The following is a 72089-nucleotide window of genomic DNA, read 5'->3' as shown; positions in this document are numbered from 1 at the left end:
TGAAGATTCAGGGAACTGCTAGGGTCATACAGTGTGGGATGGACAGAAGGATAGGGTAGACGGTGAGTTTCTTGAAGTTGAATTATTACGTTTTACCTCATAGGCCAAATTTGTAGATTTCAGTGTATCACAAACAATAGCTACCAGCTACTATCTACGCCATATACTGTATATCCTACGACCTTTAATGACCTTTGGGAGCAATCAGCATTAGATTTGAGTGTGTTTGCTTATCAGTTTAATGAAACTGTTAGCCTGTTGAGCTAAACTCTAGGAACTATCTTGGGGAACCAACACAAGTCTCAAAGTTCATATCGAAGGTGATTCAGTGATGAGTAATGTTACCTGAAGACTTGTGTTGGCTCCCCAAGCTAATCCAGTTTGTTTTGAAAGTAGTCTGATTTCATACTTGCAGCAGCAATTTTGTTCAAAGGATTAGTTTTGCTTCAAGCACTTTAGTTGAAAAAGTGATATTGCCTTCTGTTCTCTTTTACATAAATGAATGAAAACATTTTACAAATGCTGCTTTTTAGGCCACTGCATGAAAAATAACATCAACATTGTATAGGCCTATTGGATAGTATCTTTCTCCAGAAGCAAATGGAAATTGGATCTCATCTCACCAAATCGTTTCTGTCATACACAATGAAGATTTTCCTGGCAGTTCCCAGGAGGACATCTGAGCTGTCATGGTTGTGTATTTGGATTTGGATTTCTCTGATCAATCAGCAGTTTTCAAAAATGTGAATATGTCACTCACAGTAGAGGATGTTATTGAGAAAACCCCTATGTGTTCTGACACTTATGACTTATTTATAGATTCTCTATGAACTACATGCAACTTTCCTTTATACACATTTATACAGAATGGATATTATCAAGGACACAATGTTAAACTGTGTTTTGGGTATCAAATTACAGTGTGAAACCAGTTTAAAATGTAACATTTGTAATTCAATTTCAGGAATTCTTCAAAATGATAAATACTCAGCGCATGCTTCATGTGAGGCAAGCGCTGAAGAGTTAGTTGAAAGGAGAGTTCACCATATCGAATACTTGGGTTTTTGGGGGGGTAAATGAACACTCCCAGTGCTATTAACGTTTGCTTGACGTGGATACCATTAGACGTAATTAGTTTTACTGGAATTTAGACCTTTTTATTCAGTAAGATCCCAGGATGACGCACTGGTTTGGAACGTGGATTGCATCACTATATTTCCTCAGGCAGGAATGAGGTCAGAGGGTCCTTATGAGGAGAGAAAATCATGACTGTAGTGTTGTTTAGTGTGCATTTGCCCATTGCTCTGCAATGATGGTGTGCTTGACTCACTCAACCTTAACTCCACATAACCATTGTCTGCCCAGAGGCTTCAAACATCGCAGCAAAATTATCAGTAGTTGAACAAATGATTTGCTTGTTCTTCATCCTTCAACATTTTGAACAATGTCTAGCATATAGATGGAGCGGGAAAGGTGGGCTTTGGAAGAGATTTGAGACTTTATGCTAATACAGAGCAATAAAGATTGACTCCTACATAAAGCAATTTAAGACCGGTAAAGATGAATCACTCACAAAATGCTTCATTTAACAGCATAGTCAAGTGGTTCTACTCTATAAATGGTCTCGGTGATTTATATCAAAGCATCAGGCAAAGACATTAGTCAATTGAAATGACCAGAGAGCGGTCATGAAAAACATTTACAATGTGGACATGAAAGGGAGATCTGTTGTGAAACCCAACCCTGACACATGACTGTTGTCCCAATGTTCTAGTTGGGTTTTGTGGTGGTTAATTTCTTTACTATCAAATGAGGAGAGACAAACTTATCACACAAGTCAGAGTTTTATTTAAACTAAATCTTGAATCACTTATTAATAAGGGAGCAAGTCAACACAACGGACACATATAAAGTGAATGGATTGAGTGCTCTACGATAATGAGGGGTGGTCGACCAATCTCAGATGATTTGTTGAGAGCCCTGAGATAAAAGTACAAAGGTATTTTATAGCCAAGGTACACCCCTTTCAACCTACATGACGAACAGCAGATGTATAGAATGGGTCACAAGGTTAAGATTTGCATGAAAGATACCTATAATTCACAGCAGACAGTATCTGCTGTGTCAACAGTTTCATTGTGTAGAGACCAGTGTCTGGCTCCCCAACTCCATACTGGAGCCATGTCTCCCTGGTACGGTATAGAACAGAAACATTAACTCATGCTCTGGAATGCGGTCTCTTTAGGTTTTATCACCCAAAAGACATGGTAAATCTCCTGTCAGTGTTATCTCCCAGAGGCCCATCCTCAGTAGAACACACACACAATAGTTATGAGAATCCTCTATTCTGTTGCATAAAACAACCATTTGATGCAATAAAAGTATTATAACGTACTCTTGCATTTTTCCACCGTCGTTTTCTGAGCATTGCCGGTCCCATGCAACATTTATCGATGTGTGGGGAGATTGTAAACGTCTGAGGTTGCTGTATTATTCTATGGCTTAAAATCCAACTAGCTCATTGACAAAAACATGCAGACAGGTTGTTCATGCGATGGCCACGGGGAGACCCGGGGCAGAGTTTGCTCTGTAGAGCGTCTCCACAGTAGCATGGCTTAGGTCTGATTCACAGCAAGCACCTTTAGAACTACAAGGCACACCGTTTCACAGCCCAAATAAAACCAACAGAATCAACTCCAAATACTCCAATAAAACCAACAGAATCAACTCCAAATACTCCAATAAAACCAACAGAATCAACTCCAAATACGCCAATAAAACCAATAGAACCAACTCCAAATACTCCAATAAAACCAATAGAATCAACTCCAAATACTCCAATAAAACCAACAGAATCAACTCCAAATACTCCAATAAAACCAACAGAATCAACTCCAAATACTCCAATAAAACCAATAGAATCAACTCCAAATACTCCAATAAAACCAACAGAATCAACTCCAAATACTCCAATAAAACCAATAGAATCAACTCCAAATACTCCAATAAAACCAATAGAATCAACTCCAAATACTCCAATAAAACCAATAGAATCAACTCCAAATACTCCAATAAAACCAACAGAATCAACTCCAAATACTCCAATAAAACCAATAGAATCAACTCCAAATACTCCAATAAAACCAATAGAATCAACTCCAAATACTCCAATAAAACCAACAGAATCAACTCCAAATACTCCAATAAAACCAACAGAATCAACTCCAAATACTCCAATACAACCAACAGAATCAACTCCAAATACTCCAATAAAACCAATAGAATCAACTCCAAATACTCCAATAAAACCAATAGAATCAACTCCAAATACTCCAATAAAACCAATAGAATCAACTCCAAATACTCCAATAAAACCAATAGAATCAACTCCAAATACTCCAATAAAACCAATAGAATCAACTCCAAATACTCCAATAAAAGCAACAGAATCAACTCCAAATACTCCAATAAAAGCAACAGAATCAACTCCAAATACTCCAATAAAACCAACAGAATCAACTCCAAATACTCCAATAAAACCAACAGAATCAACTCCAAATACTCCAATAAAACCAACAGAATCAACTCCAAATACGCCAATAGAACCAACTCCAAATACTCCAATAAAACCAATAGAATCAACTCCAAATACTCCAATAAAACCAACAGAATCAACTCCAAATACTCCAATAAAACCAACAGAATCAACTCCAAATACTCCAATAAAACCAATAGAATCAACTCCAAATACTCCAATAAAACCAACAGAATCAACTCCAAATACTCCAATAAAACCAATAGAATCAACTCCAAATACTCCAATAAAACCAATAGAATCAACTCCAAATACTCCAATAAAACCAATAGAATCAACTCCAAATACTCCAATAAAACCAACAGAATCAACTCCAAATACTCCAATAAAACCAATAGAATCAACTCCAAATACTCCAATAAAACCAATAGAATCAACTCCAAATACTCCAATAAAACCAACAGAATCAACTCCAAATACTCCAATAAAACCAACAGAATCAACTCCAAATACTCCAATACAACCAACAGAATCAACTCCAAATACTCCAATAAAACCAATAGAATCAACTCCAAATACTCCAATAAAACCAATAGAATCAACTCCAAATACTCCAATAAAACCAATAGAATCAACTCCAAATACTCCAATAAAACCAATAGAATCAACTCCAAATACTCCAATAAAACCAATAGAATCAACTCCAAATACTCCAATAAAAGCAACAGAATCAACTCCAAATACTCCAATAAAAGCAACAGAATCAACTCCAAATACTCCAATAAAACCAACAGAATCAACTCCAAATACTCCAATAAAACCAACAGAATCAACTCCAAATACTCCAATAAAACCAATAGAACCAACTCCAAATACTCCAATAAAACCAACAGAATCAACTCCAAATACTCCAATAAAACCAACAGAATCAACTCCAAATACTCCAATAAAACCAACAGAATCAACTCCAAATACTCCAATAAAACCAACAGAATCAACTCCAAATACTCCAATAAAACCAATAGAATCAACTCCAAATACTCCAATAAAACCGATAGAATCAACTCCAAATACTCCAATAAAACCGATAGAATCAACTCCAAATACTCCAATAAAACCAATAGAATCAACTCCAAATACTCCAATAAAACCAACAGAATCAACTCCAAATACTCCAATAAAACCAACAGAATCAACTCCAAATACTCCAATACAACCAATAGAATCAACTCCAAATACTCCAATAAAACCAATAGAATCAACTCCAAATACTCCAATAAAACCAATAGAATCAACTCCAAATACTCCAATGAAACCAATAGAATCAACTCCAAATACTCCAATAAAACCAATAGAATCAACTCCAAATACTCCAATAAAACCAATAGAACCAACTCCAAATACTCCAATAAAACCAACAGAATCAACTCCAAATACTCCAATAAAACCAATAGAATCAACTCCAAATACTCCAATAAAACCAATAGAATCAACTCCAAATACTCCAATAAAACCAACAGAATCAACTCCAAATACTCCAATAAAAGCAACAGAATCAACTCCAAATACTCCAATAAAACCAACAGAATCAACTCCAAATACTCCAATAAAACCAATAGAATCAACTCCAAATACTCCAATAAAACCAACAGAATCAACTCCAAATACTCCAATAAAACCAATAGAATCAACTCCAAATACTCCATTAAAACCAATAGAATCAACTCCAAATACTCCAATAAAACCAATAGAATCAACTCCAAATACTCCAATAAAACCAATAGAATCAACTCCAAATACTCCAATAAAACCAATAGAACCAACTCCAAATACTCCAATAAAACCAATAGAATCAACTCCAAATACTCCGATTAAACCAATAGAATCAACTCCAAATACTCCAATAAAACCAATAGAATCAACTTCAAATACTCCAATAAAACCAATAGAACCAACTACAAATACTCCAATAAAACCAATAGAATCAACTCCAAATACTCCAATAAAACCAATAGAACCAACTACAAATACTCCAATAAAACCAATAGAATCAACTCCAAATACTCCAATAAAACCAATAGAATCAACTACAAATACTCCAATAAAACCAATAGAATCAACTCCAAATACTCCAATAAAACCAATAGAATCAACTACAAATACTCCAATAAAACCAATAGAATCAACTCCAAATACTCCAATAAAACCAATAGAACCAACTACAAATACTCCAATAAAACCAATAGAATCAACTCCAAATACTCCAATAAAACCAACAGAATCAACTCCAAATACTCCAATAAAACCAACAGAATCAACTCCAAATACTCCAATAAAACCAATAGAATCAACTCCAAATACTCCAATAAAACCAATAGAACCAACTACAAATACTCCAATAAAACCAACAGAATCAACTCCAAATACTCCAATAAAACCAATAGAATCAACTACAAATACTCCCAACTATACCTTTGCCACCTCCAGAGATGACTGCTGTTTACTGGTTTCCTCCAATTGTTAATTTTACTACATGACTGTTTTATTCATAGAAAATAGAGTGGATGGATACAGAGGACCATGTGCATCAACCTTCCATTGAGAGGCCATTATTCTAATGTCGTGCTCAAGGAGGAGTTGTATGGTAGGGTGCGACCGTATTAATGCCGTGTGAAATCTTTATTGGGTGCATCTCATTGACCCCGGTGGCTCCCACGTCCAGCTCGATACCAATCACCCCTCCTCCACCCCACCCCACCCTATTCGCCCCTGTCCGATCGATAAGGAGGAGGGCCGGGGGCACTGCCAAGAGTGACACGGCCGAGATTAAATCTAGCTATCAGGAGAGCTGGGGGAGAAAGTGTGGATTGTGCATTTCTTGGATGAAGACACAAATTGGACATCAAGTATTGGGTCTGTGGTTAGGGGTTAGGGATAAAGTCCAGTAATTGATTGATTGATCCCCCCAACAACTCCAGGTAGCCTCTGCCTGTTTCAAACCGCTCGGTGCCGAATAAACGTTCCGCTTGTCTCCATCCAGACTGACAATTAGGGCTCCTTTGGGTCAAAACTTGTTTTTGCAAGTACGATTTTCTTTCTTGTTCCAAGAAATGTATCCGGAGAGAATTTGCATGGCTAAGATATTCTGACTCATTTCAGTCAATACATTTAAACACATGGAATAGAAATACTTACTCAACTAGTAAATGTACAGATTTGCTATTTTTATAGCCCTTGCTTGCCAATGGGTCTAGCGATCAGCTTTGATCCAAGTTAGCAGAATAAACTGATAAATACTGAATAGAGTGCTTTTGTACTTCCCCTATACTCATTATACAGGATCAGTCATTAATAAAGGGAGGTCAACACAAAATCATTAGACCCACTATCTAGTGTTTACCATCGTTAATAATGAATGCTCTCTCTTGCTTGCGTACTCAAATAGTCCACACATCATGCTCTGAAATCACCACTGGTGTCCCTAAGGCTTCTTCTTCAGCATGGCTCCTTGCTCTGCTCTATGAGAATAGGGGGGGACCAGGATAGACCAGAGCGGACTGGTGGTCCTCTGGGGCCTGGCCCTGTCTTACCCTGCCAGAGCAGTGGCTGATGAAACACCCCAGAAACAACCGCTTACTGAAAAGCCTTGTTATGTCACAGTTTCATCTTCTCCCTCACAGACGTAGACTCCAAACAGAAAGCTGTGATCCCCCTCTCGTCCACCCCTGATTTCTCTGAATAGGGCCCGTTGCCCCTGCCTCTTCCCCTGTCGCTACGATTAATTTTACATCAAAGGCAAGCTAGCTGAGACACCGACCGGAGCCCCTAACAACCTCTAAGGAAGGCTCCAGACTATAGGCTGACACGGAAAATCTCTAGTCCCCTCTATAGTCTTCCCATAGAAAATAAAATAACAAAATTATTCACTTTGTTTGGCAACACGAGACAGTAAATTACGCTGTTTATGCACCTTTCTATTTTGCGAATACCGTTTGAACCATATTGTGTAAAATTTCTGTTTGTATGAAATTAGCGTTTGTAGCACTCACCTTACACTACAGTTCAAAAGTTTGAGGTCACTTAGAAATGTCCTTGTTTTTGAAAGGAATTTTTATTTTTTTGTCCATTAAAATAACATCAAATTGATCAGAAATACACTATAGACATTGTTAATGTTGTTAATGACTATTGTAGCTGGAAACGGCAGATTTTTTATGGAATATCTACATAGGCGTACAGAGGCCTATTATCAGCAACCATCACTCCTGTGTTCCAATGGCACGTTGTGTTAGCTAATCCAAGTTTATCATTTTAAAAGACTAATTGATCATTAGAAAACCCTTTTGCAATTATGTTAGCATAGCTGAAATCTGTTGTTCTGATTAAAGAAGCAATAAAACTGGCCTTCTTTAGACTCGTTGAGTATCTGGAGCATCAGCATTTGTGGGTTCAATTACAGGCTCAAAATGGCCAGAAATAAAGTACATTCTTCTGAAACTCGTTAGTTGATTCTTGTTCTGAGAAATGAAGGCTATTCCTTGCGAGAAATTGCCAAGAAACTGAAGATCTCGTACAAACTTGTGTACTACTCTCTTCACAGAACAGCGCAAACTAGCTCTAACCAGAATAGAAAGAGGAGGGAGGCCCCGGTGTACAACTGAGCAAGAGGACAAGTAAATTAGAGTGTCTAGTTTGAGAAACAGACGCCTCACAAGTCCTCAACTGGCAGCTTCATTAAATAGTACCCCAAAACACCAGTCTCAACGTCAACAGTGAAGAGGCGACTCTGGGATGCTGACCTTCTAGGCAGAGTTGCAAAGAATAAGCCATATCTCAGACTGGCCAATAAAATGAAAAGATTAAGATGGGCAAAAGAACACAAACACTGGACAGAGGAACTCTGCCTAGATGGCCAGCATCCCGGAGTCGCCTCTTCACTGCTGACGTTGAGACTTGGCCAAACTCTCCGTCAACACCCAGAGGCCAGTGAGAAGTGAGAAAGACATTTTAACACCAGCACAGTGATTCAGCTAACCTCTCTGGGATAGGGGGCGGTATTTTCACGTCCGGATGAAAAGTGTGCCCAAAGTAAACTGCCTGCTACTCAGGCCCAAAAGCTAGGATATACATATTATTAGTAGATTTTGGATAGAAAACACTCTGAAGTTTCTAAAAATGTTGGAATAATGTCTGTGAATATAACAGAAGTGATTTGGCAGGCGAAACCCCGAGCACAATCCATCCAGGGATTTTTTTTTTTTAGGTCAATCTCTTTTCCATTGATTTCCTATGGCAAGCCCGTTTTAATAGAAATATGCTTGCAGTTCCTATGGCTTCCACCAGATGTCAAAAGTCTTTAGAAATTGGTTGATGTTTTTCCTTTGAGTAGTGAAGAAGTAGCCCTTTCCTTTTGTCGTGTCTTTGGCATCATTAAACTGAAGATTAATCATTATCAAATGACTCTCTGTAATTATTATTACGCGATTAACTTCTTGGAACTATAGGGGGTGCTGTTCCGCATTAGCATATTTTGGTCTCCAAATTAAACTGCCTCGTGCTAAATTCTTGATCGTACAATATGCATATTATTGTTGTTATTGGATAGAAAACACTTTCTAGTTTCTATAGCCGTTGGAATTTTGTCTCTGAGTGGTACAGAACTATATCTACAGCACTTTTCATGACAGGGGTCAGATTTCAGAAATTTTTACCCCTGATCTGGAGTCTGTTTTTAAGGTGACAGTGAATGCTATGAAGAAACCGACACTGCCTACGTCTTCCTCTGGGTGTCTGTACGTCATCACGTTTTGAATGGAATCGATTGCACAATCACAGCCACTATAAAAGAAGAAAACGTAGAGGTACCTCCCTTTCTCGTCGCGCGCCTGAAGCGTGAAGGACATCGGACTTGCCTCATTCCAAATCATTGTTTAGCCAGCAATATTTCTCTGGTCATGTTTTTACTCGTTATAGTTGTTAAAAACATCATAATGTAGTTAATTTGAACCGTTTTATAGCAATTTATATCCGTTTAGTGCGATTCTGAGGAATTTCTTTGTCGTGCACTTTCTAGCTTTGGGAACGTTTCGGGGTCTCGGTCGTTGTTAGTGGACATTTCGAAGGACAGAGGACATCTATCGACCAAAAGAAGATTACAACATAGAAAGGATACATTGCCCAAGAATCTGATGGAAGAACAGCTCAAAGTAAGCAATATTTAATATGATAAATCGTTGTTCTGTCGAAATATTTTAAACGCATATTTCGCCATTTTGTTTGTTATCGCGTCACTTGGCGAACCCTGTATTGAAAAGTAAGGATAATTTTAAAAATGTAAGTCAGCGGTTGCATTAAGAACTAATTTGTCTTTCGATTCCTGTCAACCCTGTATTTTTTAGTCAAGTATATGATTAGCTTTCAATTAAACTAGATCACTCTGAAAGATGACGTCAGACATTTTGAGGCTTGATTTCCTAGTATTTTCATTGTGTAACCACGGTTTTGTATGGCTAAATATGCACATTTTCGAACAAACTGTATATGTATGTTGTAAAATGATGTTACAGGAGTGTCATCGGAAGAATTCTGAGAAGGTTAGTGAAAAAATTAATATATTTTGGCGGTGATTACGTTATAGCGCTCTTTGGCTGGAATCGATGCTCTGGTAACGTTTTCACATGTGGTATGCTAACTTATCGATTTATTGTGTTTTCGCTGTAAAACGCTTAGAAAATCTGAAATATTGTCTGGAATCACAAGATCTGGGTCTTTCCATTGCTATGCTTTGTCTATTCTTATGAAATGTTTTATTAAGAGTAAATTGGTCATACACGTTGCTCTCTATAGTAATTCTAGTCGTGTTGTGATGGTCGGTGCAATTGTAAACTGTGATTTCTACCTGAAATATGCACTTTTTTCTAACAAAACCTATCCTATACCATAAATATGTTATCAGACTGTCATCTGATGAGGTTTTTTATAGGTTATTGGCTATCAATATCTTAGTTTAGCCGAATTGGTGATAGCTACTGGTGGAGAGAAAAAATGGTGGACAAAGAAATTGTGTATTTTGCTAACGTGTTTAGCTAATAGATTTACATATTTTGTCTTCCCTGTAAAACATTTTAAAAATCTGAAATGGTGGCTTTATTCACAAGATCTGTATCTTTCATCTGGTGTCTTGGACTTGTGATTTAATGATATTTAGATGCTACTATCTACTTGTGAAGCTATGCTAGCTATGCTAATCAGTGTGTGGGGGTGTGGGGGGTGATCCCGGACCCGGGGTAGAGGCTCGTTAGAGGTTAAACTGATTAATCGTGTAACTGTAATTAACTAGGAAGTCGGGCACCAAGGAAAATATTTAGATTACAAAGTTATAATTTTCCTAATATAACTTTTCAGATATTTTCATATCTGATCAATAGTCTTCTGATTAATTAATTCTTCTTTACCTCACGTTAGTCTCATTCTAAACGTCGTAAATTGTTGGTTATCTGCACGAACCCAGTCTTCACTATGAGTCATCCATACATCAATTGTCTTAAATAATTTATTTACTAACTAAGTAATTCACAGAAATGCATAAACAAACAGTAGATAGTTACAAGGAAATGATAACGGAGTTTCCCTAGTGGGATAAACCGGCATCGCGGCTTGGTGTACAAAAGGGAAGTGGGGCTCGACTGAGATAACACACAGTTGATAATTATAACAATTGAAATGCTAATCCTTTGCACATGAACGTTCACTCATTCGGGAACAATTGCAATCAATATATATATTTACGCTCAGTGTGTTGTCGGGGTCTCTGTTGAAAAGTTTGTTTCTGTTGGAGAGTTTGTCCGCCCTCTCTGTCGTGGTTAGAATGGGTAGTTCAGAGTGACATTCATTCATGTCGTTATGGATAGATGTTTTGGCGGTTGTCGGTCTTCGCATGCAATGATACCGAATTCCTAGCTGCAGACTAGTAATTAATATCAAAGACTTGTTCTTATTCTGTCGGTATCGATAGTCTAAGAGTTTAACCACGTGAGATGGTTAAAAGATTCAGCAGTCTGGCCTGCAACCTTTGTCCTCTCGTAATTGAGAGCAACATGGTCTCTTGAGAAATTCTCAAAGTGGGGTTTTTATTCGGGAGAGCAGAAAAGGGCCTGTCCCAGCATGCCCGACCATAACTGTGCTCATGGGCGGTCCTCTGATTTAGCTAAACTCCAAAGGGAATTGGAGTTTCCTTCATTAAACAGTCCAAAATCACATTACACAATTTCACAAACAGTATCATCCTCACTCATTCATCTTATACAACAATTAGATGTAAGCCTCATATCTGAGGCTATTATATAAACAGCATTATGGTAATGTGGCCGTATTGTCTCCCATGAGTTTCACAAAATTGTACCAAACGGACCAGTTCGTAGCTGGATTCTTCACCGATCTTTTATACCTTCTCCAGAACATAAATGTTGTTCGGACCTCAAGTTCTGTGAGGTGGAAGAAATGTCTTTGTTCTCTATGACAGTTCACTCTGTCTCTATACTGTGGCCAGGAGGAGATAATCTCCTCCAGGAATTTACGACCTCTCTCTGACCACAGCAGCCTGGGTGTAGGAGACAGGGAGAGGGGGATGGGGCTTGCTGTACCCAAAGAGGGCAACGTCATGACACTTTCTTGGTGGATAGCCAAGTGTACTCTTTTGTTTGGGGCGCGTGACCTGAAGATCGCTCCACTTTCATTTTATCCTCTATTGAACACAGTTTATCCCGTCTTAAATTTTATCGATTATTTACGTTTTAAAATACTTAAAGTTGGATTAGGAAAATTGTTTGAAATGTTTGGACAAAGTTTACAGGTAACTTATTAGATATTTTGTAGTCATGCTGGGCGAGTTGGAACCAATGTTATTCTGAATCAAACGCGCCAAATAAATTGACATTTTGGGGATATAACGACGGAATTAATCGAACAAAAGGCCCATTTGTGATGTTTATGGGACATGTTGGAGTGCCAACAGAAGAAGCTCTCCAAAGGTAAGGCATGAATTATATCGTTATTTCTGAGTTTTGTGTCGCGCCTGGCGGGTTGAAATATGATTGTCATGTGTTTGTTTGATGGGGTGCTGTCCTCAGATAATCGCATGGTTTGCTTTCGCCGTATAAAGCCTTTTAGAAATCTGACACAGTGGCTAGATTAACAAGAAGTTAAGCTTTAATTTGGTGTATTGCACTTGTGAATGTATGAAAGTTAAATATTTATAATATTTTCTTTTGAATTTGCCATTCAAATTCTCTGCCATTTCACCGGATGTTGTCAAATCAGTATATACAGTATATAAAGCCTCCTCCACAGAAAATCTCTATGGTCTTCCCTTAGAATAAAATGACATTACAATAGACAAGGGATGTAGGACAGTGGAGGGGAAATCATGCTGTTTACTCACCTTTCTGTTTTGTGAATACCGTTTACAGCATATTGTGTCAAATTTGCGTTCGTGTCAAATTAGCATTTGCATCAAATTAGTGTTTATTTATTTTTATTATTATTTTTTTTTTTATCCCCTTTTCTCCCCAATTTTCGTGGTATCCAATCGCTAGTAATTACTATCTTGTCTCATCGCTACAACTCCCGTACGGGCTCGGGAGAGACGAAGGTCGAAAGCCATGCGTCCTCCGAAGCACAACCCAACCAAGCCGCACTGCTTCTTAACACAGCGCGCCTCCAACCCGGAAGCCAGCTGCACCAATGTGTCGGAGGAAACACCGTGCACCCGCCCCCCTCGGTTAGCGCGCACTGCGCCCGCACTGCGCCCTGCCCGCCACAGGAGTCGCTGGAGCGGATGAGACAAGGATATCCCTACCGGCCAAACCCTCCCTAACCCGGACAACGCTATGCCAATTGTGCATCGCCCCACGGACCTCCCGGTCGCGGCCGGCTGCGACAGAGCCTGGGCGCGAACCCAGAGACTCTGGTGGCGCAGCTAGCACTGGCTCTAGACCACTGCGCCACCCGGGAGGCCTCAAATTAGTGTTTTTGTCAAATTAATGCCAGGATAGTAGGTTAGTTTCCCAGGACCACGCGTAAGTAAAATGTATGCATGCATGACTAGGTCTCATTAGATAAAAGCAGCTGCTTAATGACATACTGTATATTGTATTATAAACTGGCATTTGTAGCATTAGTGCATACCTTAGTTGCCAAGCACTTGGCCAAACTCTCTATCAATGCCCGGAGGCCAGTGAAAAATAAATTTTAACACCAGCACAGTGATTCAGCTTGAGTCAGAACAGGAAGCAGTTAACCCCTCGAGTGTTAGGTCAAAAGGATTAGTAGCGGTGAATTCCAAACTCATTTAGGGGAGTGAGCTAAAGGTCCATCTCTTCCCCAGGAGCATGTTTCCAGACATCTCGGCGGAAACTAGTCACTAGAGGTGAAAGTGATTCGCAACCTCGTTGGGAATCCAATTAACAATCCAACATGGCTACCTAATCCCGTGGAGGTCTCCTACATGCACTTTAACCTCTACCCACGCAACACTTTTGGGGAGTTTTACTAAAGTTGGGCATTTCTGTGTATAATTATTTAAAATAGTACAGCTTTACAGGACCGTCACGTGGGTAAATAGGCCTAAAGGCTGAGACAATAAGAAGACAGTGGCAGAATAAGTTCAACCACACTTGTGTTTTATCACAAAACCGGATAGCAACCTCTGTCCAGTGAGGTCCACAAAGCATATTGCATGTAGAGGTAACAGACAGTTACAAGATCTACAGCCTAATCAAGCAAGTTAATGTTTCCGACATTTTCGGACAACTAAACAACTACTGATTTAGAACCACAGGGAGTTACCGCAAGTCGCAATGAAAACAGGAGCTGCCTCCCCTATTCCAGCACCATTTCAACATCATCAAATCATATCTGCTTAGTGTAATACAGTGACAACTAAAAGATAACCAAAAACAAATTATTCCAATCAACGTAAGCTAAATATGGTTTGGCTGTCAATGGTTCTGATTTCTCTCTCTCTGTGTGTGTGTGTGTGTGGTGTGAGTGCGTACTTGCGTGTGTGTGTCTGTGTGTCTGTGTGCGTGTGTGGTGTGTGTGTGTGTGTGTGTGTCTGTATGCGTGCGCGCACGCGTGTGTGTGTGTTTGTGTGATGATTGGCTGTTATTTGATACTTTTTTTATCAAGGGAGGCCAAATGCTCACTGGCTTCCCTTGCATTTAATGCTACAGGCAGCAACAATGTCATACTCTTTTTGACCAGACAGAATCAGATAGATGGGCTACACATACAGAGACAGAGGGGTGCTGTTTCGCTCGCTTGGATGCTTTCGCCGGTGAGATACATTCAGCCTGTTGTGAATTGAAGGAAAATGATGAAACACAGAGAGACGAAAGATGAATTATTATATATGTTTTCTTTTTCTTTTCTTGGTCGATTCTTTGGGGGGGAATCCTGGCATCCCTTGACATCCATGAACACACGTCACTGCAGCTTTACTTCATAATTGGCTCGTTGGTGATTGGTACAGTAAGATCATTTAATGGTGAAGTTAGAGTATACTGTTTGATTTTTCTTTGATGCACCTATTTTGACATTGAGCTTTTTAGATCTATGTTAAAAAAATATGCCGATGCCGTGTTAGTGTTTGAGACATGTAGAGTAAAGAGAGGTGGAAAGGATTGCTCAATGTGTATAAATCCCATGACCAGAAATGGAGCTCTTTAGACAGGGGAAGAGATTTGTATCAGTGCAGGCAGGTGGGAGGAACTATAGGAGGACGGGCTCATTGTAATGGCTGGAATGGAATAAATGGCACTGTTTCAAACATATGGAAACCACACATTTGACTCCATTCCAGCCATTACAATGAGCCCGTCCTCCTATAGCTCCTCCCACTAGCCTCTACTGATGTGCATAGTGCTACATAGTACTCCTTCCTCCCTCTCCCCTGGCCTTGGAACTGGAGAAGCAGAGAACACTAATAAGGAACCAAAGATTGATGACATCACACACACACACACACACACACACACACACAAACACTCCAGTCCGCCCCAGTGTGTTCGTTCATGGCAGAGTAAATCACTCATTCTTCCCCTCCTCTTGGGTAATTCCATGGGTGAAATGAACTGAGGGGCCTTGGGAGATCAGCAAGTCATTGTTTATTGTCAGGCTCCACTTCTTCCCCTTACACTTTTGTGGAAATCCGGTTTCTCTCTCCGCTCCTTGTAGAGCGCACAGACAGACACAGACAGACAGACAACCACTGACACACACAGACACACAAATACACACACAAACAGACACACACACACACACATTCCGACACACACACACACACAGACTCACACATGTGAGAGCACACAGCAATCTGTGTAAAAGAGATTTGTATCAGTGAAGTGTCATATGTCCGTCAAGAGGGTGTGTTTGTATGCCATGTTGTATGCCATGTTGTCACTGAATGAAGGAGGTGTCCCCAGACTGTGCCGTGAATGTTTGGCCACATTGCTTTTGCATTCCATAGGAGATGAGTAGGGAATTATGGATGACTAGAATGTGTTTGCAGCTACAGTGAGTGTGAGATGTAGACCTTTTAAAGTCATATTTATGGTTTCCATGGTGACAGTTGAACAGATCAACTTTCCATCCGTCGCTCATGACCATAGAGAAGGATGAAGGGGACATTGGGCCCAAAAATGTTGGGCCCAAAATTACTGTTTTCTTTTAAACTAATTAGAAGCTAAATTGACAACAGAATTTGTTTCATTTGCATATACCATTCTTTGATTTAATAACAGCGCCACAATTAAGATTGGCACTACAGTAAATTGCTACATTTGAATGATATTTACAGAGTTGTAAGGGGAACTTACCACATGAGTCTGCTGGAGTGGACATGTGATAAAGTGACTTTAGATATTCCCCTTTTATCACCGTCTGAACGAAAAGACGTGTCTACAATCCAATAGCCCTTGCCACCTCAAATTAATTCAACCCTCCACTTAATCATGGATAGAGAATGCCTCAGAGCAGGAGAGGAGGAAGAGAGAGAGAGAGAGAGAGAGAGAAAGAGAGAGAGGTACAGTAGAAAGTCAGGCTGCCTGCCACAATATCTAGAGTGAATGCACACCTTAAGTAAGTCAATGATCTCATACTTGGCACAAGAAGGGTGAATAGATGGGATGTTCTGTGCTTTGCTCTCTCAAGCCTACCTCGGAGTGACTAGGAGAACAAGTCCCTTGACCCTCATAGGAATCAATAGGAAGGAGGGCAGCTGGGAGCAGAAAGCATACGTCAACTGTTTATGCATTGTCTTACATCAGACACGTTTCCGGCTGCGCTGTGGGTTGAGGGACGAGCGTCGCGTAGGAGTGACGCCAAATTGACGTAAGACAGTGCTGTTTATCACGTTTCAAATGTTTCCATAGTGACTCACAGGAAGTGGTGTTTTTTGAGGGGTGTTGAATCGATCAGTCATTGTCCAAAGTGACACCTACGCCATTATATCATCAATGTCAGCGTGGAGCTTGTCAATTCATTGCTGCTCTCGCTTTCAGCCCACATACCACACACACACACACTTCTGTCTTCTGTAGTGCCTTGTCTCGGCCAGACGTTGGCCTTGAGGCCCATTTCACTGGCTTAATCTCCCACACAGACTAGCGGTGAGCATTCATCTGAGTGATCTCACATTGACTATGTCACGGGACTTGTCGGAATGCATGGACCAAAACGCAGCGTGGTAAGTATTCATGATAAATATATTACTCAAAACACTTGAACAAAATAACAAAGAGGGAAAACCGAAACAGTCCTGTCAGGTGCAGACACTAAACAGAAAACAACTACCCACAAAACCCAAACGAAAAAGGACAATTTATATATGATCCCCAATCAGAGACAACGATAGACAGCTGCCTCTGATTGGGAACCACACCAACATAGAAATAAAGAAACTAGAATGCCCACCCTAGTCACACCCTGTCCTAACCAAAATAGAGAATAAAAACCTCTCTATGGCCAGGGCGTGACAGACTACTCTCTTCTACCTGACTCGTGTGTGACAACATCAATGTATGACTATCACTGTGCAAGTAAATATCTGGCTAACTAGTCTGTTCTTTCTTCATTTGACAGAAGTCAGTTGTTTTTAGCTTGGAATCCGGCTTGAGTAAAAGCACATGCTGAGAGCCTACCAGCCTAAATGGATGCAGTTGTCCCAGTTACTACTGATGACTTGCTGCCATCTAGTGGACCCAGCAATGGACTGCAGTTACTACTGTTGACTGGCTGCCATCCAGTTGCCCAGGCAATGGACTGCAGTTACTACTGTTGACTGGCTGCCATCCAGTTGCCCCAGCAATGGACTGCAGTTACTACTGTTGACTGGCTGCCATCCAGTGGACCCTGCAATGGACTGCAGTTACTACTGTTGACATGCTGCCATCCAGTTGCCCCAGCAATGGACTGCAGTTACTACTGTTGACTGGCTGCCATCCAGTGGACCCAGCAATGGACTGCAGTTACTACTGTTGACATGCTGCCATCCAGTTGCCCCAGCAATGGACTGCAGTTACTACTGTTGACTGGCTGCCATCCAGTTGCCCCAGCAATGGACTGCAGTTACTACTGTTGACTGGCTGCCATCCAGTTGCCCCAGCAATGGACTGCAGTTACTACTGTTGACTGGCTGCCATCCAGTTGCCCCAGCAATGGACTGCAGTTACTACTGTTGACTGGCTGCCATCCAGTTGCCCCAGCAATGGACTGCAGTTACTACTGTTGACATGCTGCCATCCAGTTGCCCCGGCAATGGACTGCAGTTACTACTGTTGACTGGCTGCCATCCAGTTGCCCAGGCAATGGACTGCAGTTACTACTGTTGACTGGCTGCCATCCAGTTTCCCCGGCAGTGGACTGCAGTTACTACTGTTGACTGGCTGCCATCCAGTTTCCCCGGCAATGGACTGCAGTTTCATGTGAATCTGTTACACCGTATGTAAGTGATTGGGACTTGTTTTTTCCTTTGAATTTTGAATTTGATGTGGTGTGGTATGTCTCTGGTTCCAAAACCTATGTTTGCGGCTTGTGCTTTTTATTACAAGCACGCTCGACTACTGTAATGCTCTCCTGTCTTCTCTACCCAAGAAAGCCATTGGTCAACTACAAAACATACAGAATGCTGCAGCACGGGTACTGACCAAGACCAGACGGAGAGCACACATTACACCGGTTTTAAGGTCTCTGCAATGGCTGCCTGTGAATTTTAGAATTAATTTGAAGATTCTTCTATTGGTTTTTAAATCAATCCACAATTGTGCACCCAAGTACATGTCAGACATGCTTTTACGTTATATACCCAGTAGGTACCTCAGGTCCTCTGGCACTGGCCTTTTAACTATCCCAAAGCCTAGGACCAGGAGGCATGGAGAGGCAGAAATGAGTTACTATGCCCCCAGCCTCTGGAATAGCCTGCCAGAACCTGAGGCGGGCTGAAACTGGACATATTTAAAAGAGGTCTTAAAACACACCTTTTTAACATTGCTTTTCCTTAGGGTGCTTTTTAGTTGTTCAGTTTTTATTGTTATTCCTTTGTTTTTGTCCTGTGAAGCACATTGCATTGCATTCCATGTCTGAAATGTGCAGTATAAATAAAGCTTGATTTGATTTGTGGCTATTGTTCATTTAGGCCTGTGTTGGAAACCACTACTGTATCTTCTTCCCAAAGGTTAGTGGAAGGACAGACAACTACTTTACTTATCAGTTTATCTACATGAACACCAACCACCACACACACACACACAGGCGGGCACCGGTAGGTCCCCTGGATGGCACACACACTGGTGAACCTTCATAGAGGTCTGATGTGTGCCTTTCTGAATAGACACTGAACAGGGGGACAAACACTCACACACACCTGACATCACATTGACTGACATGAACCTGTCAACACTTCCCTCTCACCAGCGGGCCTCTGGCTATTATTGGCCTGGGTGTCTCTCATACTCGGCATGACTGTGTCTGGGTGACAACAGCCAGGCGACCCACGCAGGCCAATAAAGTGAATGATGAGCTCCAGCTCCAGTGTTTGTTTCCAAGGTTGGATTAGACTCAGAGAACAACAGAGCTAAAAATACAAGGTGACTGAGGATTTGATGCAGGGGGACAGGCTTTAAGATTCACCATCTGTTGGCAACTGACCTCACAACACCCACAAATTGTTTCTGCCTCTTATTAGGCTGGTGTAGCTGTCTCGTGTGTCCAATAATCGACCAGAAGTTATGCTGTAATTGTGAGTTGAGGGATGGAGTCTCTTACATTTCATTCCTATTCCTTAGCTTTAGGAGACTAAAGTGATCCAACAGTGGGTGTAAGACAGTGCTGATAAAGCCTTGTGCCAGGTCATCCAGAAGATCACTACTGTATCATATTTATGTAGTTCCTGGGACATGAAACACTGCACTGCTGGATCACAACCTTTTGACTGAAGGTCAATGTGAAAGTGTTTTTCCCATCGCCTGTCGGCAACTTCCATTTGAGGTTTACAAAGTGGCAGATGAATAACCCCTATATCGCCCAACCCCCTGTTTTTCAATGGCATTGTCAATCTATGTTTGCCAAATCCATCAACACCGTTAAAGGGATAGTTCACCCAAATTACAAAAAATGACATATTGGTTTCCAAACCCTGTAAGTGACCTATGAACAAGGTATGACCGCAATCCATGCTTTGGTTTAGTTTCCCTGGCACTTATTTCAAATATGAATATTTTAGCATTGTAGCACAAATCCTAAGTCATGGTACCTATATTAGCATTTTTAGTGCATCATGTCCAAATCATCCTAAAGTATCTGAAATGAATTGTCTAGCTCAACAAAGTCACTTATAGATGAGCTGCATATGATGCGCGAAAAATGCTAATATAGGTACCATGACTTGAATGTGATTTGTGTCACAAAAGCTATAATGTTAGCATTTGGAAACCAAAGCATAGATTGCTGTCATACCGTGTCTATAGACTTCTTACAGGGTAAAGAAACAACATGTAATTTTGTAATTTGTGTGAACTATCCCTTTAAACTGCTACCCATGGTCATGCATGCCTCTATTAGATCACTGAGTACCAGACAATAGAAAATAGACACTGATGTGAGTTCGCATAACAAACCAAGGACATCCTTTGGTGATACATTTTTTATAATGCCATAAATAAAAGACACATACATCTAATCTTCCATAATAAATAGCAATAGTGAGATATGCACCACACACAGCTTTTCAAGAAGTGGTTAACTGTCCCAGCGTGATAGGCTAAGTCGTCAATGACAGGGTGGAGAGATCATGTGCGAGGTTGTCCGCGCGGGGTTAAATCATGCTGTTTTACCATTGACATCAGCCCCGAGGGAGTCCGAGTCCGAGAGAGCAACATGTTGCTTAATTAGATAGGAAATCATCATGATATTGACAACTGTAAATGTGAATCAGCCTCAAGCCTTTCCTATTTCTTTAAGACTATCAGCCTAAAGGTTTGACTCAGTGGAGGACTATGATGACTTCACTATTCTACATTACTCCAATCATTCACTTAACTTTTATGTAACCTCATCGTGTTTAGGTAGTTCACATCTTCATGTGCTTTGTAAGCGCATCAATTCCTAATCTCTCGTGGACAGATTACGGAACATACATATTATCGTAACGTCTGTCAAAAGTTGGTGGGTTGTGACGACAAACGAGGAGCAGTAGTTCTGTTGCAGTTCCGTCACTGGTTATTTGGACGTATCAGGATTGGGTGAAGATGGTGCTTTGGCTGAGAGTTTCCGTTTAAGGGGTGGAGACTTCGCTAGTCTCGTTAGCATCTTATCTCATACAACTCTCCCCATAATTTAATTGAGCATTTGACGCAATTACGCAATATTTTTGCTTTGGGTTTCCAAGACTACCACATACGGTCTCATCTGAGGGCTTTGTGGTATACTGTTAATATTGGGTTGAGTTCCAAAACGAGTTTGTACAGGGTTGTCAAATATTTGGTAATTAGTAACTGAAAGAAATTGCAGGCTCTGTAAAACTCTTATAGAAACCCTTCCACTCCAGCAGAGAACTACAACCTGTTTTACAAAGCTACATATCCCTCTAATGGACTGCTCAGCACTGGACTCCTCACAATTTAACCCAATGCTGCCTTTGTACTGCGGTAAGGTGTGTGGCGGGGCGCTTTCAGGGACTACACAGCTCCTCTTCCTCCTCTTCCTCCTCTCTGGACCATTTCATGCGCGTCGTTCCCGTCCCAAGGCTGTAGCATGGCTTACTGGCCACCAGATGCGTCGAACATCTTCTTGCGGCCCTCCATGCCAGACATGGCCTCCACATTCTTACGCCAGTCGGTCACCTCAGACGTGAGCACCTGAGAGGGAAGGGGAACAAACACTGTGCTGTCAGACATCAGCATTTAACTAGCTTTAGCGTCCAGGCTTCCTTGTGTTCGTGGAGAGTTGTCTCAGGTGGCCACATTACAACCTATCCCCATACAATGTGTAGACGGAAAACAAACAATGAGTAGCGCTATGCTAACTCATGTTTGATTAGCTAGCTAACTACTATAATAAGTTATGGTCGCAGATACTCTCAGTTTAACCATTAGATGCAAATGCTCGGAGGTCCACAGTAGCATGGTTTCCAGGACCACGCCATCTCCGCACAAGCCAGTGCTTACTAGTGCCAGAGAGGTTTCAAATTTCAAAGTGAGCTAATTTCAAGGTTCAGGAGAAAGGAAGGATGCATTGGTAAAGTATGTGTACATGGCCCAAGTCCCAGTTACCTTGTCTTTGTCCTTGTTGGTGTCTTCCTTCTTGACAGACTTGAGGTTGGACCTGAGGTCCATAGAGCCTTTGTGTTTGGTTCCCAGCAAAGCTCTCATCATCTCGTCTGCAGAAACCCGCACCTTCCTCAGGGCGGGCTTCTTAAACTTCCCTCCTAAGTCCTGCACCTTCAGCTTCAACTCATGGATCTGTAGATTTCATCGAAATCTACGATTAGATATTATAGCAACCTTAAGCCAACACCTAGCAACCTCTTCAAGAAATGTTGGTTTGATACTTGCTGGACCTGGGTTCGAATCCCGGCCAGGGCCAACCCCAGGAACTGGCACTGACCATTGATTTGTCCCTGACCCAGCTGCAACATTGAGACTAACACCCATTTGTTGCCACCACAAGAGGCAGGACCTGAGGATAACATCTCACCCAAAGGGCCGAAGACTTACATCTTTGTTGTGCTTGGTCACTTTGGCCTCACAGTCGTATCTCTCCTCATCTACCACATCTATCTTTCCATGGAGCTGCTTGCATAGGTCCTGAAGAAAATAGATAAACACACTAAGATTAAATATCATACACAAAAAAGGTGATATCTAGAACCTAAAAGGGTTCTTCGGCTGTCCTCATAGGAGAGAATCCTTTGAAGAACCCTTTTTGGTTCCAGGTAGAACCCTTTTAGATTCCATGTAAAACCCTTTCCACAGAGGGCCCTACATGGAACCCAAAAAGGGTTCTACTTGGAACCAAAAAGGGTTCTGCCTGGAAACCACAAAGGTTTCTTCTATGGGGACAGCCAAATAACTCTTTTGGAACCCCTTTGTCTAAGAGTGAAGAATCAATCTCATTGAGATGCAGTACCAGTCAAAAGTTTGGACACACCTACACATTCAAGGGTTTTCTTTATTTTTACTATTTTCTTCATTGTAGAATAGTAGTGAAGACATCAAAAGTATGAAATAACACATATGGGATCATGTAGTAACCAAAAAAGTGTTACAGTTTTTTTGTACTGTACTATTGTATACTGTTTTTTTTCTACATAGGATTGAGGGTCAGGGACGACAAGGGGGAAGGCCTCCTATGTTCACAGAACAGCAAGAGAGGGAGATAGTAAACATGGTTTTGGCCAACAATGCTATAACACTCAAGCAGCTCCAAGCTAACATTGTCAATAACCACGCCATTTTCAACGATATCCATCAGGTCTCAACATCAACACTGGCACGCATAAAAAAAAAAAAAAAACATATTCAAATGAAGCAAGTGTGTGCCATTCGAGCGCAATTCCGAAAGGGTGAAACGACTGCGGCATGATTATGCAGAGGTATGTATTCACTTTAGCAGTGTGATCTTGCATACTGTCTCATAATCTTTTACTGTTCTGTAATATGTATACTAGATCTACACTGAACTACACAATTTTGCCTGACACTGTTTTTCAGAGTTTTACGAATGGATGGAGAGGAGATCCAGCATGAGTTCATTTACGTAGATGAGGCTGGGTTCAACCTGACGAGAACACGAAGGAGGGGAAGAAACATCATTGGCCACAGGGCTATAGTCAATGTCCCAAGGCAACGTGGGGGTAATATAACACTCTGTGCAGCCATTACACAGAATGGGGTCCTCCACCGCCATGCCCATATGGGCCCTTACAACACAGCACTCATACTTACATTCTTGGACCAATTGCACAACATAACAGCAGCAAATCAAATCGATCATATGCAATACATTGTTGTCTGGGACAATGTGTCTTTCCACCGCTCTGCTCTGGTTCAGAACTGGTTTCAGCAACATCTACATTTCACCGTCCTATACTGTATCTTCCACCATACTCTCCATTCCTCAACCCTATAGAAGAGTTTTTCTCGGCATGGCGGTGGAAGGTATATGATCTCCGTCTCCAGGCTGAGGTACCCCTCATCCAAGCCATGGAGGAGGCCTGTGACCAGATGGAGGTAGCAGCAATGCAAGGATGGATTCGTCATTCAAGACGTTTCTTTCCAAGGTGTCTTGCTAATGACAACATTGCCTGCGATGTTGATGAAATTCTCTGGCCAGATCCAGCTAGGCGAAGAGACAATGTCTAGTTATTTTTTAAATATTTTTTTGAACTTACAATACGTAAAGTGACGTTTGGTTACAGTATTATGAATCTCCATGTCAACATTTTGGGCGTGTTGAGAAATAAATGAGTTTCTTCAGTCTGCAACATTGGTCTTGTGTAGTGTTTGGTGAATGTACATTATATTTGTACTTTGTTGATAGTAGCCTACTCTAATCATAGGGAAGTAGAAGTGCTCAAAGTGTTTTAGGTTTATCACAGCAGAGTGTAACTCGTGCAAACAGAGTATAGTAATGTGAAACGTGTGTGTTTCATATGGTAACAAAGTGTGTTTTTAAAAAAGAAGTGTATAGTTTTTACAAGAGTGTTTAATTTTGCAAAGGATCTGTAGTGTTTTGCTAATTGGGTGTGTGGTTGTGGTAATTGTGTGTAGTGTTTTGTAAACACGGGCCCTGTTTTGAAAATCGTGCTTAAGCAATCAAAAAAAACTGTAAACAAATCTAATGATATTTTACTTCAGTAGCCACCCTTTGCCTTGATGACAGCTTTGCACACTCTTGGCATTCCCTCAACCAGCTTCATGAGGTAGTTACTTGGAATGCATTTCAATTAACAGGTGTGCCTTTTTTTATTTAATTTGTGGAATTTCTTACCTTCTTAATGCGTTTGAGCCAATCAGTTGTGGTGTTGTGAAAAGGTAGGGGTGGTATACAGAAGATACCCCTATTTGGCAAAAGACCAAGTACATATTATGGTAAGAACAGCTCAAATAAGCAAAGAGAAACGACAGTCTATCATTACTTTAAGACATGAAGGTCAGTCAAAATGTCAAGAACTTTAAAAGTTTCTTCAATTGCAGTACCAAAAACCATCAAGTGCTATGATGAAACTGGCTCTCATGAGGACCGCCACAGGAAAGAAAGACCCAGAGTTACCTCTGCTGCAGAGAATAAGTTAGAGTTACCAGCCTCAGAAATTGCAGCCCAAATAAATGCTTCACAGAGTTCAAGTAACAGACACATCTCAACATCAACTGTTTTCCGAGGAGACTGCGTGAATCAGGCCTTGATGATTGAATTGCTGCAAAGAAACCACTACTAAAGGACACCAATAATATGAAGAGACTTGCTTGGCCCAATAAACACAAGCAATGGACATTAGACTGGTGGAAATCTGTCCTTTGGTCTGATGAGTCCAAATTTGAGATTTTTTGTTACAACCGCTGTGTCTTTGTGAGACGCAGAGTAGGTGAACGGATGATCTCCGCATGTGTGGTTCCCACCGTGAAGCATGGAGAAGGAGGTGTGATGGTGTGGGGGTGCTTTGCTGGTGACACTGTCTGTGATTTATTTAGAATTCAAGGCACACTTAACCAGCATGGCTACCTCAGCATTCTGCAGCGATTCGCCATCCCATCTGGTTTTCACTTAGTGGGACTATCATTGGTTTTTCAACAGGACAATGACCCAACACAATTCCAGGCTGTGTAAGGGCTATTTGACCAAGAAGGGGAGTGATGGAGTGCTGCATCAGATGACCTCAACCCAATTGAGATGGTTTGGGATGAGTTGTACCGCAGAGTGAAGGAAAAGCATACAACAAATGCTCAGCATATGAGACTGTTAGAAAAGCATTCCAGATGAAGCTGGTTGAGAGAATGCCAAGAGTGTGCAAAGCTATCATCAATGCAAGGGGTGCTTACTTTGAAGAATCTAAAATATATTTTGATTTGTTTAACACTTTTTTGGTTACTACATGATTCCATGTGTGTTATTTCATAGTTTTGAGGTCTTCACTATTATTCTACAATGTAGAAATTAGTAAAAAGAAAGAAAAACCCTTCAAACTTTTGACTGGTACTGTATATGTGACAGAATAACCATGCTGGAATATTTACTTGAGTGTTGTTCAGTTACAGTCTCATTGTTTAGCTTTGTGGTTGGCCCACTAGTTTGCCCCAGTCATATTGCTCCCTCAATTGGCTGACTCTTTTGTCTCTCACCTGTAGCTCAGCCAATGACAGTCCAGAGAACTGCAGGGGGGGCAGTCGCTCTCCCAGGTAGCTCAGTTTCTCCTCATCCCTGTCCTGCGTCTCCTGTTCCAGCTGCTCCATCGCCCTGGTGAGCAGCATGATCTGATTGGACGAGATAAAGATCCGTCATTCCAGGGGTAGGCCAGGGGTGGAGGACCCAGTCTGATACCACCATGCAGTAGCTAGTCGTCCTCCATGCTTCACGGTGTCACTACAGTTGTATCCGTAATAATGAATGACTTAGTTATAATCTATGTTAATTGTTAACATAATGCATGGTAATTTACCTTCAGGGAGAGTTTACGCGAAGCCGTAATCTTCGACTTCGGCTGTTGGGAAAAGGACACAATGTTATTGCAAATGTGTGCCCAGTACTGTCTACTTGAAAGTGAAAATTGATTTTGTCCAGATCGGTGACCTTTTGTGTTCGCCCAAAAGGGTTTAGGTGGTAACACAACTGCCACTCATAACAAATCTACTATGGACCTAAAGCATTTAACTACAAATTGGCCTGTTCCTGGACACAACTTGTCCCAGAAGGAAAAACTCTTTCAATAGAGATTCTCCATTGAGCAAACTTTTTACACTCTTTATAGCATAAGTTCATCCATACAGGGAGGCAGTTACAGTTTAGTCGGAATGTGGTCACTCAAAAAACATTCAGCTATTTGGGCCCTTGATAGCTGACAATAACCGATAAGACTGAAGTGGCAACCTTGGGACAACGTGTTCCCTCTCTATATAGGGATTAACACTGTTGAACCAGGGCTGGCTCTAGTTCTGGCTCTAGCTCACCTTTTCAATTAACTTGGGATTCATTGGCCTGGGTTTGTCTTGCTCCTACAGGGACAGAGGGGACATGTCAGGACATTGTTCAAAATTATCCAAGTATACACACTTCTATGAGAGGTAGTCTGAAAAACGTGTCTCTTGATTGATTGGACTTTGTTCAAAATTGCATGTAAGATTCAACTAGACGTGAAAGAAATGCTTGGCATAACAGACAAGTCAAAATAGAATGAAGAATTTTCCTGTCCTAAATCTAATACGATGATGATGACGATGGTCATGATGATGATGATCGTGATGATGGTGAATTTATAAACATTAAAATACTTACCTCACTTAAATTTGAACAGGTTTATGGGCACAAAAAGACAAGGGAGACACATAAGTAAAAAAAATAGCATTAGTAAAAAGAAAAACAATTTGTAACCTGCTGGAGGTACATTACATTGTAATAGGAGACAGACAGACAGACAGACAGACAGACAGACAGACAGACAGACAGACAGACAGACAGACAGACAGACAGACAGACAGACAGACAGACAGACAGACAGACAGACAGACAGACAGACAGACAGACAGACAGACAGACAGACAGACAGACAGACAGTTGCAGCCTTGTCCCCAAGCCCCATCATCATTTTACCCATGGATTAGGGCAAGGACACTACAGGGAAAAGCCATTCTGCTGCGTATAGCATTGTAGCATCCCCTCAGTTTTAGCTCTGTGTACGGCTAGCTGGCAGCTTAACAGAGTCATTATGTGTCATTTGCAAAGGAATGTAAGTTGCAAGAGATCCACAATCAGGTAGAACGGACGTATCGTACCCTCAGAAGCAGTTATTCTAACATACGTACATTATAACAGTATAACTAGGGCCTACAACATGCTGCTACTGTAAGACTCAAATGGCTTATCATCTCAAGACAATAGGTAGGACACACGTATCATACTCCCAAAAGCAGTTATTATATACTTACATTACATACATTATTACTTAGGCTACAACATGCTGCTGTAAGACTCAAATGGCTTGTCATCTCAAGACAATAGGTCCACTTCGTTATAATAAGGCTTAGGCTAAGTATATTTAGAACAGATAATATTATGTATTTTTAAACAGATAACACACTGAGATTGAGCTATACATAATCATTAAAGCGGTATTATTAAAAAATTTACTTGAAGAGGAGCTATATGCATAATTAATTAACAGTCAAGCCGACCTATTGTCCCAGATAACAATACTTACTCATCAGCCATTATGAAAACCTTGGTTGGAGAGAGAACATTTGATTTTGAAATCTGATCAAGGCAATTCAATTAGGGCACCTTCCCTTTGTTGAATTACCTGATCAGCCTGAAACCCTCAGAACATTTCAAATCACTGACAACAGCAACAAAACGCCACCATTCACTTAAGTAATTATTAAGTAAACTAAATACATTCTTAAGTAATTTACTTAATAAACACTTAAGTTTGATTCTGAATCACAGAATCCCCAACCCAAATGAGTATTACCTGGAATAGGGTGGACCACAGTCGGGTCGGGTACAGTACTCTCTCTCTGTCTCGCTCAAACAACAGAGGGATCTGAAACAATGGGGGTGATTTTCTCTTTTATGTGGGGCTGGGCAGGGCTGGGCAGCGGGTGGACAACAGATATAGCCTAGCACCAGAGTCCTACAAGAATGGGCTGGCTGGACACCAGGGATGAAATATAACCTCCTGTGACATTGTGACAATGCAGGTCAAAATGTAATAATAAATCATGACCTACGCCTTAATGGCATTGCAGGAAACTTCTGTGAATTCCTCTCGCTGCCTTTTGCAAAAAGCCCTTGTTCCTATGGAACCCTGAAAATTAACAGGGTCATGTTGTGTGGGTTATTTTGTTGCTTTGGTGGATACATACTCTGTTTCACTTGTGTGGTTTATATTCTCATTAAAGCCCATGAAAGTGGTCAACGTGTCTTGAAATGAAAATAATACATGTGTATATTGGTTGTTGTGATTTTGATTATCATTACTAAAATACAGGTAACTACCGAAATAATGGAAACACCAACATAAAGTGTCTTAATAGGGCGTTGGGTCACCACGAGCCAGAACAGCTGCACCTTGGCATAGATTCTACAAGTGTCTGGAACAAGAAATTCCATCCTTTGGTGTTTTGTTGATGGTTGTGGAAACCGCTGGTTCAGGTGCCACTCCAGAATCTCCCATACGTGTTCAATTGGGTTGAGATCTGATGACAGACGTCCATGTGGTTTACATCGTTTTCATGCTCATTAAACCATCCAGTGAACACTCATGCCCTGTAGATTAGGGCATTGTCATCCTGGAAAAGACCACGCCCATCAGGATAGATATGCCGTACCATAGGTTGAAGGTGATCACTCAGAATAGCTGTGTATTAATTGTATAAAATGATTTTCCATGCCAGGAAAATGCACTCCACACCATAACAGACCTGCCAGAACCCTCATTTACTCAAGTGTTTCTTTTATTTTGGCACTTACCTGTAGGTATCATAATAGGCTGCTGTGACAGTGTACAGTAGTTGAAGCATTTTGTATTTGATGTGACAGGTTTTATAGAGGTTAATCAGGGACAACAAATCAGAAGGCTCGTGAATGTTTTCCATGGCTATTTCAGGCACTTGTCAGAGCCTGTTGTTGTGATATATGCAAAAGTGAGATGTGATATTTAAGCAATAAGGCACAATGGGGTGTGATATATTGCCAATATACCACGGCTAAGTGCTGTTCTTACGCATGACGCAACGTGGAGTGCCTGGACACAGCCCTTAGCCATGGTATATTGGCCATATACCACAAACCCTGAGGTGCCTTATTGATTTTATAAACTGGTTACCAATGTAATTAGAGCAGTAAAAACAAATGTTTTGTCATACCTGTGGTATACGGTCTGATATATCACAGCTGTCAGCCAATCAGCATTCAGGGCTCGAACCACCCAGTTTATAATATGAAGCAAAACACTGACATTCATAGTTCCAATAGGATAGTAAAGTTGTCCTCAACTTTAATAATTGGTCTATCTGAAGTATTGCTAGGCCCAATGTTCTGGAGCCGGTATTCTATGTGGCTAGAGCTTCTTGTGATCTTGTCTCCCCCCGGCCTCCCTCTCCAGATAATAAAACATGTAGTTATGACAACGGGGGCAGGCATGTCCCTCCTGTCACCAGTAATATGCCACATAACTGTTCAACTTCTCCTCCAGACATTCCACATGCTTCCCCTGGCCTATACTGTACATGGCTTGTGTCCAAAATGGCATCCTATTTATAGTGCACTGCTTTTGACCAGGGCATTGGTCAAAAGTAGTGCACTAGGCTATATCTACGCAATAAGGACCGAGAGGGTGTGGTGTATGGCCAATACCTTGCCTAAGGGCTGTTGTTAGGCATAATGGGAAGCCATGGTATATCAAGAACAGCGTAGCGATACTTCAGATACAACAGTAAAGAAGTATTTTTATGTCGTACCGGCTGGAATGCTGTTTTAGCCAATCAGACTGCCCGTTTTATGAATAGGGAATGGGGTACCATATTAGATATGCTTATGGTCTGTCTTTTTGGAGTTCAAACGCTAGTAAACACACTATACTCTTATAGTATTTATAAGGAATTTATTATACATTTTATAAGACCATATTTATTATTAGATAGTCAATTGTGTATGTGACAAATAAAATGTGTATGTGACAAATACAATTTGATTTGATTTGTTGGCATGTCATAAAGTTTCAAGGGATTAGAGGAAATAAAACACAGTCAGACATATGAAAACATATCAGTCGCCACAATGCCACTCTGAATCAATCCCCACAATGTGTATAACGTAGCTGTATACTGTAGTGTTTATAGGCCTGTACTGTTGTGTGTGCCCAGGGCTCAGTACATATACTGGATGGGATCCACAGGGTTCTCATTGGTCACCGAGCTGATACCCCATTCTCGGATGGAACAGGGGTACGAGGGACAGGAACAGGGATACAGGAGGGACAACAATGTCCGAGGGGGGTGGAGGCAAATGTTCTGTCATCACTCCCTCAGTGATCCCCAGCAGGTGGGCTGGCTATTTCTGCAGCAACCTGACACACACACACACAGCTATCTGAGACTTTCTCAACATGCACTTCTGCTGTCGTTATGATTTCTGATAGGTACTGACGACTCAATATGTTACCCCGTAGGTGCCTCCTTAATGTGCTTACGCTTGTAAATCTGATCAAACGATCGAAAGTGGAGTCAAAAGGATACAGAGGTGAAGGAAGGGAGACAAACAAACACACACACAGGAGGAGTTGCGAGGACAGGCCATCACCGCAGCCATTACCTGTTCTGTTCATTTTTTATTTTTTATTTTACATATCGAGATTCCAAAAGGGCACCAAACCTGTCTCTGGCATGGGAATCATCTAAGAACACAACAACCTTTATATAGGACGTGATGTGACCTGTTAATGCCAAAGTCTGCCTTTTGATAGTGAGTTTCACAGGTTGTAACAATGACAACAACAGCTCTGTCTTTAGTGAACAGCTGATGTAGGTTGAGCCCAATATCATGCCAGGGTGTTCTCTGCCCAGGCGGGTGGCTAACTTTGATCCTACCCACTAGGGGGGGGGTGGGGTGGCTAACTTTGAGCCTACCCACTAGGGGGGGGGGGGTAACTTTGATCCTACCCACTAGGGGGGGGGGGGGGGGGTAGCTTTGATCCTACCCACTAGGGGGGGGGTGGCTAACTTTGAGCCTACCCACTAGGGGGGGGGGGCTAACTTTGATCCTACCCACTAGGGGGGGGGGGGGGGCTAACTTTGATCCTACCCACTAGGGGGGGGGCTAACTTTGATCCTACCCACTAGGGGGGGGGGGGGGGGTGACAGAGATGGCACATACCCCCGTATGCCTCAGTACCCCCCCTCACTAAATATATCTCTCTGCCCATATCCCCGCAGCAAGCAGGCTAACCAGGTTAACCCGGCTGTCAAATCCCATAGTTCAGTTCAGTCAAATCCCCTCACCGAACTGGTGGTCTTCTACACAGATCTGGCTCTGTCACCATGCTTAACATTGGAAATCCAGGCTACAACAATGGGCTGATGATGGAATGCATAATTAAATAGACAGTAGTTTCTCTATGTGATGAAATTCATGCCTTCTCCATACTCAGCCTATGGTTGCTTCCCAATAACCACTCCTTTCTCCCAAAGTGTGCACTTCTTGACTACCCTTCATGGATTTGACAGGAAATTACTTTTATAAGAAACTCCCTCAAGGCCATTCCTACACCAATGCTCTTATATTTGTGGGGAGTAGTAACCTAATAATGTAGCTGGCATAGAAAGATGCCTTTCACTGGAAATGGAAGTTAGGTTGAAAATACTGTAAAAAAACAGAAGCATCCACTTCCTGCGGAGGGTGGGGGAGTAGTGAATGAGTAGTAAATGAGTGCACACTTCTGGAGAAAGGAGAGATTATTGGGATGCAATCTATGAGGGCTAGAAGTTTTTCCTACCATGTGACTTGACCAGGAAAAACTCTGGGCCATAGTTTTAGGTTATTACTAGAGTTGGGCCTGGATTATTTCCTTATCAGCTCATGTGGTCCTACCTCTGAGATAAAGAGCTTATAATGTATTGGCATTCTTAAGGTGCTGCGCATGAAACTTTGACAGGTTTATAGCTGGGTGTGTTTTTACAATTTTGTTCAAGCATTAAACATCCGCAGTATTCTTGCCATCCTCATCAATTAAAGTATTTCACACCACCAGACACACACACACACACACACACACACATAGGAATTTCTCTCCTCCGAACACTCCTGAGTGTCTCAGCCCTGTGGACACTGCAAAAACAACAGACATTTGTGGGCTCAAATGTGTATTATATGGCTTGGTCACAAGGTGTCATTAGACTTCCATTATTACACCAATGAGTCACTGCATCTGCCTGTCATCCACATGTACTCTATTCATTTAGGGTTGTATATATTGTAAAACGACTGTAAAAACTGTTCAATTCCCGTGGATTGATGAGAGGGATGAGGCAAAAGGAATGGCAAATAAGTCTGGCTGCACAACCGATTGGCAAACGTTCTGCAAATTGAGAAATCATGTGACTAAAATGAATTAAAAGAAGAAGAAACTACACTATGAAACAAAGATAAATGACAAAGAATGACAGGAAAAAGCTTTGGAGCACCTTAAAGGAAATTTTGGGCAATAAGGCAAACTTCAATGAACTCATCGTTCATTGAATCAGATGGCTATGGGACTCCCGGTCACGCCTGGTTGTGACACAGCCTGGGATCGAACCTGGCTGCGAACCTGGCTGCGATGCAGTGCCTTAGACCGCTTCAGTGATATGATAGCATTTCTCAAACCCGCTCCCCCCGTCGCCCCAAGATTAATGGTTTTGACCACTAAAGTTTTGCTTCACGACACGCTCAACTGCTTTGATTGGTGTAACGTTAGCTAGAACCATAAAGTGTCTATCCAGATAATAAAAGTCACCTGCAAAATAAAATTTAAGTCATTTGCGGCGTGCATGATCATGAGCAAAGTCATGGTAGCCTATCATTTCACTTCCCCTGGGAAAATCCTGCCATCCAGTAAGTAAGCATTTCACTGTAAGGTCTACACCTGATGTATTCGGCGCAAGTGACAAATAACATTTTATTTGATTTACCAGGCGGTGTCAGAAGAAGGCCCTAAAAATTGTCAAAGACTCCAGCCACCCTAGCCATAGTCTGTTCTCTCTGCTACCGCACGACAAGCGGTACCGGAGCGCCAACTCTAGGTCCAAGAGGCTTCTAAACAGCTTCTTCCCCCAAGCCATGTTACTCCTGAACATCTAATCAAATGGCCACCCAGACTATTTGCATTGCCCCCCCCCCCCCCCCCCTCCTCTTTTACACTCCTTCTACTCTCTGTTATTATCTATGCACAGTCACTTTAATAACTCTACCTACATGTACATATTACCTCAATTACCTCGACACCGGTGCCCCGCACATTGACTCTGTACCGTTAACCCCTGTATATAGCCTCGCTATTGTTATTTTACTGCTGCTCTTTAATTTTTTGTTACTTTTATTTCTTATTCTTATTATTTTTTGTAGTTTTTTTTTTACTGCATTGTTGGTTAGGGCTTGTAAGTAAGCATTTCACTGTAAGGTCTACACCTGTTGTATTCGGCTCATGTGACAAATAACATTTGATTTGATTTGAACATGAGCACGGGCTGACTTGGCTTTGCTGTACTGCAGCTGAAGCCTGTCAGCAGCCTACCTTCCAAAGGTCCATTACAATGTAGAGCTTCATCTTATTCTTTCTAACTATTTCTATGGCGGATTCGCGGCCACAATTTATTAAAGATGCCAAAACTTGAGATAACAATAGATGGCGAAGTCAAAGATAGGCCAGTGGTGTCCATCTGTGGCAAAGTTTGGCCTAAATCAATGCTTATGACGTATCCAGCTCCAGAACCAGACTTTTTTTTTTAAATAAAGTGTTGTAAAAAATGTTTCATAGAGGCAACAGATAACATTAGCTAGATAAGGTTAGCAAGATAACTAGCTAACTACACTGAGGTCAGCATTCTAGGTACCCTCTGGGCACCGACATAAATTCAGCGTCTATTCCACGTTGGTTCAATGTGCCCAGTCAGTAGCTACACTGAGAGCTGTCAGTGCCCTATTTGTTGATGTTTATCATCTCCACGTGGAAATTCCTACACCCAATTCGTGAATATGTATAAGTAGCCTTCATCATTCTAAACGTGAATTTCCTCTCTAGGACAGAAAATGATGTCGAAATAGTGACCTATTCAAACAAATCTAGTATGGCAGGGGGTCCTTTAAGTAGACCAGAACATAATTTTTTTTTCAATGGTTAAAGGCCTGAGTGAATTATCTTCATTTATCCACCATCTTTGGTTAGGTCTAGCAAATGCCAAGGTATTCATGGGTTAGTGGTTATTATGATGTTGGTGTGGGTTGGTGTATTCTGTGAGTTGACAGAGAACAATGGCCTCCTGCCTGATTTCAGATTTCATGGAGCACAGAAAATGGACAGGGTCAAACAGAATACAATGTCATAGTCTGTAATGGTATCATTAGGAAGAGCAAACATCCATTCAACATGATAGCAGTACACATAAGAATGCTGTCACGATGTACATTCAACATAATGTCATGCATTTGGCAACATCAGATTAGAGTGATTAAAAGCTCATGTCTTTAAACACTGGATGCAAATGCAGAGATCATGTTCAATCAATATTTACTCTACCTAATCATATTACTTCAGTCCAGACTATGAAATTGTACTTTGTCTGAAAGATAAAAATTGTCTAGCTTTTCTTTGGTTAAAAATGTGATTTCACCATATGTAGGCCTTAAAGGAACTGACCCTTTTTAAAATGTTCGCCTAAAATGACAACCCAAATCTACCTGCCTGTACCTCAGGACCTGTAGCAAGGATATTCATATTCTTGATACCATTTGAAAGGAAACACTTTGAAGTTTGTGAAAATGTGAAATCAATGTAGGAGATATAACACACTAGATCTGGTAAAAGATAATACAAACAAAAAACATGCGATTTCTATATTATTATTTTTTTCATAATCTTTGAAATGCAAGAGAAAGGCCATTAAATCACATAGGAGTTTAGGCGCAATTTAGATTTTGGCCACCAGATTGCAGCAGTGTATCTGCAACGCTTCAGACTTATCCAAGGAAGCATTGCATTATTGCACAGAATTTTGTATCAAGTCTAGCCAAATGTGCCGAATTGGTCAATTGATACATTTTCAAGGACATAAGTATAGACAACTTACAAAAATGATATGGTAATACAAATGTTGAGTTTTCACACTCCCAGGAATGTCATAAATGATGGATAATTAGCTTCCCTACAGAAAAGACGCTCTCCTGTGGGGCCAGACACAACAGGGGTTCGAACTGTAGGACACAGATCCTACATTTGAATATAAAAAATGATTTTCTCAAGCAAAACTAAGCTACATTGTATCTCTGGGACCCTCAAGATGACAAATCAGAGCAAGATTACTGAATGCAAGTACATTATTTACTGTGATAAAGCTTTTGTTGTTGTGCACTCTCCTCCAACAATAGGATGGTCTTTTTTCACTGTAATAACTACTGTAAATTGGACACTTCAGTTAGTTAGATTGTCCAGGCAATCAGAAAAATCGGCCTTTGTTTGTACCAAGAGGAGTGTGGCAGAAGGCATCATCACCATTAGTATCCCAATCAATCAAAGAAAAAGATGAGGCAAGCCAACCTGCTGTCATTAAATAGAATATTCCACAGGGGGCAGCACAAGACTGTGCTAATGGCACCCGTTCACAGCAGGGAGCGAGGCGCATTCTCAGCAGCACAAGAAGCACTTTGTTCCAGAGATAGGGTGGGTTGCAAGGGGAGAGAGAAAGAGGAGGGATCAGCCTGGTCTCATAGACTAGACGTAACATAGTAAATTTACATCCAGGACACTCAAATGGGTATGATATGCTATGTTTGGTATGGTTACATAAGACAGAAGGTTACTTAAGGCAAGAACAAGAGTAGGGTGGTTGGTCGGGGTTGATAGGTTGGCATATAACGCGAACGCCTAGCAACCCAAAGGTTGCATTTTAGATCATTAGCAACTTTGCAACTATTACTACTTTTTAGGTAATTTAGGTAGGGGTGAAGTGACTATGCATAGATAATAAACAGCAAGTAGCAGCAGTGTACAAAACAAATGGAGGGGGCGGGGGGGGTCAATGTAAATAGTCCGGTGGCCATTTGATTAATTAATATATGTTGCTCTAAGAGATGTGCAAAGTTGGTAGAATCTTAATTAAAATAATTCACAGCTGTAATGGCTGTCAAAGATGCTTCCACAAGTATTAACTCAGGGGGGTGGAGACTTATCCAATTAGCCACAACAAATTGGAAATTGGAATTTGTAACATATCATACATTTAGCAAAGCCGTAACATATTGTATGAATTGCAATTCATAACATATCATATTTGTTTTCACATTTTGCTGCCTTAAAATTAAATCTAAAAAGGGATTAAATTAGACAACCTTCTAGAACATTTCCAAATTAAGACTAAATAAAACAACTGAAATATCATATTTGGATAGGTTTCCACCCCCCTGAGTTAATATTTGTGGAAGCACCTTTGACAGCCATTACAGCTGTGAATCATTTACATTAAGATTCTACCAACTTTGCACAACTCTTAGGGCAACATACATCCATAATTTAAAAAAAACATTTCTCAGGCTCAGTAAATTTGGTTGGGGATCATTGATGGACAGCGATTATTTAAACCTTGTCTCAGATTTCTTAAGCAGATTTAAGTCAGGACTGAGGTTAGACCACTCAGGAACACTTAGCACCATTCTGGTGTATATTTTGCATAAAAATGTGTGTAATTGTTAATCAAATGGCTACCCGGACTATTTGCATTGTCCCTACCCCACTCCCCATTTTTTACGCTGCTGCTACTCTCTGTTTATTATCCATGCATAGTCACTTTACCTCTACCTCTATTAACTCAATTACCTTGACTAACCGATGCCCCCGCATATTGACTCTGTTTTTTTATTGTTGATCCTTAATTATTTGTTATATTTCAATTTTTTTCTTAAATGTTGATGCCAAAGACACACCAGAATGGCTTCCCAAGAGGTGTTAAGTGGCCGCAGGTAGCCTAGTGGTTAGACCGTTGGACCAATAACTGAAAGGTTGCTGGATCGAATCCCTGAGCTAATGAGGTAAAACTTTAATAGCTAATAAGGTTTAAAAAAAACACTGTTCCCTGCTAGGCCATCATTGTAAAGAAGAATTTGTTCTAAACTGACTTGCCTAGCTAAATTTAAAGAAATTAAGTGTTCCTGAGTGGTCTAGATTCAGTATTGACTTGAAACTCAGAGACAGGGTCTGAATATTGCTGTCAATCAAATATTCCCTTCCAAATGTAGCTTGAGCAATGTTTTTCCAAAAATATGTTGCCCTAAGAGTTATGCAAAGTTGGTAGAATCTTGTTCCAAATGATTCACAGCTGTAATGGCTGCCAAAGGTGCTTCCTTCAAGTATTACTCTTTTTCCTTGGATGCTTGAACACATCTGTCCAAACAGAATTCCCTTTTTTAAAACAATGAATAACACGCAGCCCCAAATTGAAACACGTTAGCCAAAATGACACATTTAATTTGCAAAATGCATTAAGATTCTCAAAACATTAAATATGACTAAATCAACTACCTCCATCAAAACATACAACTTGTTAATTAAAAGTAATTTCAATCAATCATTACACGATGGCCCAATAAATACTAACTACAACTATCAATATACCTAACATGGTCAACCCTCTTTTATATGTCTGTGCCATTTGTTGATACTATAATTATAGTATGCACCATTAAAGGCAAGTAAACATATTAGCACAGCATGGGTTGTGTTATTTTTTCCTAAGATTATTGTACCAAAGATGTCCCATACAGAAAGAATGTCACTCAAGAGCATGAATATCCAGAAACAAAAGGCTTTATTTGACCTGTTTCCCTTTTGACCTGAGAGCTGAACTATTTTCCTCTATGGGCCCCGCTACCTCTCCTTTGTCCTTGTCCTTGGTCCATTCTTGCAAACAGCAACTCAGAAGTGACCTCTCTTATGCATGAATAAGAATTGATTGCTGATTGAACAATTGTACAAAGAAGTTTTGTGCAGAAGAGGTTCACAATCATGAGTCATTTGTATCAGCTGTGACCAAATGTTTTGATTTAGTTTGTTATGATTTACTCAATTGAGTTTTGCATCTTTCATAGAGAATAGTGTTTACTGTTTTGCAAAAATGTGCTTACCATTTGTGTTGTGTTTGAAAGCAATGAGAAATGACTTAGTTTTGTACAAAGTAATATTTTTTTGCTCATTAGGTTATGATGGAGATTAAGTGGACCCCAGTTTCATTAAAAGTGTGTTAGCAATCGAGAAGAACTGTAACTTAGGGGTGGAGACTTATCCAATTTTGATACTTCGTTTTTTTCCCTTAATTTTGGAAAATGTGCTATAACTTTCTTTCATTGTAGTAAAACAATCTAAATGAATCCCTTTAGATTCAACTTTAAGGCAGACATTTTTGAAAAAAGTCAAGGGGTGTAGACTTTCTATAGGCACCATAAGAAATGTAACCCAATGTATCCTGGAGTGTCCTGGATTTACGTTTACTATGTTACGTCTACCCCTGAGTCTAGGTTGGAGAGATGTAGACCCATGGTAGTTAAAGAGGGGGAGAGAAAGAAAGAGATTCAATGGATTTTGCCCAGTACACTTGCAAGGTTTCCAAGAAGATCCAGCAGGACAAGGAGAGAGGGGAGATGAGGAAGGGGTAGCATGGTCCATTCGGGTTGGATGTACCAAAATAAGTGACCACAAAGGGCGATGTGGCTCTAGGGAACCGGGCAGGGATTTCACACAAGACCGCTGTTGTATTGGGAGAGAGCGGCGGACATCTAGGTGATGCATGCGGGGTCAGTGATGCACCAAGACGAGTGTGGTGGATTCCAGCAACCCGCCGCTGCAGAGAGCGAAGCCCGCTAGCTTACCGCCGGCCGAGATGGCGCATGGATAGCGGATCCCTTCATGCTGCAAAACATCACCAAGCATTTATAACAAAACCGGCAGTTTGGGAGCTAAACTAAGGAATTCGATGCTTGCACTAGCAGGAAGAATAGCAACGCGCATTTCCATTGAGACTCCGAGCCTTCTGGATGAGAAAGGATGCCATCTCCATAAAACCTATCATACATAGCTAACGGAGAGGGCCAGCTTGCCTTTTTCTCACCATACTAGATTTGTTTGAGTAGGCCGGTTGTGATTCGTGAACCACAAGCTGTAACGATGTTGGTGAGATGCCACCGGAGCAAGCTGTCGGTGTGGGCCGTTCTGTGTGTGCTCGTGTTATGCTGGCTCTACATTTTCCCAGTGTACAGACTCCGGAGCGACAAGGAGATAGTTGATGAAGTGCTGCGGCAGGGACAAGTATGGCAGAGGAACCAGACGGACATCGATCTGTTCAGGTGGGTTTTCACTCATCTCAAAACATTAGGCCTATGCGATTTGGCCCTCATAAATAATTCATAGCAATATTAATATTCTACAATATAGCAAAACATTATTACATGATTGTGTCCAAGTAGCCTAACATCTCCTACAGTCTATTTACGCACATAACAAGACAATACATAGGCTAATTATAATAATAATGTTTATTAAATGGAAAAAGAGGAATGCAAATGGTGAAAAGAAAATCTATCACTATCAAGCTGAATCTCCAGGGCACAACAGTCACGGTATGGTAGGCCCATTTGTTGTATCTAGTCGCATTCTCACGAGAATATGACGGGAGTCGTAGGCTAATGCACTGAGGAAAGCAGATTAGGGAAATGCGCAGAACGTGGCACCTGCACGGAAAGGCACAGAGACGCGTTTTATGATGGTGCAAGAGGGAATTAGAATAATTGAATAGGATCTCTATGGTTCAGCACGTTTGGAGTTGAAAAGGTTGCCTCGCAGCCGAAGCTGTGTGTGTGTCCATGGAAACGACAGAAATGCAACTGTACTGGTGGTGCTGAATCTAGGACAAAGTAACCATCAACAACCAGCCTTTTTCCATTTGCCAATTGACGCCCACAGTTGGACTGAATATTATATTTTTTATCATATATGCGCCGACTCCTAATGGATTCCAAATGCATTTACACTACTCAGGCTTCCCCACAGTAGGCCTACTGTCGATGCAGACAGGATTTATGAAGCATGTATGAATGTGTCATTGTGTTAAAATAGCATGCATGACACTTGGACACTGTATCAATTGAGACAGTTGTCTCATGATCTGAATTATAGTTGACAGTGCCCACTCTGCAATGAGTGTTTATTTAATCAATAGAGAATGCTCAAATTACATGTGGCCCAGAGTCCCAGACTGGTAACTATAATTCAGATCAAGAGACCGTCTCAATTTATACACTGTCTGAGTGTCACTCAATGACAAATTCTCTTCTCATTCTGACGGTCTATTTATAGCTCAGGGGTAAAGGTTTCCCATTTACCACAGATCTAGGATCAGCTTACCCTCCCCAAATCCTAAACTCACACATAAGTGATGACACCCTAAACTGACATTAGATCAGTGTCGAGATACAACGTCATCCTACTCCCTCTCTCGTTACAGGAAGCTGCTTTCAGAGTGCTGTGACCCAAGGAGAATGTTTGCGGTGACCAAGCAGAATTCACCTATGGGGAAGGTCCTGTGGTACGACGGAGAGTTTTACCACTCACACACAGTCAACAATGAGACCTACTCTCTCTTTGTGCAGGTAGGCCTCTACTCTGGTCCTGGAGGCCAGCAGTGAGCAGGCTTTTGTTCCAGCCCAACTCTAACACACCTAAAAACCCAATCATATATTTCTGTGTGTTTGTATGTGTTTGTGTCTGTGATCACACTTGCATGGTCACTGATGGTAGTGTAGAGAATTTGGGGGTTGTCCATGTGTGGAATTGAACTCCAAACCCCCTGACCCCAATGAAAACACACCAGCCATAGTCTGTGTTAATGGTTAACACTCTTTTAAGATTTTTAACAAGGGCAGGGTCTCTACAATAACTTGCTTCACAATGATGGCCATAAATATATGTAACAACTTAATCAGTTTCTCACCACCTTCCCTTTCACCCAAGCTCAACTGTGAAATCCCCACGCTGTCACCCCTTTCACAGGTCTCCAAGATAAGAACATCATTACCATCTCACTAAAACACGTAGTGAACGATAGACACTTTGAACTGAGAAGTGAGTCTAACCTCTGCAACATACACTGTAAAACCATAAAACACATGACACGTCGATAACCTAACTGTCAGTGTTTAAAACCAATAGGCATTTAGATTTGCCAATAAATGTTCTCATCTTAAACACAGGCGTTTAGAATGCACCGTGAAACATGGCAGTCAGCTGTTTCCAGTTCGTGTCCAACCAGGAGAACACCTATATCTGATACATGTTCACATTTCAACCACTAGCATGTACTTTCCCATCGTCCTGTTTGGAGTGCTTCTCGTCCTTAGAAATTGATGTGACTTTCAATGCCTTTTATTCAGATCAGTGTTAGTAATGTCTGTCACCTTACCTACATTTCAGCACAACTGAAAAGGGCCCGGTTTCCCGATAGCGATGGCTTACGAGTGTTTTAACGATGCATCTTTCCTACAACGGCCGAAGATGTAACATGCGTTTCCTAAAACATCACTCAGAGAGAACGGTCGCTAAGTGCGTCGTTGGAGCATGTGTCGATCGATACTGATAAGATCTAAATAAAGGGAGCGCTGCTCTCGGATCAGCTTTCTCCATTAAAATCTTTCCTTAACATTAAACTTTTTTCACAATACTGATGACAGATCAGCTCCTACAGAGATATTACCACCTATGGCTTCAAATGTTGAGGCGGCTTATTCTAATGCTTACCCAATAACCAAACTAGGCCATAACTGAAGGCTGAGGAGAACTAGGCCATAACTGAAGGCTGAGGAGAACTAGGCAATAACTGAAGGCTGAGGAGAACTAGGCCATAACTGAAGGCTGAGGAGAACTAGGCCATAACTGAAGGCTGAGGAGAACTAGGCCATAACTGAAGGCTGAGGAGAACTAAGCCATAACTGAAGGCTGAGGAGAACTAGGCCATAACTGAAGGCTGATGAGAACTAGGCCATAACTGAAGGCTGAGGAGATCTAGGCCATAACTGAAGGTCTTATGACATGTATAGTATGTGGTCTTAAAGGGTTTACTTTTAATTATTATTTATTTATATATTAGGATCCCCTATTATTATTATTTCTTGTATTTTATTTATTTATTTAGACTTTTTAATTGGGGATCCTAATAAATAAAATAAATAATAATTAAAAGTAAACCCTTTATGACCACATACCATACATTTCAGAAGGAAGTTATCCTCAGCCTTTAGTTATGGCCTAGTTATACTCCACGTTGTGGTCTGAAAATCCTGGCTCATGGGCCACGTCAGACCTGCAAGTCACAATAAATACATTAAATAAATAACTCATCCTTGGGTCCAAACAAAACACAGCAAATAAAATGCATAATATGATAACATAATATACATAATACTACATAAAACTACATAATACTACATAACACTACATAATACTACATAACACTACATAATACTACATCATCTCCTGCCTCTGCCTCACGCTTCAGAAACAGGAGATGGCTCCTGCCCTATAAGCCGTTCCTACATAATACAATACAAAATATATAAAAATGTCTGTGTCTCTTCAAACTCCTCGTTGTTCCGTAACGTGTTCTTTTATATGTTTTTATTGCTAGCTTGAGTTACCTGGGGTGGCAGAGAGTTCCATGTAGTCATGTCTATATTTAATACTGTGTTTCCCAGCCTCTGTTCTGGACCTGGGGTGGCAGAGAGTTCCATGTAGTCATGTCTATATTTAATACTGTGTTTCCCAGCCTCTGTTCTGGACCTGGGGTGGCAGAGAGTTCCATGTAGTCATGTCTATATTTAATACTGTGTTTCCCAGCCTCTGTTCTGGACCTGGGGTGGCAGAGAGTTCCATGTAGTCATGTCTATATTTAATACTGTGTTTCCCAGCCTCTGTTCTGGACCTGGGGTGGCAGAGAGTTCCATGTAGTCATGTCTATATTTAATACTGTGTTTCCCAGCCTCTGTTCTGGACCTGGGGTGGCAGAGAGTTCCATGTAGTCATGTCTATATTTAATACTGTGTTTCCCAGCCTCTGTTCTGGACCTGGGGTGGCAGAGAGTTCCATGTAGTCATGTCTATATTTAATACTGTGTTTCCCAGCCTCTGTTCTGGACCTGGGGACTGTGAAAACATCACATTGCATGTCTTGTGTTGTACCGATGAATGTCCGAACTGTGTGACAACTGCTTGAACAGACCGTTTGGTACCTTCAACACATCAACACCTCTCACAAAGACCAATAGTGATGCAGCTCATCTCTCCTCAACTCTGAGCCATGACGTGCATGTTACTGACATTCACTCTCTGTGTACATCTAAGTGCGATACATGCTGCTTTGTTCTGGACCAACTGCAATTTACTTATGTCCCTCTTCGCCGCACATGACCACATAACTGGGCAGTCGTCACCGCAGCAGGCCTTTTGCCATTGTAAATAAGAATTTGTTCTTATTTGACTTGCCTAGTTAAATAAAGGTTAAATAAAAATAAATCAATAAAAATGAGTCCAGATGCGACAAAACTAGGGCCTGTAGGACCTGTCTGGTCGACTGGGAAATCAAGAAAGCAGAGCCACGCCTTATCACCGACAGACCTCTTCTCATTTTAGCAACCACTGAGTATATATGCTTTGACCGTGACAGCTTGCTGTATAGGGTTACATCCAGCAGTTTAGTCTCCTCAACTTGACCGTGACAGCTTGCTATCTAGGGTTACATCCAGCAGTTTAGTCTCCTCAACTTGACCGTGACAGCTTGCTGTCTAGGGTTACATCCAGCAGTTTAGTCTCCTCAACTTGACCGTGACAGCTTGCTATCTAGGGTTACATCCAGCAGTTTAGTCTCCTCAACTTGACCGTGACAGCTTGCTATCTAGGGTTACATCCAGCAGTTTAGTCTCCTCAACTTGACCGTGACAGCTTGCTGTCTAGGGTTACATCCAGCAGTTTAGTCTCCTCAACTTGACCGTGACAGCTTGCTATCTAGGGTTACATCCAGCAGTTTAGTCTCCTCAACTTGACCGTGACAGCTTGCTATCTAGGGTTACATCCAGCAGTTTAGTCTCCTCAACTTGACCGTGACAGCTTGCTATCTAGGGTTACATCCAGCAGTTTAGTCTCCTCAACTTGACCGTGACAGCTTGCTATCTAGCGTTACATCCAGCAGTTTAGTCTCCTCAACTTGACCGTGACAGCTTGCTGTCTAGGGTTACATCCAGCAGTTTAGTCTCCTCAACTTGACCGTGACAGCTTGCTGTCTAGGGTTACATCCAGCAGTTTAGTCTCCTCAACTTGACCGTGACAGCTTGCTGTCTAGGGTTACATCCAGCAGTTTAGTCTCCTCAACTTGACCGTGACAGCTTGCTGTCTAGGGTTACATCCAGCAGTTTAGTCTCCTCAACTTGACCGTGACAGCTTGCTGTCTAGGGTTACATCCAGCAGTTTAGTCTCCTCAACTTGACCGTGACAGCTTGCTGTCTAGGGTTACATCCAGCAGTTTAGTCTCCTCAACTTGACCGTGACAGCTTGCTATCTAGGGTTACATCCAGCAGTTTAGTCTCCTCAACTTGACCGTGACAGCTTGCTATCTAGGGTTACATCCAGCAGTTTAGTCTCCTCAACTTGACCGTGACAGCTTGCTATCTAGGGTTACATCCAGCAGTTTAGTCTCCTCAACTTGACCGTGACAGCTTGCTATCTAGGATTACATCCAGCAGTTTAGTCTCCTCAACTTGACCGTGACAGCTTGCTGTCTAGGGTTACATCCAGCAGTTTAGTCTCCTCAACTTGACCGTGACAGCTTGCTGTCTAGGGTTACATCCAGCAGTTTAGTCTCCTCAACTTGACCGTGACAGCTTGCTGTCTAGGGTTACATCCAGCAGTTTAGTCTCCTCAACTTGACCGTGACAGCTTGCTGTCTAGGGTTACATCCAGCAGTTTAGTCTCCTCAACTTGACCGTGACAGCTTGCTGTCTAGGGTTACATCCAGCAGTTTAGTCTCCTCAACTTGACCGTGACAGCTTGCTATCTAGGGTTACATCCAGCAGTTTAGTCTCCTCAACTTGACCGTGACAGCTTGCTGTCTAGGGTTACATCCAGCAGTTTAGTCTCCTCAACTTGACCGTGACAGCTTGCTGTCTAGGGTTACATCCAGCAGTTTAGTCTCCTCAACTTGACCGTGACAGCTTGCTGTCTAGGGTTACATCCAGCAGTTTAGTCTCCTCAACTTGACCGTGACAGCTTGCTGTCTAGGGTTACATCCAGCAGTTTAGTCTCCTCAACTTGACCGTGACAGCTTGCTGTCTAGGGTTACATCCAGCAGTTTAGTCTCCTCAACTTGACCGTGACAGCTTGCTATCTAGGGTTACATCCAGCAGTTTAGTCTCCTCAACTTGACCGTGACAGCTTGCTATCTAGGGTTACATCCAGCAGTTTAGTCTCCTCAACTTGACCGTGACAGCTTGCTATCTAGGGTTACATCCAGCAGTTTAGTCTCCTCAACTTGACCGTGACAGCTTGCTATCTAGGGTTACATCCAGCAGTTTAGTCTCCTCAACTTGACCGTGACAGCTTGCTATCTAGGGTTACATCCAGCAGTTTAGTCTCCTCAACTTGACCGTGACAGCTTGCTATCTAGGGTTACATCCAGCAGTTTAGTCTCCTCAACTTGACCGTGACAGCTTGCTATCTAGGGTTACATCCAGCAGTTTAGTCTCCTCAACTTGACCGTGACAGCTTGCTATCTAGGGTTACATCCAGCAGTTTAGTCTCCTCAACTTGACCGTGACAGCTTGCTATCTAGGGTTACATCCAGCAGTTTAGTCTCCTCAACTTGACCGTGACAGCTTGCTATCTAGGGTTACATCCAGCAGTTTAGTCTCCTCAACTTGACCGTGACAGCTTGCTATCTAGGGTTACATCCAGCAGTTTAGTCTCCTCAACTTGACCGTGACAGCTTGCTGTCTAGGGTTACATCCAGCAGTTTAGTCTCCTCAACTTGACCGTGACAGCTTGCTGTCTAGGGTTACATCCAGCAGTTTAGTCTCCTCAACTTGACCGTGACAGCTTGCTGTCTAGGGTTACATCCAGCAGTTTAGTCTCCTCAACTTGACCGTGACAGCTTGCTGTCTAGGGTTACATCCAGCAGTTTAGTCTCCTCAACTTGACCGTGACAGCTTGCTATCTAGGGTTACATCCAGCAGTTTAGTCTCCTCAACTTGACCGTGACAGCTTGCTCTCTAGGGTTACATCCAGCAGTTTAGTCTCCTCAACTTGACCGTGACAGCTTGCTGTCTAGGGTTACATCCAGCAGTTTAGTCTCCTCAACTTGACCGTGACAGCTTGCTGTCTAGGGTTACATCCAGCAGTTTAGTCTCCTCAACTTGACCGTGACAGCTTGCTATCTAGGGTTACATCCAGCAGTTTAGTCTCCTCAACTTGACCGTGACAGCTTGCTGTCTAGGGTTACATCCAGCAGTTTAGTCTCCTCAACTTGACCGTGACAGCTTGCTATCTAGGGTTACATCCAGCAGTTTAGTCTCCTCAACTTGACCGTGACAGCTTGCTATCTAGGGTTACATCCAGCAGTTTAGTCTCCTCAACTTGACCGTGACAGCTTGCTATCTAGGGTTACATCCAGCAGTTTAGTCTCCTCAACTTGACCGTGACAGCTTGCTATCTAGGGTTACATCCAGCAGTTTAGTCTCCTCAACTTGACCGTGACAGCTTGCTATCTAGGGTTACATCCAGCAGTTTAGTCTCCTCAACTTGACCGTGACAGCTTGCTATCTAGGGTTACATCCAGCAGTTTAGTCTCCTCAACTTGACCGTGACAGCTTGCTATCTAGGGTTACATCCAGCAGTTTAGTCTCCTCAACTTGACCGTGACAGCTTGCTATCTAGGGTTACATCCAGCAGTTTAGTCTCCTCAACTTGACCGTGACAGCTTGCTGTCTAGGGTTACATCCAGCAGTTTAGTCTCCTCAACTTGACCGTGACAGCTTGCTATCTAGGGTTACATCCAGCAGTTTAGTCTCCTCAACTTGACCGTGACAGCTTGCTATCTAGGGTTACATCCAGCAGTTTAGTCTCCTCAACTTGACCGTGACAGCTTGCTATCTAGGGTTACATCCAGCAGTTTAGTCTCCTCAACTTGCCCAATTGACACATTTTTTTCAAAAATAGATCTAGATGAGGTTTAGGGTTGAGCGAGTGATTTGTCTGGAAAACGATTTTTTTGTTGTTGTTGTTTTTGAGATATTGATCACCAGCCTATCGCTAGTTAACCCATTGTAAAACTGACTGGAGCTCTATGGGTGTCAGTTTTTTATTTTACTGTCATAGCCGACGTGTATACTGTTGAGTCATCAGCGTACATAGACACACAGGCCTTATTCAAGGTCTTCAACCTAGTGTAACAGTAAACCAGTAAGGGGGAATGTCAATAGTCTGTGGTTTCCGCCTTGTCTCCTCTCTTTCAGTCTGCACTGGTCTGAAAAGAGTGGAGAGGTGAAAATCTGTTTAGTTGAAGGAGAGGAGACACGGTAGAGGAATCTACTTTAGATGATTGAGATACCCCCTAAATTACTCAGAAGGGTATAGGGAACTTAAAGACGCGTCATCCACCTAGAGACTAAAAAAGGGAACTTAAAGACGCGTCATCCACCTAGAGACTAAAAAAGGGAACAGATTGTGCTGTTGGGAAATGATTTGTCATAGGTCACGAGCCCCGGGGAACATGGGAATATGACACCCTGAATGCAAGCTGTGGGATTTGAGATGGATCCCACTTTATCATGACAGAGAGGACATAAAGGAGGATGTGAAAACCCTCATTGGCGATTGGATCAGATAACCGGAGATATTCAGTCCTCAAAATGTGGGGAGAAACACAGATGGGTTGTCAAATTGTGGCACTCATCAGATATATCCATTAGTCTGTATAGGCCTACATGTTTTCTGCCAGGTGGTGTGTGTGTGTGTGTGTGTGTGTGTGTGTGTGTGTGTGTGTGTGTGTGTGTGTGTGTGTGTGTGTGTGTGTGTGTGTGTGTGTGTGTGTGTGTGCGTGTGTGCGTGCGTGCGTGCGTGCGTGCGTGCGTGCGTGCGTGCGTGCGTGCGTGCGTGCGTGCGCGCGTGTGTTCTAAGCAGAACATTGAGAGTAATAATGAAAGAAATGTTGGACTCTTTCTCTTTCATTTGTATCTGTCTCTCTGGTTACTAACAACAGACCATCCCTTGTTACTCAGAGCAGAACATGCAGTATGAACCCCCCCTGTTGCAGGTGTTAATGGTTTCAAGGAGAGATGGAAAAAGCTGCTGTGAGTCTCAGCCCCCAGGACTGTTGATGCGTGGCCTGCTCGCCCACTACTACCTAGCCCTGAGAAAACACTAGTGTGACAAGACAACTGTTGTTGTTATTCTAGGTAGGGACAGTGTGTGTGTATCTGTAGAGGGGGGTTTAGGTGTGTGTGTATGTGTGTGTGTGTGCGTGTGCGTGTGTGTAGGTTAAGGCAAGTGTCTGGATGTGTGTGTGGTGTGTGTCTTGTGTGATTGTATGCGTGTGTGCTGTATTTTGAGTGGGAGAAGATGAGGAGGAATAGGGAGAAAACAATTCCACTGCAGAGGGAGAGAGAGAGAAACGGCAGCATTTTAGCTACGTAACCAAAAAGACATTTCCAGAAAAACAACAATCTACAGCCTAGGATATTCATTCATTACACATATACATACTGTACATTCATGTGACTCAATGCTACACTCTTAGAGAAAAGGGTTCCAAAAGGGTTCTTCAGAAGTCCCCATAGGAGAACCCTTTTTGGTTCCAGGTAGAACCGTTTCTGGTTCCATGTAGAACCATCTGCGGAGGGTTCCAAATGGTTCTACCCAAATGGAACCAAAAATGGGTTCTTCAAAGGTTTCTCCTATGGGGACAGACGGATAACCCTTTTAGGTTCTAGATATCACCTTTTTTTATAAAAGTGTAAAAGTGGCATGTTTAGACAGTGTGTCGGAGATGGGGGAGTGTGAAGTGTGTGTGTAATTTGTGCCATAAGGTCATGGTTCGTTATCTACACCAAGTCCACAGACAAAAGAGGAGAGGACGTAGGGAATCAACTCAAACACAAAGTTCGTTAATACATATTGGGTTACAAATGTTACCATATAGGCTACACTGTGAAGATGTTTTGAATTCCTTCTACAATGTTTTCAGTTCCCTAAAAAGGGATACAGTTAGAGGGTTACAGTCAGAGTTACTTGCGTTCTCTTTTGTTCCTCGCTCTATCCCTCTCTTGCTCCCACTCTTCTCTCATTCGCTCAGATATGCCATCTTTAAAAAAAATCTCTCTCTTTGTCTCTCACACCCTAATGTTCTTCATCTCCCCTTCTCTTCCTCAACCCCCTCTCTCTCTCTAACTCGCTCTCTCGCCCCCTCCTCTCTCTCTCTCGCTCTCTCTCTCTCTCTCACTACCTCCACTCCCTATGTTTCTCTCTTTATCTCCCCCAACACACTCCTGATTGAGCTCTGCTGATTCCCTATTTGGGGTCATGGTGATCACTCATTTATCTCTTTCTCCATGGCTACACACTGGACATGAATGTAATTTCAACGTCTAGTTTTGATATACATTTGGTTGAGATGTAAACTAACGTGAATTGAATGTGAAGTCAACAAACATGTCATTTGATTTAGGCTAAAAGTTGGTGGTACGGAGGGGTGGGGTCTCTGGTCGTTGTGGGGGATTGGGAGGATTGTAAGGGGAGACTCAGGGGATGGGTGGGTGGGAGGGGGACTGGTAAGCAACCTCGGTTGCTAGGTGGGATGGAAAGGGGTGGGAGCCATGCTTTCTTTGGGGAGGTGGGGAGAGGGGCTAGGCGGCATGGGAAACATGGTTTCCGGATCAGGAGGTAGGATTTGGGCGGGTAAATGGGTACTGAGGGGGGATGGGTCAGGGTTATCTTTGTGTCTGTGACTCCTCTCTGAAAAAAAATATAAGTTGGGTGAAGAAAAAGATGACATTTCCTTACGGTGATGTCTTTTTGCAAATCCAATCATTTCTCCCACGTTTATTGAACATCATCAGATCATTTTTGTTGTCGTTGAAATTACGTGGAAACAACGTTGATGTGACCAGTTTCTGGCCAGTGGGTATGTTATTCTAAAGTTCAGGGTATAGATGTTGCTGCCCTGGGATAGTTCTTGTTTCACACCTCACTGTCCTTATTCAGACAGAGGAGATGCACCTAGCTGAGCCTCACTGCCGTGTTACTGAGGTAAATCACCTTTTATTGTGTGTGGGTGTGTGTCAGTCTCCCTACTAGTAAAGGTTGCCTTGACACCATCTAATGTACCTGTTTATGACTGAGGCATTGACGTTACAGCAATCCTCTTGACGTGGAGAGAGAGAGGGATCCAGAGAGTGTGTGTGCGGGTCAATGTGCGCGCGCGTGTGCGTCCTGTGAGATCTGTGTGCTGTGTTTGCAGAGCATGTGAGTGAGTGTGTGTCCAGTGTGTGTTTGTGTACCCTATCTTCCCACGTCCTAACCGCCAGTGGCTACTCACCCACACACACATTATACACAAGGACAGCTCTAGACAGTACTGTATAACCACTGCCTGACAAAAATAGAGCCTGAAGCAGGGAAGAGGAGGCACACACACACACACACACACACACACACACACACACACACACACACACACACACACACACACACACACACACACACACACACACACACACACACACACACACACACACACACACACACACACACACACACACACACACACACACACACAAGTATTCATACACTATTTGCCTACTTTTTCCCTGTGCATGAATGTTATAGACTCAGCCTCTCTGTTGAGCAATGTCTCTCTCTCTCTCTTTTGACATGGAAACACACTCTTGGGTCGTCATGAGTAGGGCTTTTCTGTCTCAGTTGGAGCACTAATTGCAGGTCTGGGCATAGAGAGCGAGCCATGCCTGACCAGAACTAGCAGTGCCACCAAGCTCATGGGCACAGCAAAACAGAGCCCTTCTGACCACGCAGTGAAGCGTTGGCATCGGTTGGCATTGGAGGAATGTGTCCTTTAGGAGTTGGCTGATTAATGGAGAAGCTTTGTTAGCTTTGATCACATAGAAAGGGCTTTTAGGCTGTGATTGCTTCTGCCCTTGTCAGTAGTGCTCATCATCTCTCATCCTCTTTCTCCTCCTCTCATTTGTCTGGTTTCATTTTTTTAATTTTTAAAAAAGTATAGCCTGGTTTAAAAAAAAAATGTTGGTGTGTGTTTTGGTCTGTGTGTTGGTCTGTGTTTTGGCCCGTGCGTTGGCACGTGCTTTGGCCCGTGAGATGGTCAGTGTTTTGGCCCGTGTTTTGGCCCGTGTTTTGGCCGTGTTTTGGCCTGTGTTTTGGCTTGTGCTATCCCTACTCTCATCTCATAATACTTCTCTCAGTGAGATATAATAAAAATAGAACTAATGTTTGGATCACATGTGTTACAATGATATGGAGTGATATGTTCCCAGAACTGTGAGCTGGCCATTGTTCTCCTCTAGCTGGCTCAGCCCCTTTCATGGTTCACCAGGCACCCTGGGGGGAACACAGAGGGGGGGGGGGTGAATAGGAGGATGAGGGGGTCTAGTCTTCCACTCCAAAGGGAATAATGAGAGCATTTGTTTCTCTCGGGACTCTCTGTTCATCGCTGGCACCGGCTCAAGCAGGGCGCAGACTCACAGCAACAAGCCAAACGAATAGAAAGGATTTGCCTCAAGAGGCACCCATAGACACCCCATTCACTGGCCAACACTGGCCATGCTTAGGCCCTTATGGTCGGCCTGTAATGGAGATTGAAAAGAGAGTACCCAGCTAGCCGTCTGGGAACTTTCCCAGGACTTTTAGTTTATATTCCTAGTACGTTCTAAATTCTGATAAGAATGTTCCACAAATGTATAAAGTGCATTTGTTTATTTACTTTACATGTATCCAAATTTAACTTATCGCAAGAGCTGGTCAAAATATTATAGCAATGGAAAATAAGTGAATGTCCTCTGTCCACTCAATGTTTGCTGTCCGTCTGTAGCAAACCGTGAGCAGACATTTATTGCTTTATACTTTTTTAGGAAAGTAGTCAATATTTACAGTACATTCGGAAAGTATTCAGACCCCTTGACTTTTTAATTCACAATAAATCCATTATTTATTTTAGACAGGTCTAAAGAAGCATTACATGAAGAAAATGTAGACTATTTCAGAAGAACAGAATAACACACTCTGAGTTGTCCTTATGTTAGGTCTTGATCTGGCTATGCCAAATGGCTGTGGGCTACACTAGTTCATTTAGCAGACAAGATTTGCTTTAAATTCCATGTCATTATTTTATATTATTTTATAGTATGAAGAATACAATTGAACAAAGTTGAATAAAGTAGAAAGGATATTTTCTCCAAACTATTTGAGTGTTGCACATGCAGCTATTCTGTGTTGAGCGGTTAACATAGAAATAGGTACTCCTATATGCTTCATTTGGAGTTATTAATGTAACTTGTTTTACAAATGTTGGGCTATATGTTTTTATTTAAACATTTTAATACATTGTAAGGCTGCATGGTGCGACTTGAAAAGCATGTTTTTTGCTCAGGCTGTACACACTTTATCAGTCTCTCATTCACAATTTGACAAGCACTTGATAATGCCTAGAATTTCACGGCGGCATCCCCTTTGTGTGGTCATAATGCACCCTAAAAAAGTCCATGTCTTTTGCGGCCAGTGGCTGTTGTGCTCTTGGCACGGAGTGCTGCGTTGTGCCCTTCTCCCTGAGTGCTGCGCGCTCCAAAGCACCTCTCACTCACATTGCTCTCTATCACGTGATCGGGTGTTTCTCACAGGTTACAGGTGAAGACAGAAACATCTGGGACGCAATTGCCCGAGTCCTTATCCAATTCCGAGGTGCATATTGAAGATATTGGAAGAACTGTTCACATTTACTTTTCGTCTGCCAACAAGATGAGTAGGCCTAACGAACAGCAAAAGCATTAGCCTACTATCCCTCATAGTACAAAAGCTGACCTATTCTATTATCTTCCCCAAACTTGAAACTCATTCGCTGTTTATGTATGCCAGTTAGGCTCTACACCCCTTGTAAAGCGAATTAATGTGCTTAATTTTAAGACGTTATTTGGCCACTTTAGTTGTGATACAAACCTTATCAAAACATATAGGCCTAAGGGCTAGGCTACATGAGGTGTGATACTAACCTTATCAAAACATATAGGCCTAAGGGCTAGGCTACATGAGGTGTGATACTAACCTTATCAAAACATATAGGCCTAAGGGCTAGGCTACATGAGGTGTGATACTAACCTTATCAAAACATATAGGCCTAAGGGCTAGGCTACATGAGGTGTGATACTAACCTTATCAAAACATATAGGCCTAAGGGCTAGGCTACATGAGGTGTGATACTAACCTTATCAAAACATATAGGCCTAAGGGCTAGGCTACATGAGGTGTGATACTAACCTTATCAAAACATATAGGCCTAAGGGCTAGGCTACATGAGGTGTGATACTAACCTTATCAAAACATATAGGCCTAAGGGCTAGGCTACATGAGGTGTGATACTAACCTTATCAAAACATATAGGCCTAAGAGCTAGGCTACATGAGGTGTGCGACTATTGTTTCTTACGCTGGGCATCATTCACAGGTGGTTATATATAATTCACAAGTGATAGGGTAATATTATCACCCATCAGACTGTTCTTGATTTAATCTTGTCTACATATACTAAATAATATGTGTGAAATTTATTCTCCAAACAGGGGCAGCTGTCTCCAAACAGGGGCAGCGGGAAAAATGCATGTCATCTATGCACTTAAATAGAGAATGGAGGACACTTCTCCCATGGTTAATTTTCATGCCAGCCAGGTAGGCTATACTCCTGTTTTGGTAGGCTATACTCCTGCCAGCCAGGTAGACTATACACATTTTTTTGGTACTTTTTAATGATGTCCCATCGCTGCAACTTCCATATGGACTTGGAAGAGGCGAAGGTCGAGAGCCATGCGTGCTCCGAAACATGACCCTGCCAAGCTGCACTGCTTCTCGACACACTGCTCACTTAACCCGGAAGCCAGACACACCAATGTGTCGGCAGAAACACCGTATAACCGAAGTCAGCATGCATGCGCCCTGCCCGCCACAAGGAGTTGCTAGAGCGCGATGGGACAAGTACATCCCGGCCGGCCAAGCCCTCCCTTAACGATGCTGGGCCGGCTGCAACACAGCCCGGGATCGAACATGGGTCTGTAGTGATGTCTCAAGCACTGCGATGCAGTGCCTTAGACCTCTGCGCCACTCGGGAGGCTTCCTGTTGTAAAGAGAAGCAATGTGCTTTATATTAGGAAAGTTGAGAAATAAATATAGTAGGCCTAGCCTATAGAAGCGGATGGGATCCTCCTCTTTTTAATAGAGGCCATCACTCTGTTTTCTCACGCAATTGCATAGCCTAAAGAAATGTTGTGCAACATGAGCTCATGGACTTTTTATTTAACCTTTATTTAACTAGGCACCTTAGTTAAGAACAAATTCTTATTTACAATGACGGACTCTCATGAAGTGTTTGATTCGATTTTTGAATACATATGATGTCAGAGTGATTAGAGGGACAATAGAGTGCCGAGTACCAGGCAGTTAGCAAGTTTGGTAGGCTACTAATGACCATCAGCAGCATCAGAGCTTGGAGAAGCCTAATTACCATGACTAAACGGTCACGTGGAATTTGACTGCCTTCATGACTCGTGACTGCCGGCGTGCTGGTAATATGGTCGCCGCAACAGCCCTATCTATCCCTCTCACCTCATTTGACTTGTCTTTACCGTTGTCTTTGATTGTTCACAAAAGTTTCAGGCCAGTCCACTTCAGGATGTGTTTGTGTACGTGTGTATGTTTACCCACTTCATGACACTCACTTCCCTCTCGTTTACCAGGAGACACCTCTTCAGCATCCCCTCAAAAAGTGTTCGGTGGTGGGCAATGGAGGGGTCCTGAAGCACAGCGGCTGTGGGAAGGACATTGACCAGGCTGACTTTGTCATGCGGTAAGAGAGGGGCTGTTCGCTCCAGTGCCCGTCTAAATATGATTTGGCCGTCCTGCGCTCGCCGGGGCCAGAAAGAGCATCAGCCATCAGAATGAATGAGAACAGTTGTTGTCATATCTGAGAGAGAGAGAGAGAGAGAGAGAGAGAGAGAGAGAGAGAGAGAGAGAGAGAGAGAGAGAGAGAGAGAGAGAGAGAGAGAGAGAGAGAGAGAGAGAGAGAGAGAGAGAGAGAGAGAGAGAGAGAGAGAGAGAGATAGATAGATAGATAGATAGATAGATAGATAGATAGATAGATAGATAGATAGATAGATAGATAGATAGATAGATAGATAGATAGAGTAGTGAATCATTTTGGCTCTGGAGCCTTGAGGACTAACAACAGAGGGTTTGATTTAGTTGACTAGACTAGTTCTACCTTGGATCACTGTTGTCCCCCCCATCTCAGGCATGCCTGGCGGGCTTAAACCAGGCTTGAACCTGGGGAAGGCAAGACTAAAATAATATAATTACTTTGGAGCTCCAACTCCATCCAAACAAAAAGCTAAAAGCTAGTTCCATTCTGAAAGCAAAACATGAAGAACCACTATCTGCAATCCTGACCAAGTTGTCAAATAGTGAATGGAGAGAGAGAACTGGTCACTGTAAAGTCACTATCAGTATATTAATTTACATGTGTACTTGTGTTTTTCGTATCTAGGTGCAACCTTCCACCACTGTCTAGGGAGTATGTTGAGGATGTGGGGACCAGAACTAACCTGGTGACAGCCAACCCCAGCATCATTGAGAAGAGGTACACTCCTTTCCTTTCAAAACTGCTGTTGACTGTGAAATGTATGGGTGTGTGGGACAGCATCCAAGTCCTCTCCTTTTCAGTCCTCTCCCTCTTCCTCTCTACTACTCTGTTTCCCACTCTCTCCCCGCCCTCTCTCTCTCTCTCTCTTATTCTCTCCTGCTATCTCTCCTCTCCAGCTCTCTCTCTCGCACTCTCTTATTCTCTCCTGCTATCTCTCCTCTCCAGTTCTCTCTCTCTCCCTCTCTCTTTCTCTACTGCCTTCTCTCCTACCAAGGCCTCTGCCTTCTCTCCCTCTCTATCTTCTCTCCCTCTCATGATGTCTACTGTCAGTTCCAGATGTTAGGTTCTAAGAGCTTTGTCTGTTGTCTTGTCCTAGCAGCAGCTTCCCTCCTCCAGACTGGTGTTTTATAGAGGAGCCGTGATCCGGAGCCAAAACGTGTGTGTGTGTGATCTTGTTCTTCTATCGTCGTGGGGACCTGAAATCCCCAAATGGCCCCCACAAGGATAGTACAACAAGGAAAATTCTCCCTCATGGGGACTGTTTTAAGCTTAGGGGTTAAGTTTAGGGTTAGGGTAACAATTAGGGTAAGAATTGGGGTTAGTGTTAAGGGTTAGGTTTAGGTTTTTTGAATGGACATACATTTTAGGTCCCCACAAGGAGAGAAGAACAAGTTTGTGTGTGTGTGTGTTTGAACAGAGCCTCTTTGTGTCTGTATAGAATGCTACTCTGTGCTGCATATGTCGGGTATACAGGCAAAACAGACAGACCCCAAACGGACACAGTTGAGGCTGAAATTCATTCCTGTTTTCAGCAATGCGTTTCCTCTCAGTGTGTTTCTGAACCACGTTGTTGCCAACAATGTCTCGTGACATTATCATCGGATGTTTGCACAAAATGTCCTCAAGACATTTTGTTGATATTTTGAAGCTCAATCACGGTGAGGGCAGGTAGGCTGTACTGTATATTGTTTACATTTGGGGTGATTCGAAATGCAATGCAGTACAATTGAATCCCCGCCTCCACAAGCAACTACACCCACACCCATAAACCGGCTAGATTATGTACAACACATACGGTATGACATATCCTGAGAGGACATATCCATAATACCACAGTCCATAAATACCCATGGAATGAGGACGCCGGTTCTATCTGGACTCTATAGATACTTCCAGAACCCATTTCACACGACATCCACAGTAGATTTAGCCTGGAATGCATGGCCAGATCAAATAGATTTACCAAAACAATCACCCTCTGTGACTGTAGTGTGTGTGTGTGTGTTCTTGTGTGTGTGTGTGTGTGCGTGTGTGTGTGTGTGTACATCCACGTGGCTCTACTGGCGTAGAGTTTAGATTTCCAAAGGCAACATTAGCATGGATAAACAGCAAGTGGTGGTCACAGTAGAAATATAATGACTACAACAGGGAAAGTCCCCTCTGACCATAGCAATGCAGATGTCGCTCCACCATTTCCTGTTGACAAATTTCAGTTTGTGACAAAACAAGTCACTGTGTAGAGAATCATTGTACCATCTAAACCACTGTGAAATAAATATATTTTAATTTACCAAAAATATTGTTTTTTCAGCTGTTTGAAGCTGGTGCACCAAACCAAAAGAAAAAGATGCAAAAATTAAACTTAAGAACGGAAAGCATAGAAATAGGACTCATAGAGCTGATGTACCGCTTCTTAGACTTGCTTTCAATGAGAATTACAGATCTATAACACATTTCTATGTGAATTTGATCAGGTCTATCAAAAACGTACATATTGTAGCTTTAGCTGTACACTCATGGGTACACCAATATGACCTCCGGTCCACCGTCATGGAACGTTGACTGGGGCTGTCTATTCTATAGGTTGTATTTCTATGGTACTCACACATTCTCATCTCTATCTCTCTCTCTCTCCCTACTCAGGTTCCAGAACCTTCTTTGGTCGCGAAAAAGCTTTGTGGAGAGCATGAAGGCCTATGGCTCCAGCTACATTTATATGCCAGCCTTCTCCATGAAGCCGGGCACTGACCCCTCCCTGCGGGCACACTACGCCCTTGCCGACACCTCGTCTAACCTCACCATGCTGTTTGCCAACCCCGAGTTTCTCAGGACCGTGGGAAAGTTCTGGAAGGGTCGCGGAGTGCATGCCAAGCGCCTGTCCACAGGCCTCTTCCTGGTCAGCCTGGCGCTGGGGCTGTGTGAGGAGGTGACGGCCTACGGCTTCTGGCCGTTCAGCGTTGGGCTCGACGAGCAGCCCGTCAGCCACCACTACTACGATAACGTGCTGCCGTTCAGTGGGTTCCACGCCATGCCTGAGGAGTTTGTCCAGCTCTGGCAGTTGCACAAGAGCGGCACACTGCGTATGAGGGTGGGACACTGCCCACCTCGGGAAGGGGCTATATAAGACTCAAGGGACCAAGGGACCCTCCCCTAATAAACCTTCCCTTCCTTTTGCTTACAACCCACCAGCCCCCTGCGATCGTCCCCAGCAAACCACCCGCAAACCACCACCTCTTTCTCCACCATTAGCATGAGAATGTAACCCATGGTTACCCACCCAGCCGAGAAAGCCCCCACACACCCTCTCTCTCTATCTCCTGTCCTCCATTCACTCTCACTATGTGTGTGTGTTTGTGTGCGTGCATGTGTGTTTGTGTGTGTGTGTGTGTGTGTGTGTGCGTGTGTGTGCGTGCGTGCGCGTGCGTGCGCGTGCGTGCGTGTGTGTGCGCGCGCGCGCGTGTGTGCGTGCGTGCACGTGTGTGTGTGTGTGTGTGTGCGTGTGTGCGTGCGTGTGTGTGTGTGTGCGTGTGTGTGTGTGTGTGTGTGTGTGCAGAGAGGAGGTCTGCTAACTGTCTCAGCTGGGGCTGGAGGAGTCTTTGTGTTTTGACTACTCAATGTGACATAGGGAGCAGCTGGGCCCAATCCCCCCACTGAGTCTTTGTGTTTTGACTACTCAATGTGACATAGGGAGCAGCTGGGCCCAATCCCCCCACTGAGTCTTTGTGTTTTGACTACTCAATGTGACATAGGGAGCAGCTGGGCCCAATCCCACCACTGAGTCTTTGTGTTTTGACTACTCAATGTGACATAGGGAGCAGCTGGGCCCAATGCCCCCACTGAGTCTTTGTGTTTTGACTACTCAATGTGACATAGGGAGCAGCTGGGCCCAATGCCCCCACTGAGTCTTTGTGTTTTGACTACTCAATGTGACATAGGGAGCAGCTGGGCCCAATGCCCCCACTGAGTCTTTGTGTTTTGACTACTCAATGTGACATAGGGAGCAGCTGGGCCCAATGCCCCCACTGAGTCTTTGTGTTTTGACTACTCAATGTGACATAGGGAGCAGCTGGGCCCAATGCCCCCACTGAGTCTTTGTGTTTTGACTACTCAATGTGACATAGGGAGCAGCTGGGCCCAATGCCCCCACTGAGTCTTTGTGTTTTGACTACTCAATGTGACATAGGGAGCAGCTGGGCCCAATCCCCCCACTGAGTCTTTGTGTTTTGACTACTCAATGTGACATAGGGAGCAGCTGGGCCCAATCCCCCCACTGAGTCTTTGTGTTTTGACTACTCAATGTGACATAGGGAGCAGCTGGGCCCAATGCCCCCACTGAGTCTTTGTGTTTTGACTACTCAATGTGACATAGGGAGCAGCTGGGCCCAATGCCCCCACTGAGTCTTTGTGTTTTGACTACTCAATGTGACATAGGGAGCAGCTGGGCCCAATCCCCCCACTGAGTCTTTGTGTTTTGACTACTCAATGTGACATAGGGAGCAGCTGGGCCCAATCCCCCCACTGAGTCTTTGTGTTTTGACTACTCAATGTGACATAGGGAGCAGCTGGGCCCAATGCCCCCACTGAGTCTTTGTGTTTTGACTACTCAATGTGACATAGGGAGCAGCTGGGCCCAATCCCCCCACTGAGTCTTTGTGTTTTGACTACTCAATGTGACATAGGGAGCAGCTGGGCCCAATGCCCCCACTGAGTCTTTGTGTTTTGACTACTCAATGTGACATAGGGAGCAGCTGGGCCCAATCCCCCCACTGAGTCTTTGTGTTTTGACTACTCAATGTGACATAGGGAGCAGCTGGGCCCAATGCCCCCACTGAGTCTTTGTTAAACAGAGACAGAAGGAACAATCCTAACCAAGAGGTTTTCATAGAAGTCTTAAGAGAACAGACTGAAAGACTTGAAACACGGAAGGAAAAAGGAAAGGAGGAACCAAGATGTCCTGGTACTAGGCTATGAGTGTCCTGGTACCAAGGTGTCCTGGTACTAGGCTTGTATGAGAGCGGACTAAAAGGGAGAATGAAAGATGTCTTGGTACCTTGCTCGTTCGAAGGAGTTTGTTATATTTTGTATTGAACAAAACCCCTTGATGGACATCTTAAGCAACCAATCACCATTGAGGTTCAAAGTAGGATCCAATAGAAAAGGAGAGTGAAGCACGATATCGAGCTCCTAGAATGTTCCATTTTACAGCCAAGCTGAACAGATCCCTGTTCACTAAAAGGGAAGCCAAGAACATTGCAGTGTTTGATATATCCGTATGTTAATTTATATTTGTTAATCATGACTTTAATGATACTTTTTTATTTTTTTTATAGGTTGATGTTCTACGTTGATTTAGTTATGTTACGATTGAGAGCTGAGTATGTATTTAAATGTTTTCACAAAAATCCACTGCAGAGAAAAATATGTGAGCTTTACAAATCATGAACTCATCTGTGTGTGTTCATCGAGAGGTTGTGGCCTTGAAGGTTCACCCCCCGTTCACGCTACGATTGCTTATTGGTATGATCCACTTACAAACACACTCCATTGACAAGAGACTGGGAGCTACCATATCTTGCATTCTGTAGGGGCTGTTAAAAAGTGTCTTGACTGAGTGATGACAACACGGCATGTTTCTGTTCAGGTGCGGGAAACCTGCTCACGTTGAACTTGAACATTCAAGTTCATCGTCATCGTACTTGTCATCATCAGTGTGCGTCTGAATGTCAGGAAAGTGACTTTGCTGTCCCTCATTTATTTCTAGGTGTTTTTTTTCTGTCATTCATAACAGGGTTGGGATCAATTCCATTTCAACTCAGTCAATTCAGGAAGTAAACTGATATTCCAATTGAAATGGATTTGACTCCAACCCTGATCCGTATACACATACAAGGGAATGAACATATGATGTGTAGTAGGTGCTAGTTCTTCTGTCCTTCTGTCATCATCACCAAACAGTTGAGACAGCCCTTTTGGTTTTACATGAACTCCTGTCTTGAATGTTGGTATGATACGTTTAAATGTTGTTACTGTCATTGATATTTTGGTTGTCCAAATGTGACCAGTACCATATCATGTCATGGGCCAGTCTAGGTCCGCATGGATCATGCATGGAGTCTAGCACCAACACTGAAACAACATTTAAACAACGTTTGGACAACCTACAGGTACAGAACAGATCATGTGAATTATGAGGTTTCTTCAACCCCATGACCTATTCCTCATATCTACTGTATAATGAAAGGTGTTTGTGCCTTCAGAATTCACCAAGGCAAATGGGAATGCTAGACATTACTGTATGCTATTTTTAAAATTACATTTTCCCTTGTCCCCCTTTTGAAACTGATTTGCGATATCATAGAATAATATAGTACTACAGTAGAGAGAAGGATGTAGGGAGGTGGTAATACAGTAGCATGAATTATTTGAGCCATTTAAATGTTTGAAGTATTTCAAGGGTGCATCTGAAATGGCACCCTAATCCCTATGTAGTGTATTACTTATGACCATCACCCATAGGGTGCACTACATCGGGAATAGGGTACCATTTCTGACGGTACCAAGTCAAAATGACCCCCTTGACCTCTATTGGAAAACCTGTTGACTAAGGAAACAAGTCCAGAGTTTTATATTAAGCTGGTTGTTGTTGGACCAAGTCAGTTAATGATTAACCAAACCTGTTTAAACTCTCTTCATTGCCAGTCCTGATGCAAACTTGTGCTCTCTTCCAACCAGGAATTGAACTGTTGATCATTTTTTTAAACGAATGCGATTAAATTGATGACACGTATTTGCACCTTTGGGCCCACTTTATTTGGATAGTCTGGATAGTCCATCTGTAGATCTTACTATCAACAAACTATCTGTTGAAAAGCAACTGATTGCTAAGGTTAGGGTAAAGGTTAGGGCTAGGGTAAGGCTTAGTAGATAGTTAGTTGACATGTTATCCAAATAAAGTGTTATCTCACCATCTGGTTCCTCTGCCCAGTATTGTGAATGAGAAATATTTTACTGTGTCATTTGCAGTAAGCATGACTGTGACTCTGTATGTGTTTTGGGGTTCTGACTTTCAAACTCATTCTGTCCATTATTTTGTGAAGCGCCATATTGGGTTGATTATGCCCAAAAAGAAATAGCGCAAATTGTACCTCAATATCGGTTTTGCTGGCAATCCCTTTTAGCCTTAGTATGGGTACCAGTCATTTGCCAAATGACAGAAGTGGCAAGGAGTGGAGTGTTAGCTAAAAATACCGGTACCCAGTCTATATTAGCCTACTCTGGGGTTGAATTGTGACGTAACAAACACAATGTGACGTTCTCAGCTACACAGTGTGTGTGAGCGTGTGTGAGCGAATCCTACTTACTGTGTCATGAATAAGATGACATCTAGTTAACGAGGCCTTCTGCACAGTGGTACTTCTGAATCTTTCCTACGTATATTTAGATGTGTTTTAAGTGTATGCCATTACCAGGTTCATTTGGACAATAGATATAAATGTGTTTTCTTTGCTTTGCCTTGCCTTGAATTAGTTTTTGAAAATTACTTTGGAAAGGAAAAAAGCTGTGAGGTTTTTACATTATTAAGCTGTTAATGTATATTCAACCCTCGTGTCAATCACATTACGTCAGCTCAATGCTGTTTTTGGCGAGGGTGCCCTGCCTGAGCATGTTTGAATACAGGAAGTCAAAATTAAGGACTGAAATGTGTTTTATGTGCCACCTGGACTATGCCAAGAAAATCATTGCATCCAAATAAGAGGTAACACTGGTATCCAATAAAGAAGGTAATAATATTGAATCACTACCACTCTTGTGTTTTGTTTTCAATCATCTTTGTTCTCAAATGATTCCATTGTCTTTTAATTCAATGGGGCTATGGTCCCCTTACATTTACATACATTTAAGTCATTTAGCAGACGCTCTTATCCCTTCACGTACAGATGGGCAACATCTGTTATTGAAGCTAATGGTCATGAGTTAACCAGCACATTTAATTGATTGATGAAACGCAGATGGGTCCCGTTAACCCATTGTGCCTCAGAAAGCCTATTGTAGTATAGCCTTGTACAAACCATCCTGATCTCGTGAGCTTACTACAAGGATAGCAAAACAGAATGTAAACTCGCAAGATCAAGATGGTTCGTACGAGGATAATTGTGCTTGGGCCTGCTGTTCAACTCCATCCAAGCCTATGGGAGAAAGGCGTGTACAACTACTAACCTATTTTGCAAAGGATCTTTTCATTTGTCTTGTCTTTGCGGGATATGGGTAATTCCATGTAACTGAAATACCCTGAGACTCTGACCTTTCACTTTAGAATGTAGTATGCCAAACAAAAAGCATGGATTTCAAAGTTTAACAAACCATACAACTCTGCACAATGACGACTTTGAACAATTTACACAGAACATAAAAAAGTATTATTCTGTTACCAAACATTTCTTCCAGTAAATGTGTTTTGTCAAATTCTCAGTGGAAATTGTCAAAACTAGTCCTTGTACATAGAGTTGTATGGTTTGTTAAACTTTGAAATCAATATGATTTGTTTGGTATACATTTTAAAGTGAGTCTCAGCGTAATTCCGTTACCATGGAATTATTGCCCATATGTAAGCTTGTCCACCAGCTGGCTCTCTCTCTCTGTTTAACCTATGGAGTAGCAATTGAGCCTGTGTAACAGTTTAACTTTAGACCATCCACTCGCCCCGACACGGGCGCAAACCAGGGACCCTCTGCACACATCTACAACAGTTACCCACGAAGCATCGTTACCCATCGCTCCACAAAGGCCGCGGCCCTTGCAGAGCAAGGGGAACCACTACTTCAAGGTCTCAAAGCGAGTGACGTAACCGATTGAAACGCTATTAGCGCGCACCACCGCTAACTAGCTAGCCATTTCACATCCGTTACACCTGGGTACGAAGTTATGTGATATGCCGCAACAGAGCTGAACCACAAATCATACCTGATGTCCCTCAGGTGCTTCTGCGTTTTGTTTTGCCCGGATGTCTAGCCCAAATTTTCTGTACTTGACGCACATGTGCTTTGCTTTTCAACTCGCTAAAAGCTAGCTAGTTGGAGTCTGTGTGTACTTCTGTTTGTACCACCTCACGGTAAAGCAACGCACGAGTTGAAAATATTGAAGGCATGCAGTACACAGAACGCACCGCAGCTTAGTGCGGCACCCCCAATGTAGCGCTGCGGACGGCTCCTTTAAAAATGAACAACTTCCGCTGAAATGCAAAGAGTTTGATGCATCTGGTGGACATGAGGCGTCAGGCACAAGAACTTATGTGAACTCAGAAAGCAGGTGTTGGTGACATTACATTAACTTCCTGTTGTAATGATTTCATGTGTGTTTATAATGCATAAGGAGACAACTCAGATGGTGGTTGATTTAATATGCAGAAATCGCTCCGCCATTTCCTGGTTGCTAAAATTCTAATAGTACGCCCCATTTCAGTTTCAGTGTAGAGAATAATTTTATCATCTAAGTCTCTGTGAAATATATTTTCCATGAGCAAAAATATTGTATTTTCAGCTGGTGTACAAAACTGACAGTAAAAGACGCTAAAAACAAAACTTAAGAACAGGAAGCATAAAAATGGTGCACATAGAACAGCTCTACCACTTCTTAGACTTTCTTTCTATGAGAATGACAGCCAGTTCGCTCTACTCTGTGAAGGGAGTAGTACACAGCATTGTACGAGATCTTCAGTTTCTTGGCAATTTCTCGCATGGAGAAGCCTTCATTTCTCAGAACAAGAATAGACTGACGAGTTTCAGAAGAAAGGTCTTTGTTTCTGGCCATTTTGAGCCTGTAATCGAACCCACAAATGCTGATGCTCCAGATATTCAACTAGTCTAAAGAAGGCCAGTTTTATTGCTTCTTTAATCAGAACAACAGTTTTCAGCTGTGTTAACATAATTGCAAAAGGGTTTTCTAATGATCAATTAGCCTTTTAAAATTATAAACTTGGATTAGCTAACACAATGTGCCATTGGAACACAGGATTGATAGTTGCTGATAATGGGCCTCTGTACGCCTATGTAGATATTCCATAAAAAATCTGACGTTTCCAGCTAGAATAGTCATTTACAACATTAACAATGTCTACAATCTATTTCTGATCAATTTGATGTTATTTTAAAGGGGGAAAAAATGCTTTTCTTTCAAAAACAATGAACTTTCTAAGTGACCCCAAACTTTTGAACGGTAGTGTATTTGTCCAGGTGTGTTAGGGGTTACAGCAGGGTAATTGTGTTTTATAGTATGAATAATGGAGGTGCTGTAGAGTGGTGGCTCAGCCTCTGAAACTTCGATTAACACAGTCAAAGTGGCCTAGTTCCTAGGCCCATGCATTTTGGACCATGTGTCAGCAAAAACTCCCCAGCTGCTCTTCCGTCCCAGACGCAGACAGTTCAGCATCACAGGGTTATTTTTATGATCAAGGCTGTCATTTGTAAGTCTGGAGAAAGAGAGAGAAGGAGAGAGAGAGAAAGAGAGAGAGACAGTCTTACAGGAGTGGAGAATAGGGGATATGGAGAAAGATATAATGTGTTATTAGATGACAGGTGTCTGTCCGTGCACAAACAGTCATTTTAAGTGTGTGTGTGTGTGTGTGTGTGTGTGTGTGTGTGTGTGTGTGTGTGTGTGTGTGTGTGTGTGTGTGTGTGTGTGTGTGTGTGTGTGTGTGTGTGTGTGTGTGTGTGTGTGTGTGTGTGTGTGTGTGTGTGTTTGTACAGTACCGGTGGGCATGAGGAAATGTTAATATTTTATATGCACTGATTCCTAAACCACTTGATTCCTAAACCAAGGATCCGTAAACCACCTGACATTATCACTTATGGTTTACGGTTGCAGATAAGACTTGGATTTACAGTTACTGGAATAGCATTATCTTTTCAAACCTTATCTGCAACTTGAATGTGTTTTACTGTTTGCCATCATTTCCTAGCGTGACCTTACTGCTGGATGGTAATCTGATGGAGATCTAACGTTTATGAAACATGTGATTATCCCAGATAATGGGCACCAGGGGAAAGCTTTAAAAGCCACCAGGAAATGGATTTCAGCGCCTACACACTGTCTAACACGCACGAAGACATGCACGAACACACGCACACCCACCCACACTGCTTTCAGAGAGAGCATGTCATTTGCAAGAGAGAAATCATTGCAATTTTCACTGCTGTTTATTCTTGTTTTAGTTAACCAAACTCTCTGCAACACACTGATCTGCCCTGAGGTGGGATTTATTCTACAATTCCTTGTATGATTCTCCACTCTCTCTCTCCCTCTCATTCTCTCTCTCATCTGCTGCATTCGTCTCCCACTCCCTCCTTAGTTGTGGACCTCTATTCATCTTTCCTGCTCTCCTGTAAGCCCCTTTCTTCTTTTTTAGAGGGATGCTCGCCTCAGAAGATGAGCTGTAAATAAATTCAGCTCCAGAATGGTAATAGAAATAGGTTGAAAGAAGAGCCGCTACCTTGATCTGTCTCCAAGCCTCTGGAGTAGACAGATGTATTGAGCAGAACAGATACTCATGTCAATGTTTGCAGATGTTGTTTGTTGATGTCTGTACTGATGTGGAACTGTCCCACAGCTATCTATTTTGTCTGGTGTTTTAACGCAGTGTCCACTGTGTAGACCAGTGTTTCCCAACCCTGGTCCTGCAGTACCCCCAACAGTACACATTGTTATTGGAACCCTTGACAAGCACACCTGATTCAATGTATCAACTAATCATCAAGCCCTCAATAATTTGAAATGAGGTGTGTTGGTCAACAAGACTGTGTACTGTCGACAACAAGACTGTGTACTGTCGGGGGTACCGGAGGACCAGGTTTGGGCTGTTGGGGGTACTGGAGGACAAGGGTTGTGATGTTGGGGGTACTGGAGGACAAGGGTTGGGCTGTTGGGGGTACTGGAGGACCAGGGTTGGGCTGTTGGGGTTACTGGAGGACCAGGTTTGGGCTGTTGGGGATACTGGAGTACAAGGGTTGGGCTGTTGGGGGTAATGGAGGACCAGGGTTGGGCTGTTGGGGGTAATGGAGGACCAGGGTTGGCCTGTTGGTGGTAATGGAGGACCAGGGTTGGGATGTTGGGGGTACTGGAGGACCAGGGTTGGGCTGTTGGGGGTAATGGAGGACCAGGGTTGGGATGTTGGGGGTACTGGAGGAACAGGGTTGGCCTGTTGGTGGTAATGAAGGACCAGGGTTGGGCTGTTGGTGGTAATGGAGGACCAGGATTGGGCTGTTGGGGGTACAGGAGGACCAGGGTTGGAAAACGCTGGTGTAGACAACAGTTCCAGCCAGGGATGTGAGTGAGTGTGGGATTGGATTGTAAGATCTTTAAGCAATGTTGTGCTGCTATTTTTATTGACTTGGCCTTTTGATATGGTAGACCGTTCCATTCTTGTGGGCCGGCTAAGGAGTATTGGTGTCTCTGAGGGGTCTTTGGCATGGTTTGCTCTCTCAAAGAGTACAGTGTAAAAGCCTCGATCCTAGGCCCCACGCTCTTCTCAATTTACATCAACAACATAGCTCATGTAGTAGGAAGCTCTCTCAGCCATTTATATGCAGATGATACAGTCTTATACTAAGCTGGCCCCTCCCCTGATTTTATGTTAAACGCTCTACAACAAAGCTTTCTTAGTGTCCAACAAGCTTTCTCAACCCTGAACACCTCCAAAACTAAGGTAATGTGGTTCAGTAAGAAGAATGCCCCTCTCCCCACAGGTGTGTTTACTACCTCTGATGGTTTAGAGCTTGATACAAGTACGTGGGAGTATGGCTAGACGGTACACTGTCCTTCTCTGGCACATATCAAAGCTGAAGGCTTTGTCCGGTAGTGCTCTCACCTGGGCTACTGCCGTGTGAGAACAACAGCCGGCCATATGCGCTTGACTGGAGGGGTTCGTGGGAGAAGTGAGGAAGGTTTTTGATGCCCCGTTCTCCAGGAAAGAGGACGCCTGGAAGCTAATCCAGCTGTCGGCAGGACTCCTGCAGTGATTTCCACACGTTGGCAGCGGAGAGTGCTTGGAACCAAGAGGCACTGTTCGATATATTCCTGCACGGCATCTCGGAGGATGTCAAGGATGAGGTTGCAGCCCGGGAGTTACCTACAGAGCTCGATTCCCTCATCGATTTGACCATCCGTATCGATGGCCAATTATGGGAAGAATGGAGGGAGAGGAAATTGGATTTGGCTCACACGCCCAGGGATCCCACCTTGCCTCCGAGTCATCCCGGAATCTCCCGACGGTCTTGTTACCGAGAGATCCCGAGGCTTCCCAACCTGCCCCGAGGGCCCCCGAAGATGGCCAAGTCACCGTTTCCTGAGCCTATGCCACTAGACAGAGCTGGGCTGTCGCCAGTGGAACGGCAATACAAGATCGACGCGAAGAGTTGTCTGTATTGCCGGATTCTTGTTCATTTTGTGTCCTCTTGTCCTTTAAAAAACCAGGCTCACCGGTAGGAGCGAGTATTCTGGTGGGCCATATGGAGGTTGTTCATGCTTCCCTTAATCGAACCCCTTTTCATGCCATTCTGCTGTGGGGAGACCAGTCCAAATCTCTCCGGGTCTCATTGACTCTTGGACCGACGAGAGCTTTTTAGATGCCACGCTGGCGTCCGAGCTGAACATCCCCACTCAGCCCCTCTCCATTCCCATGGATGTTAGAGCGCTGGACGGGCGCTCTATAGGCCGAGTCACCCACAACACCACTCCCATCAACTACGTGTGTCAGGGAACCACAGTGAGGCTATCCAGTTCCTGCTCATCAAGTCCTCTCAGATTCTCCTGTATTGGGATTCTCCTGTTCTGCCACGCCCATTGCCTGAATTCAGCACAACCTGCCTCGGGATGTCTTCCTGGGGGCTCGGAAGGTGGCCCGGACCTCTCCGCCATTCTCATGGAGTACCAGGACCTCCGGGAGGTGTTCAGCAAGGCCCGGCCCACTTCGCTCCGCCACACCGACGTTATGACTGCGGGATTGACCTTCTCCCTAGCATGACTCCGCCCGGAGGACGACTGTACTCTCTGTCGGGACCAGAGACCAAGGCGATGGAGACCTACATTAGGGAGGTCTCCATCGCCGTCCTTCTTCTTCTTCTTCTCTCGCCGGCGCAGGGTTCTTCTTTGTGGAGAAGAAGGACAAGTCCCTGCATCCATGCATCGACTACCGGGGTCTTAACGACATAATGGTGAAGAACCGCTACCTGCTACCACTCATCTCCTCAGCCTTCAAGCCGCTCAAGGGGGCCACCAGGTTTTCCAAGCTGGATCTACGGAACGCCTACCACCTGGTGCAGATACGGGAAGGGGACGAGTGGAATACTGCCTTCAACACGGCCAGCGGTCACTACGAGTATCTGGTTCGACCTCGGGGCAGGGGGTTCCAGGACCTGGTGGACTATCAGGGGTTATGGTCTGGAGGAGAGGTGCTGGGTCCTTGCCAGGGACATCCTGGACCCAGGCCTCATCGCGGATCTTCAACGCCGGCACCCCGGTCAACCAGGTATGCGCCCAGGTAGGACGACATGTGGCGCCCCTTGGGAGGGGGGGGGGGTACTGTCACACCCTGATCTGTTTCACCTGTCTTTGTGGTTGTCTCTACCCTCCTCCAGCTGTCGCCCATCTTCCCCATTATCCCCTGTGTATTTATACCTGTGTTCTCTGTTTGTCTTGTGAGGGAAAGGACATTTTCTGTTAAACCCTACTCATGCTTGTGTACTAAATTATCCTTCTTTAAGCCTAGGCATTGGGCTTGAGATAGTTTTGTTAACTAACTCATATAAGATAAGAAAAGTGTGTGTGCGCATTGAGAGAGGCCTCTTCTAACTGTTCTGTGTGTGTAGAGGGACCGATGATGTCTGGGCACTCAGCCAAGAATATGACAGAAACTGACTGGTTCCTCTTGATCCTAGACAGAGAAAAGGTTATATCCTGCACAGCAGTAACAGAGACATTCTTCTGTTTTGGAGCCTGTTTCTGGGGAAAGATTGTGGTGGAGAAATCAGAATTAGCTAAGTAACAAAGATAACTAAGATGTCTTATCTGCAGAATATGCTTATATGATTGAACTGTTGAACTCTTGCCATTAGAATGTCTCCTTTCGGACTCTGGTGTTGGCAGCTGCACTTCCTGGGGAAGTGGGGAACCAATCACTTGTCTCCACAGTGTGCATCAGTCACCTCCTCCTAGTGGGAGAATGTTCTCTCCCCTAGTTCAAAGTGGAAACTAAGTAACAACAAATGTCCTAAGTTCTTAGTACTGAACAAAGCAACAAGTTATTTGTATTTGGGGTCGAAGGTCTGGCACAGGATGTGTGGGCTTGGTGTTTGGAACCATTGTACGTCATCTCTGAGGTTGCACCTATACCGACCTATCCTGAGATAGTATATAACCCAGAAGCTAACTCCACTCAGTGGGCTCTCACTCCATCTCACCTGCGGGGGTGGGGCGTCCAGCCTCCTTATTATAATACGTTTTTAATAAAAGTAATACCTTGATTGATTATTGATTTTGCCTCTCCTCGTTATTAGTTAAAGTCTGCATCTGGGTCTTACCTTGATTCCTGATATTAAGAAGACAATGTTAGTTTTGAAGACAAATACAACTGAATAAAACTTTTCCAACAGAATAAAATAAAAGTAAAATGAAACGAAAATTCAAATAAAAAACATTAAATATTTGTTTCTATTAGTTTACCTTTGTTGTACCACAATTAAAGAATATTATATTTGCATAATAGGCCTATATAAAGCACTACTATATTTATACTAACATATGCTATTGATAAGACCAGCATGAA

At 42.8% G+C, this 72089-nt stretch overlaps 2 protein-coding genes across 6 annotated transcripts; one reads left to right on the top strand and one right to left on the bottom strand.

Moving 5' to 3' along the window:
* Window positions 1–20717: 20717 nt before the first annotated feature.
* LOC139533795 (troponin I, slow skeletal muscle-like) lies at window positions 20718–28942 on the bottom strand. 5 transcript variants are annotated; one of them, XM_071332176.1, is made up of 8 exons: window positions 28770–28884; window positions 28500–28607; window positions 27253–27297; window positions 26745–26786; window positions 26428–26559; window positions 22804–22893; window positions 22360–22548; window positions 20718–21945 (listed from the first exon to the last, which is right to left on the bottom strand). In XM_071332176.1, the coding sequence occupies exons 3-8, from the start codon at window positions 27274–27276 to the stop codon at window positions 21847–21849; spliced, it is 576 nt and encodes a 191-aa protein (XP_071188277.1). In that variant the 5' UTR covers window positions 27277–27297; window positions 28500–28607; window positions 28770–28884; the 3' UTR covers window positions 20718–21846. The 5 variants fall into 5 exon arrangements, with proteins under 5 accessions (XP_071188277.1, XP_071188274.1, XP_071188273.1 ...); XM_071332173.1 differs by having other exon boundaries at window positions 28500–28519; window positions 28770–28861; XM_071332172.1 differs by lacking the exon at window positions 28500–28607 and having other exon boundaries at window positions 28770–28942.
* A 10610-nt stretch (window positions 28943–39552) lies between these two features.
* On the top strand, window positions 39553–64070 carry st8sia1 (ST8 alpha-N-acetyl-neuraminide alpha-2,8-sialyltransferase 1). The gene is made up of 5 exons (XM_071332171.1): window positions 39553–40381; window positions 41539–41683; window positions 56094–56203; window positions 56900–56992; window positions 58919–64070. Exons 1-5 carry the CDS (start codon window positions 40203–40205, stop codon window positions 59397–59399), a joined length of 1008 nt encoding a protein of 335 aa, XP_071188272.1. The 5' UTR covers window positions 39553–40202; the 3' UTR covers window positions 59400–64070.
* The last annotated feature ends 8019 nt before the right edge of the window (window positions 64071–72089 follow it).

This window comes from Salvelinus alpinus, chromosome 11 (genome assembly GCF_045679555.1).
Source record: "Salvelinus alpinus chromosome 11, SLU_Salpinus.1, whole genome shotgun sequence".
NCBI classification, from domain to species: Eukaryota; Metazoa; Chordata; class Actinopteri; order Salmoniformes; family Salmonidae; genus Salvelinus; species Salvelinus alpinus.
Note: the sequence above shows the minus strand (reverse complement) of the source record. Positions and strands in the feature narration are given on the sequence as shown.

Bases quoted from the DNA above. Each gene is read 5' to 3' on its own strand.
- LOC139533795 (XM_071332172.1), bottom strand. From the start codon at position 27,276: ATGAATCCCAAGTTAATTGAAAAG. The intron at 26,787-27,252 runs GTGAGCTAGAGC...TTTTCCCAACAG, and splicing joins ATCCCAAGTTAATTGAAAAG to CCGAAGTCGAAGATTACGGC. The intron at 22,894-26,427 runs GTGAGAGACAAA...TATTTTCTTCAG, and splicing joins TGTCATTGGCTGAGCTACAG to GACCTATGCAAGCAGCTCCA.
- st8sia1 (XM_071332171.1), top strand. From the start codon at position 40,203: ATGTTGGTGAGATGCCACCGGAGCAAGCTGTCGGTGTGGGCCGTTCTG. The intron at 56,204-56,899 runs GTAAGAGAGGGG...TTTCGTATCTAG, and splicing joins CAGGCTGACTTTGTCATGCG to GTGCAACCTTCCACCACTGT. The intron at 56,993-58,918 runs GTACACTCCTTT...CTCCCTACTCAG, and splicing joins CCCAGCATCATTGAGAAGAG to GTTCCAGAACCTTCTTTGGT.